This window comes from Muntiacus reevesi, chromosome 3 (genome assembly GCF_963930625.1).
Source record: "Muntiacus reevesi chromosome 3, mMunRee1.1, whole genome shotgun sequence".
Taxonomy (NCBI): Eukaryota; Metazoa; Chordata; class Mammalia; order Artiodactyla; family Cervidae; genus Muntiacus; species Muntiacus reevesi.
This window is the reverse complement of record NC_089251.1, coordinates 30,566,926-30,639,014: the sequence shown is the minus strand read 5'-3', so window position 1 is coordinate 30,639,014 and position 72,089 is coordinate 30,566,926. Positions and strand designations below refer to the sequence as shown.

The 72,089-nt window shown below is 39.6% G+C and overlaps 1 pseudogene; it reads right to left on the bottom strand.

Moving 5' to 3' along the window:
• Window positions 1-47,336: 47,336 nt before the first annotated feature.
• Window positions 47,337-47,840, bottom strand: LOC136162743 (large ribosomal subunit protein P1 pseudogene; annotated as a pseudogene).
• Window positions 47,841-72,089: the final 24,249 nt, after the last annotated feature.

Sequence of the window (72,089 nt, the reverse complement as noted above, 5' to 3'; positions counted from 1 at the left end):
TAAATTTTGCTTTTATCATATCCTTGCTTTTCTTTACATTTTATTACATACATGTGTGGGCCTAAACAATATGCTAGTTTATTTATGTTTGAACTTATCATATTATATGTTGTCTTCTGGGACTTAGTCCTTTGGATCAACATTATATTTCCTATATTTATCAATAATGTTGTGGTTATAGTTAATTCACTTTTATTATTGTGTAACATTTAACAGCAGAACTGTACCACAATTTTATTTAATCATTTTCACCAGTGGTTTCTAAATTTTTGTTACAATGGATTCTGCCACGATCATCCTTAGTACATGTGTACATGAGCATTCTGCCATCAGCACTAATATACACATGTATATTAGTACATGTTTGTCCTGATAAACATGTACTAATATTTCCAATGAACCAGAGCTTGATGAGACTGAACAATCTTAAAACTTCATAAGAAGCCCAACAGTTTACTTACAGCAAATATGTCCAGGGAAGAGCATATAATATAAATTCTTCACCTTTGAGGCAAAGGAAAATATGAATTACACACTAATTCCATGTCAGGATTTAACCATGCCATAAAACCCAAATTAATAATGGCTTAAACATATGTGTTGCTCTCATGTAAAATGTCCAGAGATGAGAAGCCTTGAGCTAGTATGGCACGATCCTCAAAACTGTCATGGATCCAGGCTTCTTCGAGCTTGCCAGTTTGCTATCCCTAGGGTGTGACCTTTATCTTCAAGGTCCAAAGAGCTGCTCAACTTCTAGCCATTATATCTGTCTCTGTCAATAAGAAGGAAAAAGAAAGGAAGAAAATGCATCTTCCATTCAAGAACCCTTTCCCTGAGTCACATATGACATTTCTAATTACATCTCATTTACCAGAAGGTAGACACATGGCTACATCTAGTTTCAAGAGAGGCTGTAAAATGTAGTCTTTATTCTGGGCATCCCTGTACTCAGCTAAAAATTCTATTACTAAAGAAGAATGAGAAAAAGGGCTTTGAAGACAGTTAGCAGTCTCTGAATTGTCAGAGCTAAGCTCTGTGAGAACAGAATATAAACCAACCCAATAAGGATTTATGTTGAAAAGTATAAAGAAAAAATAAACAGTGATAAATCACCACCCAATGATTAACACTGTTAATCTTTTGAGATCTATTCTTCCAGAAACATTTATCGATGTATACAACCACATATATTTCCAGTTTATCCATAACTATGCCTATATTTGCTTCCTATATATGCCTATATATGGCTCAGAGGTTAAGAATTCGCCTGCCAATGCTGGAGACAAGGGCTTGATCCCTGGTCTGGGAAAATCCCCTGGAGAAGGAGATGGCAACCGACTCTAGTCTTCTTGCCTGGGAAATCCCATGGACAGAGGAGACTAGTAGGCTACAGTCCATGGGGTCACAAAAGAGCCGGACATGACTTAGCAACTAAACAACAACAACAATACCTACATTTATACAAATGTATCAGTGCACTGTTCTTAAAGGGACTATTTAAATCATCACAGTAAGTCAACAGGAAAGAAGTCTCGGTTGTTTCTCCCCCCTTGATTCTCTTCATAAACTTCATTGGAAATGTAGTATTGCAGGAACTAGAGGAAAGAGGAGAATGTGCTCTATAATTGTGTTTTTTAATTTCTCAGAGTTTCCAAATGCAAAATAGCTTAAGCTGCATACAGGGTGCTCTAGAAGAAGAATTTAAAGGTGAATTTGAAAGAAAAATGGGACTTCCCTGGTGGCCCAGTGGTTAAGACTTCATGCTGCCGTTGCAGGGGCAGGCGTTCCATCGCTGGTTGGGAAACAAAGATTCCACTGCCACACAGCATGACCAAAAAATATAAATAAATAATATAGTTATTTGATGGACCTAGAAAATATTATGCTTAGTGGAATAAGTCAGATAGAGAAAGAAAAATACTATATATCACTTGTACGTGGAATCTAAAAGATAATAAAAATGAATGTACATACAAAACAGAAACAGACTCATAAATATAGAAAACAAATTTGTGGTTACTAAGGGGGAGAGGGAAGTGAGTAGGGACAAATAGGGGTATGGGGGTTAACTGATATGACACTGAAATTGTTATGTGGAGTGTTCTGGTTCTGACAACATGAGCTAGCTATGATGGACCAACTCTTATTGCAAGTATATTATAATGCTATATATTTCCCTTATGGCTCAGTGGTAAAGAATCTTCCTGTGATGCAGGAGATGTGGGTTCGAATTCTGGGTCAGGAAGATCCCCTGGAGGAGGACATGGCAACCCACTCCAGTATCCTTGCCTGGAGAATCCCATGGACGGAGGAAACTACAGTCCATGGGGTCGCAAAGAGTCAGACATGACTGAGCACACACATACACATTTAGGGTAACACAAAAATTTAATTATATAGTCAAGATTGAGAAAAAGGAAGAAAGAAAATAAGAAGGAGCAGGACCACAGATGTCAAGAACAAAAAGTGAATTCAAAAATCAGATCAGTAAACTCCAGGTATCCTGTAGTAACCTGGAAAAATGAGATACTAAACCCAGGTATAAGGTTTAGAACTGGAAACTGGGATTGATCATCCACATGGAGAAAACATGCATGTCTCTTAACTTGAAAAAGGCAAAGTGTTGGAACTGGGACACTCATGGCCTATTAAATCCATGACAAAGCAACTGAAAAAGAGTTATCCTGATGATACACAAAAGTCACAAAGAAGCTTTGTACCTAATACTAGATGGACTAAATCTCCAGTGGGGGAATAAAACTCCTAAACTACCTGAATGAAGATATGACACCCAAGTATTTACTACCCCTAAAATACAGAGATCCCCAAACTGGTCCAGGACTCATAAAGTTTCTCAAACCCTGGTAAGAAAAATAAAAAACATCAAAATAGAGTGACTCCTGTAGGTCAAGGCACTAAGATAATGAAAAAAGAACATTTTATATCCCTCCCCGCAAAATATAAGCTCATAGTATTAAAAACAGATGAAGAAATGAACCAGTATCAGATAAAGCTCATAGACACAACAATGCTAAGAATCAGTGTGCTAACAACCAGGTATAAAAGCAAATCAGAAAGAGACTACTAGATACTTAAGTTAAAATGACTAAGGAATTGACACCAAAAACAATTCTTAAAAGGAAAAATTGGCAAATCGGATCTCATCAAAATGTAAGACTCTGTTTTGCAATAGATCCCATCAAGAAGAAGAAAAGATAAGCTACAGATTAGGAGGAATTATTTGCAAACCACATATCCAATGAATAACTTGCATCTAGAATATATAAGAACTCTCAAAACGGAGCAGTTTAAAAAAATCCAGTTAGAAAATGGGCAAAAGGTATGAACAGACATTTCTCTAAACAAGATATGCAGATGACACATGCACAAAATGATGCTAAACATCATTAGCCACTGGGGAAATCCAAAGCCCAACAACTGTGAGATATCACTACACACCTGTTAGAATGTTGAGGAGGATGTGAAGAAACTCAATCAGGCATATAATTATAGGAATAGTAAATGATGTTGCCATTCTGGAATACAGTTTGGCTATTTCTTTTTAAACTAAACATGCAACTAACATATGACATATCAATTGACCTCTTGGGCACTTATTCCAGAGAAATAAAAACCTATTTTCATGCAAAACCTGCATATGAATATTCACAACAACTTTATTCATATTAGCCTAAAATGGAAATAACTCAGATTTCCTTCAACTGGTGAATGGTTAAACAACTGTGGCATATATCATAGAATATTACTGAGCAATAAAAAGGAGTCACCTATTAATACACACATGACTTGGATGGATCTTGAGGAAATAATGCTGAATAAAACAAACCATTTCCAAAGGTTATACATTGTATTACTCCATTCACATAACATTCTTGAAATAACCAAATTATAGAAATTGAGAACAGATTTGTGGGTGCCAGGGATTAAGAACAGGGTGGGTGAATGAAGGAAGTAGGTGTGGCTCTGAAGAGCAGCATTAGCCTTGGGGTGATGCACAGTTCTGAATCTTCATTGTGCTGGTTGTTACACAAAGCTCTATGTGTGATAAGAGTGCATAAAATTACACACACACACACACTCATGCACTGGTAAAAATCTGAATTAAATAAATAGTCAAAGATATACAAAAAAGGAAAGACACCACAATGAAGAAAATCTGGGAGATTAAAAAAAAAAACTCTTAGAAATAAACATTGTCACAAAATTAAAAGCTTAATAGGTAAGTAAAACAGCGGATTAGACACAGCTGAGAAAGAATCTATTACCTAGAAAATAGATTTGCATAAATCACACAGAATGCAGCACAGACAGATGAAAGAGATGGAATATGCTTGACAGAAGCTGAGAGAGAGAAGACACAATAAGATACTGCGATGCCTCTAATAGGAGTTCCTGGAGGAGGAAATAGGGAGAGAGACAGAGCTTGAACAAACGGATCGAATTTTTCTATACTCAAAGAAAAATGTAAGTTCTCACACTGAAGGACCCAGCAGGGAAAAAAATCCACACACAGACAAATGGTGAAAAGAATCTACAGAATAGCAGAGAAAGAGAAAATCTCAAAAGCAACCAGAGGGGAAAAGATATATGACCACAAAAAAATAGCTATTAGACTGACAACACACTTCTCATCAGCAACAAGAGGATATGAATGACTAGATTAGTATCTTCAAAGAGATAAGAGAAAATAACTGTTTTAAAAAGTTTCCCACTTAACTAAAGTTATCTTTTAAAATAAGGCTAGCATATGCTTCCCTGGTGGTCCCGTGGTTAAGAATACTGCTTGCAGTGTCAGGGACACTGGTTTGATCCCTGGTCCAGGAAGATCTATGCCAGTGAGTCACAACTACTGAAGCCCTTGTACCCCAGAGTCTGTGCTCCACAACACGTGAGGCCACCACAATGAGAAGCCTACGCACGGCAACTAGAAAGTAGCCCTCTACTCTTCACAACTAGAAAAAGCCTCTGCAGCAACAAAGACCTAGAACAGCCAATAATAAATAAATATTAAAATAAGGCTAACATAAAGACATTTTCAGACTAACAGAAAAAGTTTATTACTCATAGGCTATCACTGGCTGGAAGATCAATGATAGCTACTTCTTCCTGGAGCATCAGAAGAAAGATATTGAAACAAAAGTGAAGAAATGAGAAGAAAAGAAAAAAAAAAAAAACAATTGAGAGGCCAATTATTAAACATGTAGATTAAATCTAAACAAGTACTCATTTGTAAAAATAATATTAGTAACATTGAAGACTAATTGGTGCTTAAAACAAAGTACAAATAAAATACCACTCAAGAGTAACATGTCAGCGGGAGGTGGAATGACAAATTTAAAGAATCTAAGGCCTTTGCACTATCTGCAAAGAGGGTAGAACTCTTGGTTAACTTTAAACAATGTTAAGGCACCTGGTGGCTCAGTGGTAAAAAATCCACCTGTCCCCAGTGCAGGAGATGCAGGTTTGATTGCTGGGTCAGGAAGATCCTCTGGAGAAGGGAATGGCAGCCCACTCCAGTATTCTTGTCTAGGAAATCCCATGGACAGAGAGTCTGGTGGGCTACAGTCTGTGAGTTCGTAAGAGAGTCAGACACGATTTAGCAACAAAACAACAAACAACAAAAGCAACTGTACATACTAAATGTTAACTATAACCAAAAACACCTCTAAAAGTGTAGATATATAATGTATAACTTTTCAACCAACAGAGGAAAGAAGAGGGCTTTAAAAAAATCAAGACAGTAGATGACAGAAAAAGAGAAGGCTAAACAGAAACTATAAAATACTTTGCTAAAATTAATACCAAATATATCAGTGATCAAAGTAAAAGAAGAGGGATTCTATCTCCATTAAAAATCAGCAATTCTTAGACTGAATTTAAAAACTAAAGAAGTCTGGGCATAAACTGATGAAAACAAAGGGATGATAAAAATACCAAGAAAATAGGCATTTTTTAAAAGTTGGCACACCGGTATTACTATTATACACAGTAAATGTTAAAGCAAAAAGCGTTATTAGTGATAAAGAGTATTATTACTTAATAACAAAAGGAATCATTCTGTGTTTTGTTCAATGCTGTGTTTTCACTGTCTTTAACAATGCCTTGAACACAGTAGGTATTCAGTAAATGGTTGAATTTATTGTCATGAGGACAATATAGACCTAACATGGTAGCCTTAAAATATATAGAGAGCAGAGCTTGACAAAATTTTAGTGAAAATTGATAAATCTACAATAACACTGGGAGGTTTTTTTTAACATTTCTTACTCATGAAATAAGATCAAAAACACAAATTTTGTTAAAGATATAGATGGCTTGTTTAATCAAGTTAACAAATTCAGTGTAATGAGCATATAGAGTACTCTATATCCAATTATGGGCTTCCCTGGTTACTCAGATGGTAAAGTCTGCCTGCAATGCAGGAGACCAGGGTTCAATCCTGGATTCGGGAAGATTCCCTGGAGAAGGAAATGGCAATCCATTCCAGTATTCTTGCCTGGAAAATCCCATGGATGAAGGAGCCTGGCAGGATACAGTCCATGGTATCGCAAAGAGTTGGACACGACTAAGCAACTAACACACACACAACCAACAATTATAAAATATATGATTTTTCAAGATCAGTTATAAAATTATATAGAAAACATTTATAAATATTAACTATGTACAAGACCAGAGAGGAATTCTTAACAAACTAAAGAATTACATACAGTGTGATAATGTTAGAAATAAATAAAAATATTTTTAAAGTTTGGAAATTTTTAAACACTTGATCTTCAAAGGATAAATAATTATGAATGTGAAATGCATGGAATAAGATAACAATGAAAACATCATATATCAAACTCATAGTACAAATAACACAAAAAGAAAATTTATTGTGTTACATGTATACACTTTTTTAAAAAGTATGAAAATTAATAAAGTTTCTAAACCCAGATATTAGGAAATGAAAAATGGAGTAAAATATCTAAGGTTTAATAAAACATGGAAGAAAAACTTCTAGTAAGGTTAATCAACGAAAAACAAGAAAGCACAAATAATATTGGAAGAGGTATAAAGACATAATTATGATTATGATAAAAAATTCTTTGATATTTTATATTGGCATGATAAATTAATGCCAATAAATTTGAAAAAAATGGCATGGATTTTTAAGATGTGCAATTAAATTTAACTTGAGAAGAAATAGAAAATATTATTAGTTCTATAATTATAAAAGAAATGGAATAATAGCCAGATCTACCACAAATAATACATGAGGTTCATATTGCTTTGCAGGAGAGTGCTTTTCCAAAAAATGAACTAAAAAATGGAAAGTTCATTTTAGGAGGCTAGTGTATCCTTGATATCAAAACCAGACAATGACTGTACAAGAAAGGAAAATATAGGTCAATCTTGGTTTTGAGCAGAGATGTAAAAAAATTCTACACAAAATAATATTATAGCAATCCCAATCTAAGAATGTCATTTTTAAAGAATAGTGACCAATTAGGTTTATCACACAAATACAGTGATGAATTACCATAAGAGAAAAATCTTTTATTTCATTACAATGCATTAATAAATTAAAGAAGGAAAACCACATGATCATCTCAGAGGATACAGAAAAAGCACTCAATAAAATTCAAAATCCACTTATGATTTTTTAAAAACCGCAGAACTCTTAGCTAACTAGAAATAGATTTCCAACCCTGAAAAAGAATATCAAAAACCTGAAGCAAACACTAAAGTCAATAGTGAAAAGTTTAGATGAATTTTTTAATTCAGGGGAAAAAGACAAGGATAACTATTATCACCACTTCTATTTAACAATGTCCTGATGGTCCTGTGAAGAAATAAATAAAATGTGAAAGAACTGGAACCATAGAAACAAAACTATGAGAGCATATTAATCATAGTTGTTTCAAATTCTTCTGCTGCATCTGAGTCTGGTTCTGATGATTGCTCTGTCTCTTCAGACTGTGTTTTTTGTCTTTTAGCATGCCTTGTAATTTTTTGTTGAAAGCCAGACATGATACATAAATCAAAGGAAGTGAGGTAAATAGACCATTAGTGTGCAGTTTTATATTTGTCTGGATGGGAGTTACCACTATGCAATAATTGTAGGTTGTTGCTGTTGTTCAAGTTGCAACGTCCTGTCCAACTCATTGCAACCCCATGGATTGCAGCATTCCAGACTCTCCCATCCTTCACAATCTCCCAGAGTTTGTTCAAACTCATGTCCATTGAGTTGGTGATGCTATCTAACCATCTCATCCTCTGCCTCTTCCTTCTCCTTTTGGCTTCAATCATTCCCAGCACCAGGGTCTTTTCCAAAGAGTCAACTCTTTGTATCAAGTGGCCAAAGGATTGGAGCTTTGACTTCAGCATGAGTCCTTCCAATGAATATTCAGGGTTGATTTCCTTAGGATTGACTGGTTTGATCTCCTTGATATACAGGAGACTCTCAATAGTCTTCTCCAGCACAATGCAAAAGCATTAATTCTTCGTCACTCAGCCTTCTTTATGGTCCAGCTCTCACATCTGTTCATGACTCTAATGCTACCAGAGGCTAGAGTTGGTATTTCCTATCTTTCAGGTTAGTGGGTCTCCAATAAAACCCCAGTCAGTTAGGCTCTGGTAAAACAGTTTCTGTAGAGGGCAGGCCTTTAAGAACAGAATGTTCTGGGCATATTTCAAAAGAGTTTAAAATCTCTGTACCAAGATACCAAAATCACAGTTAAAAGACAAGTTCCATGTTGGCAAGGTTATGGAAAAATAGGAATTCTCATACACAGCTGGTAGATGTCTAAAAGAACACAGCTTCTCTGAAGAGTAATTTGATGTTAGCCAGTAGAACTGAACACATACATATCTTAGACCTCTGCAATTCTACACTTAGATCTGTACTCGATACTGTTTGCCTTTTTGAATGTGGTGTTGTCTGCACTGACAGTGCAAAAGGAATTGTGGGTAAAATGCTGGTGATTTAGCACAAATCAGGCTGTAGTATTGATTGTTGTTATAATCTTTACTGTGAGGGACTTGAAATAAAATCATCATCATCACCACCATCAACATCATCCAGGTTTACTTATAAAGTTTTTTGATGAAGCGATGAAAATTAGTAAGTTGTAGTGAATCTCAACTCTGGCTTCCATGTCTTTTGAATATTAATATCCTGTAAAATGAAATGGAGAAAACACATAAAACATTTCAGCACACCAGGGTAGATGGCTGTCTCTCAAGGAAAAACACTTGTGCATTAAAAAAAATTTTTTTTAAGCTGTGAACTAAGCTAGCTGCTTTTTTCATGAAACACCATTTCTACTTGAAAGAAAGACTGACAAACTATGGTTATTCAGACCTGGGATTTTGGCAGGCATTTTCTCATAAATGAACAAAGTGAGCCTGTCACTTCAAGGAAAGAAATTGACTGCATCTGTTGCCAGTGATAAATTTTGAGCTTTCAAGCAAAAGTGAGAATTTTGGAAAACTTAAATCCACCATTATGACCTTGACAATTTCCCAACTTTCAGAAACTTCTGTGATGAAGTCAGTGGTGATATAAATAAATGTTCTTTTTTGATACTGTATAATGAAATCTGCCAGTGTTTGTAAGGCATATAATTCAGTGGAGCAATGTTTTCCAAATGATCCAGAAAGATCAATGGATTTTAAGTGTAAAAGAATATGAGAAGTTCATTGACATGATTTCAGAGTCCACATTTCAACCTTTAAGAAACTATTATTTAATGACTTGAGATTTAGTATCTTTGAGGAAGAATATCCAAAGTTATCTTAAAAGGTTATTAAAATACTCCTCCCTTTTCCAATTACATATTTGTGTGAAGTCTATTTTTCTTCGTATAGTTAAACCAAGACAACATATTGTAACAGACTGAATACAGATATGACTTCCATCAAGCCTGGCATTAGAGATTTGACAAAATACAAAACAATGACTTTTCACTAATTATTTTTTGTTTGGTAAAACGTAGTTATTTTTCATTAAAAACACATTATGTTAAACATAATGAATTTGGTTTTATTTCTAAATAAATTAGTAAATAAATATTTTTAAATTTCTCAATCTTAATTTCAGTGTATATACCAATAGATATAACCTACACAAACAAAAGCTATTTGGGGTTCTTAATAACTATAACAATGTAAAAGGATTCTGACAGCAAAACTTTGAGAACTCCTGCCCTAAGGAAAAAAATCTACCATACAGTTCCTGAGAGACACGTACAAAACAATTCATTGCAACCATTTTGTGATTAAAATTTGTTTTTACCTAAAATCTATCAATAGGGAATGGATACATACATTTTGATATAGTCATATAATATAGTATCTCTCTGAAATTAAAATGAATGAACTAGATTTATATGTACTGAGGTAGATGATTCTGAAACATGTTCAGTTCAGTTTAGTCGCTCAGTCATGTCCGACTCTTTGCGACCCCATGAACTGCAGCACGCCAGGCCTCTCTGTCCATCACCAACTCCTGGAGTTTACTCAAGCTCATGTCCATTGAGTCGGTGATGCCATCCAACCATCTCATCCTCTGTTGTCCCCTTCTCCTGCCTTCAATCTTTCCCAGCATCAGGGTCTTTCCCAATGAGTCAATTCTTTGCATCAGGTGGCCAAAGTTAACAGAAACTTATTTTTAACACTTATTTATTTATTTGATTGCACCAAGTCTTAGTTGCAGCATGTGGGCTCTTAGTTGTGGAATGTGGGAACTAGTTCCCTGACCAGGGATTGAACCTGGGCCCCTTACATTGGGAGTGTAGAGTCTTAACCCCTGGGTGGCCAGGGAAGTCCCAAGAGAAAATTTTAAAGGTTGCAAAAGGGGAGGAATAGAATGATACCATTTACATACATTTCAAAAGCAGAGAGAGGATATTGCTTCCAGATACATCCATGTGTAGTAACTGTACATACCCTTGGATGTGGAAACACAGGAAGATACATACTAACCTCGGGACATCAGTGGTGAGTGAGGCCAGAGGAAGCACAGGAAGATTTGAACATATATATATATATATATATATATATAATTTTTTTATTTTTTTAGGAAAAGATGTGAAGCAGTAAATAAGGCACAAAGTTAACATTCACTAATTGGTATTGTTCTGTACGTTTCTATCCATTTGAACCATTCCAGTGTTAAAATATACTTATTTTTTAAATGCCTCTGTGCATTTGCTCTCAGTTATGAAAGAAAAATTCAACTGGCTAGTTCCCAGGGGAATACATTTTCTCCATCCGGGGCCAGACAGCCAGCTGTCTTGCTTTGCTGTCTGCTTATGGACCCTAATAAATGACTTGGGATATTTGGAGGGTAATGTCTTTTCTATCTGCAAAGCTCTTGATCCTGGGTTCTCAGTCATGGCTGCAAAGGAAATTCTCCCTCAGATTTCTTACAGAACTCCTGCAGCTGTCAGGCAGGGCACGAAGCCAGCATACCCAGAGAACAACTTGAGCAGGCATCAGCAGAGTTCCCGCTTGGGGCAGGACTCCCAATGCAAAGTATCCTGTTCCCTTTCCTTTTCCTTCTGAAGCCAGAGAGAAAGCCTTTGATTCATGTGGCGATGATATCATGTAGCCCGCTGGGTGTAGCTGGGCTCTGGGCGTGCATCTGGGAGGCATCTAATCCCCCGAGCACTCCCTGAGCCTCCTGAACCCCACTGGATACATTTCATGGTAGAGCTGAGATGATATTTTTCCCTTTAAGTTCATACATTCAACCCAGAAGCCATTCAGCTTCCTGGAATTTTTGCAAAGAATACCCTTGGCCATCATTTTCGGCCTTCATAGCCTCTGATAAGGAGGAAAGAGCTTGATATTCTGGTTTTGTTTCTGTTTGAAGAGCGCATCCCCAAAGGAATTGTGTGTGTCCCAGATTCAACACAGCTGTTAATTAGAGCTGAGAACACTTGGTTGACCCCTGTGCGGCTAATTGCTAGAATTGAGAAGTGTCTCTAAGGGCCTCATATGATAACAACTGAAAATTGTACTGAGCATCACCTAATGCTTCTGGAACCAGTTCAGGACGGGAAGCAATAGGCTCCCTGTGGTTCCTGGCGCGGGAGAAGCAGCTATGTGCTGAAGGAGCAGTATTAAGGATTCTCTTCAGTGATTAAAACACCCACATTTCACTGTGGATGTGTGACTGGAGGCAGTGTGCTTGGAAGGGCTTATCAGAGAACTCAGAACTGTGCAGCCGAGCGTCTGTGGCCTACTTCAGAGGACTTCCACTACTCCTGTGACATCTCACCAGGGCTGGTGACATTTCACCACTGCTCCCAGGCTGGTGTGGTGGGACACGGTGTAAGACAACTCCTTGGGATCTTTGACCAGGTTGTGAAGCGCAACTGAACCTGGCATCCCATTTCCCCATCTTAAAAGGACAAGTCTAGCTCTCACGATAAGAAAAATGTCCAGAAATCACCTCATTCCCAGGCTGGCACACAGGAGTGGAGACCACCTCTCCTCCCCATTAACCCTTCAGGCAGAGAAGACAGTGGAGAAAACCAGGATCAGAAAGGTAGGCTGACAGATAGGCAAGAGCTAGGCGCAGTAGGAAAGAGGAGAAAATGGAGACAAGAGAAGTAAAGCAGAAAGTCAGCGAGACAGCCAGGGGGCAGCGGTGAGGAAGAGGAGAGACGGGAGACGAGATGGAGGAAGGTAGAAGAGGACCGAGGGAGAGAGACAGCCCAACAGACAGAGGAGAGGCGGCCCTTCCTCCGTTCCACCCTCCGCCAGGTCCTGGGAGAGAGTAAAAATCAGCAGAGTTGACCGTGAGTGTTTTGGCCTTCTCAGCCAAGAGGCCCAGAGCATACCCCAGATAGTTTAGTGCTCTGGCCGGCTCCACTCCCTTGGCCTAGTCCAAGGAAAGCTGCCTGGAGCCAGCAGCGTAAGGAGAGACTCATGATCCCTTTTCCAGAAGGGGTCCAAATTGTGGGTCCAATTCCAGGAAGTGACAGCAACAGAAAGCCACCCCAAGGCAGCCTGGCCCAGAGCCGCAGAGGGGAAGACCCAAAGGGAGGTGGAGGGAAAGGGATCGATTTCATTTCCTTCTTGATCAAGACTGTCTGATGACAGCACCCTTCTCCAGAGACGGCCTGGGGGCCCACATCTCTTGAGTCTCTGACTGGACCTTTCAGACCTTTTCCTCCTAAGACATCTCTCTCACTGACAAACATGCACGAAGGATGCCCTGTGCACTCAGCCTGTGGTGGGCAGTAGTGGGGGAAACAGGGATGGCAAAGGTGGCTGTTGTCTGCAGGCAATGTGTGCTGGAGAAGAAAATCCAACCTGCAACGAATCAGAATGTGCAATAGAGCATCAGAGGATGCACTGAGCGAGGTGGTGCAGGCTCAGAGTCTGCAGGACCTGGAAGGGGGGCCAGGGCGGGGCTAGCATCATCAGGGAGACTTCATGGAGGAGGTGAGACTGGAGGGTAAATACACAGGCAGGATGCCTGGCTTGGATAAACTGACAAGGCTGACCTCATTTGCTTGGAAGGCTCATTTTAAAGAAGGATGAGAAACCATGGTCCTTTATCTCCATAAATGTACATGGCACTTTATATTTTGATACTTTTCATATAAATGTTCATCATTATTCCTCATAAGGTTTTTAAGAAATAATTTTTTATTTTCAGAATTGGAAAACATCTTAGATTTTATATAGGTCAGGCCCCCGCATTACATTTGAGGAAATGATTACCAAAGAGGTCAAGTGACTAACTCAAGATTATGTAGTTAAGTAGCTCCAGGACTCTAACTCAGGTCTTTGGGTTTTTGTTTTGTTTTGTTTTTGCCACACTGTGCAGCTTCCAGGATCTTAGCCCCCTAACCTGTGATTGAACTTGGCCCCACAGCAGTGAGAGCACCAAGTCTCAACCACTGGATTGCCAGAGAAGTGCCTAATTCAGATCTTAATTTTCTACTCAAATGGACTTACCAAAACTGTATACATGCAATTTTGCTTCCATTTACTAATATATAGAATTATTAATAGAGACCAATACTTAAAAAGAGTAATTTTATATGTTTTGCTTCCTTACAGTAGAAGACATATTTGATCATCATAGAAAATTTACCTCTCCTGCATTAGCAGGAGGGTTCTTTACCACTAGCTAGCACCACCTGGGAAGTCCAGAAAATACAGGTAAGCGAAAAAAAGAAAATCATCCATAATCACAGCATCCAGTTTGTAGACTTTGAAAATCATTAAAAGCATATATTATTTTCATTTGACCTTTACACATAGCTTTATTTCAGGAGCCAATGTCTCCTGAGAGACATTAAGGAGAAGCATGGTACCGTAAAGAAGGCTGAGCACCAAAGAACTGCTTTCAAACTGTGGTGCTGGAAAAGACTCTTGAGAGTCCCTTGGAATGCAAGGAGATCAAACCAGACAATCCTAAAGGAAATCAACCCTGAATACTCATTGGAAGGACTGATGCTGAAGCTGAAGCTCCAATAATTTGGCCACCTGATGTGAAGAGCCGACTCATTGGAAAAAACCTTGATGCTAGGGAAGATTGAGGGCAGGAGGAGAAGAGGGCGGCAGAGGAAGAGATGGTTGGATGGCATCATCGATTCAATGGACATGAGTTTGAGCAAACTTGGAGATAGTGAAAGATAGGGAAGCATGGCATGCTGCAGTCCATAGGGTTGCAAAGAGTCAGACATGGCTTAGGGACCAAACAACAACAACAACATGGTAGCTCAGTGGTAAAGAATCCTCCTGCCAATGCGGGAGTCGCAGGAGATTCGGGTTTGATCCTTGGGTCAGGAAGATTCCCTGGAACAGGAAATGACAACCCACTCCAGTATCATTCCCTGGAGAATCCCATGGACAGAGGAGCCTGGCAGTCCATGGGGTCACAAACAGTTGGACATGACTGAGTACACATGCATAATGCACACGTGTTAAACAGGATAACATAGTGGAAAAAGCACAGGGTTTGGAGGCCAGAGATCTGGGTTCAAGCCCTGATCAGTCGTGACTAGCTATGTGATCTTCAATCAATCAACTTTAGTTTCTCATTTGCAAAATAAAGGAGTTTCAGTGATCCGTTTCTTAGTTTGCTAAAATGTCTTTTCTGGAACTTTAAAATCAAGCATTGTAAGCTTAGAACAGTTAATTAAAACAAAACAAAACACTATCTGATGTTTTTAAAGGATTGTAACAGCATGTTAAAATAGGCCTCTTCCTTTCTCAGGGTTTTGGCGGAGACTTCAAAGCTGAGAACAATAGGTTTAGGTCTCTCCCCACTCACACACGTTCTAAGTGAGATACAAGACTGTCTAGGCAGAGCTTGCAGAAAGATGCCTAGAACTATCCTGCCATGGTTAGACACACACACCTCCAGGCTTTGCAAGTAAAGGCTAAGAGAGGGGACTGAGTGATTCCACTGGAAAAATGTCTTTAGCGAAAGGCTGGCTGGTGGCAACTTGGCAGCAGAACAAAGCCAGTGGGCCTCAGAAGGAACAAACTTCACTGCAGAAACAATACAGAAGTTTGGGCCATGAGGATAAAAGGAGGAGAATGGCACTTGGGTCATTTTACAGACTCTAGAAAGATCTTCTAGATGATTCCAACATCAGAGATACTGCTGGGAGCAGGGGTTGGGACAGAGGGTGGGGGAGGCTGCTGGAATCCAGGTGATAAGGGAGGAATTTTAAGAGCCTACATGAAGTAGGTATTATTTGAGCAATGCTACAGAAGGATATCCCAGGAAAGAAGGGTCTCTAAACGAATCTTCAAAAGCTCCCCACCAGAGAAACACCCATTAGATCAGCCACTCACAGAAGGTTCTGTGCTTACAACTGCAGAAACTACTGAAGACCTTGCCTCTTTTTCTCTAAACCCTCTTTTCTCCTGGGCTCAGCTAGTGCAAGAGGAGGTGAAAAAATAGAGAAGAAATGACTGTGAACTTCCCTCTTCACCATATGGTTGCAAGTCTGGTTGAGCCCCACACTAGTGGAAGGGAGAATTTTAATTGGGATAAGAAGTTGAAGTTTTCATATTAGATTGAACTGTACCTTTCAACACCCATAGGGAGGAAAGAAAGATGGGAGAGAGCAGTTTTAAAGGGCCAGTTATAAGACAGAACAAAGTTGCTTTCTGCTTAAATTCTCCCAAGTCCAACTTGTTTATTATATTAATGATAGGTGGATAACTTTGGTGGGTTGAAGGAGGATTGATAGCAAAGAGGAGGGGTAGAGTTCAGTTGCTCCGTCATGTCTGACTCTTTTTGCGACCCCATGGACTGCAGCACACCAGGCCTCTCTGTCCATCACCAACTTCTGGAGTTTACTCAAACTTATGTCCACTGAGTCTGTGATGCCATCCAACCATCTCATCCTCTGTCATCCCCTTCTCCTCCTGCCTTCAATCTTTCCCAGCATCAGGGTCTTTTCCAATGAGTCAATTCTTTGCATTAGGTGGCCAAAGTGTTGGAGTTTCCGTTTCAGTATCAGTCCTTTCAAAGAATATTCAGGACTGATTTCCTTTAGGATGGACTGGTTGGATCTCCTTGCTATCCAAAGGACACTTAAGAGTCTTCTCCAAAAGGGAACCCTCTTACACTGTTGGTGGGAATGCAAACTAGTACAGCCACTATGGAAAACAGTGTGGAGATTTCTTTAAAAACTGGAAATAGAACTGCCATATGACCCAGCAATACCACTTCTGGGCATACACACCGAGGAATCCAGATCTGAAAGAGACACATGCACCCCAATGTTCATCGCAGCACTGTTTATAATAGCCAGGACATGGAAGCAACCTAGATGCCCATCAGCAGATGAATGGATAAGGAAGCTGTGGTACATATACACCATGGAATATTACTCAGCCATTAAAAAGAATTTATTTGAATCAGTTCTAATGAGATGGATGAAACTAGAGCCCATTATACAGAGTGAAGTAAGCCAGAAAGATAAAGAACATTACAGCATACTAACACATATATATGGAATTTAGAAAGATGGTAACGATAACCCTATATGCAAAACAGAAAAAGAGACACAGAAGTACAGAACAGACTTTTGAACTCTGTGGGAGAAGGTGAGGGTGGAATGTTTCAAAAGAACAGCATGTATATTATCTATGGTGAAACAGATTACCAGCCCAGGTGGGATGCATGAGTCAAGTGCTCAGGCCTGGTGGGCTGGGAAGACCCAGAGGAATCGGGTGGAGAGGGAGGTGGGAGGGGGGATCGGGATGGGGAATACGTGTAACTCTATGGCTGATTCATATCAATGTATGACAAAACCCACTGAAAAAAAAAATAACTAAATAAAATTAAAAAAAAAAAAAAAAAGAGTCTTCTGCAACACCACAGTTCAAAAGCATCAGTTCTTTGGTATACTTGTGCCCAGAGGAGGGGTACATATGGCCAGATCCCAATTAAGAGGTGATTGTGGTGCAGTGGTAAAGAATCCGCCTGCCAGTGCAGGAGACACAGGTTCAATCTCTGGGTTGGGAAGATCCCCTGGGGGAGGAAATGGCAACCCACTCCAGTATTCTTGCCAAAAAATCCCATGGATAGATGAGCATAGCGGGCTACAGTCCATGGGGTCGCAAGAGTAGGACACAACTGAGTATGCATACACTGTCTACAGATTAAGCAAAAAGGCAATGGTAAATCCGGCAGGAATTAATGACTGCTTAGATATGGAGGGAAAGTAAGGTAGATGACTCATGTCAGGTTCTAAAGACTCTAGTCTGAGACACTGGAGGATGGCAATGACTGAGAGTAATGCCATTTCTACAGCTAAATATGTGCTCTAGAGAGATTTCACACTTAGGTCAATGATGCCACAGTTTTGGAACTATTCAGTTGAGTTCCTCCTGAGCCAATGGCCTCCAAGCCAATTTATGAGTCATGTGAAAAATCAATCTCATTACTGTTCAAGTATCCATTTTTCATTTAATCCGTCATTTAACATACATTCTGTGAAGTGTGCCCTATGGGTTATGTGCTGTTCTAGTCACTGCAGAGAAAAATTTGCAGGACACAGGGTCAGTCCTCAAGTCACTCACAGTCAACCTGCTCCACCCATTCCAGTTAAATACTGGCGTAACCCTGGGTTTTGTGGTCTTATCCCCCGTGTGTGACGTAACTCCCTAATGTCATTGCTCTTATGTAGAGAAGAGCAGAATATTGTGAAAATCGGGTGTGTACCATGTTAAATTTATGACCTTATATCTGTTTGCCCATTTGTCCATTTTGCTTTTTGTCCTACAGAATTTAAGCTGTTATGACAACATGGTCCAAAAATTTGATCTCTGTCCAAACATAAGCAGACACTCAAAACCAGTCTGAAAATCACTGGCACAAATGGTACCCAAACAGGCCCATTTGACTGTTTCTCACATTCTCTCTTTTACACACACACATATGTACTTGTTCATACCACTCAGATTCAGTTCAGTCTGATAACAATATATATCTAGTATTCAGAATATCAAAATTTGGTGCTAAATCCTCTAAGGGATATAAATTTTAGAAACACAGTTTATTCTTTTCAGAAGCCCAAAACGTAGAGAAATAGATACATTTATAAATAGACATATGTGGTACAAAGTGTGAAATGATATCATAGAAGAATAAACAATAAGTTGTAAGACATTAACAAGGAAGAAAGAATCTACACCCACTTGTATTTATGTTGCTTGTCTTCTGGCCCTCAGACACAGAGATCTGAGTTAATAATACTCGTCAATGTATTCAGCAAACATCCGTTGAGTACCTACTATGTGGTAGGCACCTTTCTAGGTATGGAAGATATGCAAATTTTATTCAAGTTGGAGCTATGGAAAGAAAGCAGAGTGATGGCATAGCATATTATTAGATGGCTCTTAACTGAGTGACCAGAGAGAACTTCTCTGAGGATGTGATATTTAAGGAAGATCTGAGTGATAAGAGGGAGAGCTCTGCAAAGGAAGATCAGAAGGATAAGAAACTCATACAAAGGGAACAGCTATTGGAACAGACCCAAGCAAGAATAAGTTTCATGTGCTGCAGAGACTAAAAGAAGGCATGTGTGCCTGGAACACTGTGGGCAAGGAGTAGAGACCAGAAGGAGATGGAGTTGGAGAGGTGATCTGATAACTAAGGCTAGACTTTTAAATAATATAAAACTTGGCTGATCCTTAAATGCACGTGAACACACACACACACCACACACAGTTCCAAAAATGTTTCAAGCATTGGCAGAACTGGTGGAATCTATGACTACTTGGAAGAAATAACATTCATTTGGATCATGTTTAAAAACTCATTACTTTATATTCATATCTAATACTTAATTTGACTAGGAAAAACCTTGGGAACAAAAGGATATTTGTAAACCATACCTAAACTCTAAGCACTATCCATGATATCACTGAACAGAGTTAAGGAAAAGTAAAATGGTTCCTAAAGAACAATTTGAAAAAAAAGAGACCCCAAGGATAGCAAGCAAGGTGAGTGGAACAGTTTTAACTATGGGGTAAAGAACAGCATTTTTTGCTATGTTTTTCATTAGGCTGGAGTTGATTAAGCCATATTCTCACCATTGGTTTTGGATAAGGCTCCTCTTGCATATTGTTCTTTTCCCCAATCCCTAGTTCATAGGTATCCTTTCTAACATGTTTGAAATATATTCTTGATGGATATGCATCTTTGATAAATAAATGGGTTGTCTTCCATGGACTTCTCTGGTGGCTCAGATGGTAAAGTGTCTGTCTACAATGCAAGAGACCTGGGTTCGATTCCTGGGTTGGGAAGATTCCCTGGAGAAGGAAATGGCAACCCACTCCAGTACTCTTGCCTAGAAAATCCCATGGACGGAGGAGCCTGCTGCAGGCTACTGTCCATGGGGTCGCAAAGAGTTGGACACGACTGAGCGACTTCACTTTCCATGAATGTGATTTTAATTAGTAAATTAGTAAAATGATTCCACAGAATGGAATCATTCTATGATAATTGTTATGTCATTCATTTCCTCAAGGCTCTATCTAAAGATCTATCCATGTTGCTCTCTATATCTCTAATTCTCTGCAGAGAATTAATAAGGGTGGTGTCATCTGCATATCTGAGGTTATTGATATTTCTCCTGGCAATCTTGAATGCAGCTTGTGCTTCCTCCAGCCCAGCGTTTCTCATGATGTACTCTGCATATAAGTTAAATAAGCAGGGTGACAATATACAGCCTTGACGTACTCCTTTTCCTATTTGGAACCAGTCTGTGGTTCCATGTCCAGTTCTAACTGTTGCTTCCTGACTTGCAAACAGGTTGGTTGTGCACAATCACAAATACAAAGTTTAGCCGAATTACTCCTTATAATTACTCTTCACTGTCTCTCATCAATGATTATTTGTTGAATGGTAGCTACAGAAAACACTGCTTTTCTCCTTCAAGAGGTCACAGTTTTATTTCACCACTAAAGCACCTACCAACAGGTATGTACCAGGAATCCACTCCTTCCTTTCCTAGAAGAACTTACAATCAAATTTCCCCTCATAACCAGTCAACATTAGTACAGACTTTCAAGAACTTTCTGTGGTTCTGTTTTCTTGCATATGCATTTCATGCTCTCAGAATCCCTCAAAATTGACCATTTTACCTGGTCCCTGTTCTCCATTTCCAGAGACCACAAACTCAAAGTTCAGGTCTCAAATATCAAGTCAGTAACGAAGAGAGTTAACAAGGCTAGTGGTCAGTACCCAGTGGATAGTACAGTGATTTTGTTGGGAGTACAATGTTTTATGAGCAAGTATGGCAGAACTATAAACTGGATCCATTTTAGCAGTGGTCGGTTATGCCCTTGGGTTTGAAATAATTACTTTCCTAGACATGTGGCTCCCAGATGAAATTCATGCTGTGATTTGATATTTTTCATGCAAAAATTTTTTTTCGCTAGTAGAAATTCATCACCAATATGTCAAGGAATTTGATGACTAAAAATAGTCTCCCTGTAGAGTGCATGAATGTGGTGTGCAGACTTGGAAAAGAAGAATACACCAGAGAGTTTATGTGAAAGGGAATGACATCATCAGTGAACTGGAGACCCACCTTTTGACCTGACTAGTATCAACAGGCCGTCCCACATGTCAAAAACATTTTGAACCTATTAAATAAGAAATGATTTCAAATGCTTACTATGGACAGTGCAGTTTAGCGCTCAGTCATGTCTGACTCTTTGTGACCCCATGGACTGGCTTCTCTGTCCATGGGATTATCCAGGCAAGAATATCAGAGTGGGTTATCATTTCCTCCTCCAGGGGATCCTCTCGACCCAGGAATTGAATGCATGTCTCCAGGGGTTCCTGCATTGGCAGGCAGATTCTTTACCACTGAGCTACCTGGGAGGCCCTGCTTACTGTGGACACTAGCCTTTACACTGTATTAATTCCCTAAAGGCAATTACAGAGAGCCCAGGACAAGCGAGTCTTAGCATCTCCCTTTTGATTCTGAGGTGGAATCTGTACTTGGTCCTTGTCTACTCTGTACACAACTAGATGGAGCCCACTCTTTTCCACTCAGACAATGGTTCCCCTAGTTTCTGGGGAAAGAAACTACCCCAGTTGCTTCAAAAAGAGAAGGGTATCAAAGCCAGGATTTATCCTGGGGCAAGTGGAGAGCAGTGGGTAATCAAAGATGAAAACTGAGGACACGAACAGGTTTATACTGTGTCTCTATGTCCAAGGCCACTATTAAGGCTCTTAGGGCCCAGGGCTGAATTGAATCTGCAAGCTTCAGGCCCAAGAATGGAAGCCAGCTGAGGGCTGCCTGAGGGAGGGAACCTTGCAGCTATCTGGGGGAAGAGCCTTCTGTGCTGAGAAGGACAGTTCTGTGTTTGGAGACAACAGCTCCTGGCTTTGAGGAAGTGCCTTCCTGGGAATGGCTGCTGATGACATGGCAGCGGCTATGTCTTCAGGCTAGTTCTGCAGTGTGCTTCTAGGAGTTACTACTAGTGTGTGTGTGTGTGTGTGTGTGTGTGTGTGTGTGTGTGTGTGTGTGTATGTGTGAGAAAGTCAGTCATGTCCGACTCTTTGTGACCCCATGGACTGTAGCCTGCCAGGTTCCTCTGTCCATGGGATTCTCGAGGTAAGAATACTGGAATGGGTTGCCATTCCCTTCTCCAGAGGATCTTCCCAACCCAGGGATCAAAACCAGATCTCCTATATTGCAGTCAGATTCCTTTATCGTCTGAGCCACCAGCTTAGAGGAGCTACCTAATAAATCCCCTTCTGCCAAAACTAGTGAGTATGGATTTTGCTGTTAAAACCAAGAACCTGGCCCACTTTTAGAATCAGTCTTAGAGTTTTCCTTTGTGCTATTTAGGGTGTCATACTGTTTTATCTGGCTTATCAGTTTTAAATGAAATCTTGTGATCCCCAGGCTATAAAAGATTAGGAAATATCAGCATATTTATTGTTCTCAATGTTTATTATGGGCTTCCCGGGTGGTGGCTCAGACAGTAAACAATCTGCCCACAATGCGGGAGACCTGGGTTCAGTCCCTGCGTCAGGATCCCTGGGATAAGAGATGCTCCCACTGCAATTCAAACCTACTCCAGCTGATACCCCAGGCCCTGGGAAGACAGACTCACCTCACCTCTTACTGACCTCTGGCTTGTAGTTTTCTCCAGTAAAATCTGATCTTTTAGCCAACACTGCATGATGTTGAGGCATTTATTCTAAGCCCTGTTTCACCATGGGTGGTGACTACAAAAGGATTCAACTTGCATTACAGTAAAGATCATTTCTCAGGATGTAAAAACCCCAGATGTAAATCCATATATTTTAAAGAAAACAATAATTACTATAAGCAAAATCTAAAGACAAGTGACAAATGGGGAAATATCTGCACCTCACATCACAAAGAGCATATTTCCTTATATTTATATAAGCTCTTTAGAGCTCCTGTGAATTCATAAGACCAACACCTAATAGGAAAATGGGCCAATAATATGGATAGACAGTTTGTAGAAAAGGAAGTACAAAGGGAGCAAACACTAAGACAAATGATTCTTGAATATGCAAAAAGAGAAAATGTTATTTCAAAATATACTAAGACTCCATTTTGCATCTCTTAGAATGACATAGACCAAAATGTATGATAGTCCATGATGTTGACAAGGATCTGGGGAAATAGGCATGCTTACTGATGTGAGTATAAATTGGTACAACCTCTAGGTAATGTTCAAATGATAAAAGCACATACCTTTTTAACCCACATTCCAATCTTAGGGCTTTATTCTACGGATACACTTGCATATATACCCACTGCATTATGTGCATTGCAGCATTGTCTGTGAGAGCAAACTATTTTAAGTTGTCTGAAAGCAACAAGGAGAATAAGAAAATTTACTTTTGATGAAATGGCTAAGCTGCTTTTACCATGAACCTTAATATACATGAAGGAAGGCTGTTTTCTACGGTGATAATCCAACCTGAGTAAGAAAGGAGATCCAGGCAGGAAGACTGCACATGGCAGTAGTGAATGAGTGCTCAGCGGTGCTTGACTCTTTGCAACCCCATGAACTGTAACCTGCCTGGCTTCTCTATCCATGGGATTCTCCAGGCAACAATACTGGAGAGGGCTGCCATTTCCTCCTCCTGGGGATCTTCCCAACCCAGGGATCGAACCCAAGTCTCCTGCATCTCCTGCATTGGCAGGCAGATTCTTTTACCACTGAACCACCTGGGAAGCCACACAGAGCCGGAGGTACTCAGTTCAAACACAGTGGATTCCTGACGTGCAGAACCAACAATAGTTTGCTTAGAAAAAGAATCGGTGCGTTGGCAGCTGACGTTTCCTCTGACCCTTTTGGAGACCAGGAGGGGCAGGGGCAGCAGGTGAGGAAAGCAGGCTGCAGATCCATTATGGTGACCCATCCAGGTGGAAGAATAGCTGTCAGTAAGCAATAGGCTGCCCTGCAGTTGCTAACCTTTTCCTCTGAGGAGAAGAAAGGGCTAGACCAGCTCATACAAGCACCCATACAAGCCCTGGGGGCTCCAGGAGAGGTTTGGCACTCTGCTCTGGTCCCTTCTCAACAAGAATTTCAACAAACAGGTTGTCTCAGCAGAGGTGTCTCAGAAGACACTGCTCCTGTGGTATTCTATGTGAACGGTGCCCCCTTGGAGAGAATACAATATGGATGTTGTTCCCTGGTGGCTCAGCTGGTAAAGAATCCGCCTGCAATGCGGGAGACCTGGGTTCAACCCTGGCTTGGGAAGATCCCCTGGAGAAGGGAAAGGCTACCCATTCCAGTATTCTGGCCTGGAGAATTCCATGGACTGTATAGTCCACGGGGTCACAAAGAGTCAGACACGACTGAGTGACTCTCACTTTCACTTTTTTTTCCTTTAGAAATGGATAGTGAGTCAGCCTTGCAGAAAGAAATGCCCTTATAAAGCCAGGGAAATGATCACAAGGGGACCAGCCCAGCTCCTTCCAAAAAGACAAGAAAAAAGGAGGAAATCAGGAGGGAAAATCACTGGTAGATAAAGAATGGCTGCAGAGGGACTTTGCTGGTAGTACAGTGGTTAAGACTCTGTGCTCCCAATGCAGGGTTCAATTCCTGGTTGGGGAACTAGATCCCACAGGCTGCAAGTAAGAGTTCACACCCCAAAACAAAAGATCCTGTGTGTCACAACTAAGACCGGGCACAGACACATATATCTAAAAAAATAAGTACTAAAAAAAAAATGAATAAGGGGAAAGACAAAATGAATGATATTGCCTTCTTTTATTAAAAAAAAAAGAATGACTGCAGAAAAATCTTGCTCCATATCCAGTGAAAATCATAACCAAACAAATCTCTGTAAACCTTAAGAACTAAAAAAAAATTAAACTCTAGAAAAAAATTATAAATATATATACATATATATCAAACACTCAAAGCAGAGATACAAGGGTTTGAGGAGAAAATGACCACACATCGGAAGTTAATAAATGAGTTAGCATTATCATCTGTTTCTTTGAGACCAAATTTGTGTATAGTAAAGTCTTAGCCTGATGAAGTTTTTAAAAAGGTAATCACAACCATGTAACCACCCTTGTGAAGAGAGATAAAACACTATCAACACCCAGGAAAGCTCCTCCCTGACCCTTCCCAGTCAAAGGTATTGTCGTTTTCACCACTATCATTAACCATCAACTAGTTTTGTTTTCTTGCCTGGAGAATCCCAGGGACAGAGGAGTCTGGTGGGCTGCCGTCTATGGGGTCGCACAGTGTTGGACATGACTGAAGCGACTTTAGCAGCAGCAGCAGCGGTTTTGTTTAGTGTTGAATATTCTATGAATGAAAGCAAACAGTACTAGGTAATCTTATATGCGTTCTTTCATTTTACATTGTGTCCATGAGATTCATCCACATAGTTGTAAATGTTATGCAGTAGTTCATTCTGTAGTGTTATATAGTATCCCATTATAGGAATGTGAGAAAATATATCCATTAATATTTGACCTGTTTCCAGTTTTTAACTATTATAAAAAGAGCTGCTATGAATACTCTTATACATGTCTTTTGGGGGGATATAAACATTTATTTCTGTTCAGAATATTTTCACAAAGGGGTGGAATTTCTAGGTCATAAAGTACATACATATTTAGTTTTGGAATCATTAAAAAGTTTTCCAAAGTGGCTGTACTAATTTAAACCAGGAATGCATCCTCCACATCTTAGCTTCTACTTGGTATTGTTCTTCTAATTTTTGCCATTCTGGTAGAAGGATCTCATTGTAATTTTAATTTACATTTCCCTGATGATTCAAATTTAGGAAATTTTCATGTGCTTATTTCTTGTGAAGTATCTATTCAAGCCTCTGCCCATTGTTTACCAGGTTGTCAGTATTTATCTTATTAATATGAAGAAGTTATTTGTATACCCTTGGTAGGAGTCATTTGTTAGGTATAGGTATACAAGTATTCTCCCAATCGCCTTTTCACTCCAATGATGTGTTTGATGAAAAATTCTTAATTTTAATTAAGTCCAACTTGTCAATATTTTATTTTTTATTCAGTGCTTTTTGCAACCTGTTTAAGAAATCATTGCCTATAGCAAAGTCATAAAAATATTCCCCCACATTCTTTTAAAAATTTATTATTTTAACTTCCACAGTTAGCTCTATGATCCATCTCAAATTAATGTTGGCTTATGAAGGGAGATGGAAGTCAAGGTCCATTTTGGTTTCCTATATGGGAAGCCAACTTGCCTAGCACCATTATTGAAAATAGCATCTTTTCCTCTGAATTAAATTTACAACAAATCACGGAACTGTACATGTGTGGGTCTGTCTCTGGGCTTCTTTTCCTTGATCTATTTGTCTCCCCTAGTATCTACACCATACTTTATTTTAACTTTTTGAGAAATCTATTGCTTAGAAGTCTAAGCACTCATCTTTATTCTTTTTTTTTATATTCTTTTTTTTATTCTTTTTTTAAATTTTTTTTTTTATTCTTTTTTTTAAGATGGCCACCTTCAAGATTTCTCTAGGTTCTTAAAAATTCCAGATAAATTTTAGAATTGACTTGTCAGGTTAAGTTGGTATACTTCTAACCCAAATGTTAGTGGTCAAATCTTTGTTTGATTAGTCCTTACACATTACATGTACTTTATAACTTCATAGATAAAATATTGCATAAAAGTTAATTTTCAGAATTAATTGGAAGAATTCAGGAAAGAAGAAGCAAGGAAAAAGCATTTGCCATCATAGAACTGAGGATCACAATAAGAGCAATGAAGAGAACAATGAACACTTGAAAATATGCAAAGAACACAGAAGAAAGTCTTGAGAAAAAAAACAAAACTAATGAAAATGAATATTTTGAATCATTGACAAGAATATGTCCCAATAAGTTTACTGGACTCGAATGATAAAGAAGAAAATACTTTGAGCATTCATGCAAAATTATCAACTCATATATAAAGGGTAAAATTTTCAGATGAGCTTAAGACTTCTCCACAGTCACACTCATTGACAGTGAGGAGCTTGAAAGTAGGAGTTATAAAGAAAGGAGTGTGATCCAAGATTTTCATACTCAGCATATTAACTATAAATGCAACAGATAAATATTGTCAAACATGCCAAAAGTCAGGGAATATACAACTGACCCTTGACCAACACAGAGGTGTGGTCAAAAATCTGCATATAACTTTTGACTCTCCCCAAATTTAACTACTAGTAGCCTACTGTTCTTGCCTGGAGAATCCCAGGGATGGTGGAGCCTGGTGGGCGGCCGTCTATGGGGTTGCACAGAGTCGGACACGACTGAAGCGACTTAGCAGCAGCAGCAGCAGCAGCCTACTGTTGACCAGAAGTTTTACTGATAAAGTTAACATATATTTTATATGTATTTTTGCTTCTTCATTTCTCTTGAAATGTTTCTATATGGTGCCAATCCTTGGGGGAATTTCTCTGGTGGTCCAGTGGTTAAGAATCTGCCTTCCAATGCAGGACACGCAGATTGCATCCCCGGCCAGGGAACTAAGATCCCACATGCGGTGAGGCAACTAAACCCAAGAACCACAACTAGAGGGACTATGTACCACAATGAAGATCCCACGTGCCACGACCAAGGCCCAACACAGCCATAAATAAACAAATACATTTTTCAAAATGTTGCGTTACGAGACCAACCCTTCCTCTATCATTTGTTTTAGTTTCAGTGCCCGTATCAGAGAAGGGTCCATGTCATAAAAGAAGTCAAAAGCTGGGGACTTGCCTGGTAGTCTAGTGGTTAAGAATGGTTAGGAGTCTGCAGAGGATGTGGGTTCAATACCTGGCCTGGAAGGATCCCACATGCTGTGGGACAGCTAAGGCCATGTAGCTAAGGCCACAACTACTGAAACCCATGCTCTAGAGCCTGCAAGCTGCAACAAGGGAAGACCAGCTACTGCAGCTGAGGGTAGCCACCACTTGCTCCAACTAGAGAAAGCCCTCACGCAGCAATGAAGCCCTGGTGTGGCCAAAAAAAATAAATAAATAAAGGTCACAACCAGTGTTGAATAATCTAAATCCTTCTGCCAGATTGGCTAATGTCAACTTGTTTTCTGGCACTGCTTCCTCTAATCTTCTTCCTTGTTGTCTGGCACTGGTTCCAAAGCACTCATCTCTATCAAGTCATCTTCTGTTAATCCGTCTGGTATGATGTCTACTAGATCTTAAATTTCTCCAAGATCTATATCCTGAAACCCTTCACCCCCTCCCCCAACCTTTTTTTGCTGTAGCCACAATCTCTTTCTTTATTCCTTTGATTGGCTCTGTCATAAATCCCCTAAAGTCACGCATAGCATCTGGACATAGTTTTCTCCAGCAGGAATTTATTATTTGGGGTTTGATGACTTTCACAGCTTTTTCTCTTACAATGATGGCATCTTCAATGGTATAATCCTTCTAGACATTCGTGACATCCTCTCTCTTGTGGTCCTCTTTCATAAGGTTGACAATTCTTTCCAAAGAGTATCATGTGTAATGAGTCCTAAAGGTCCTTATGATCCCCAACCTACAGGCTAAAGTATCCATGTTGTGTTTGGGGGCAAGTAGACCACTCAGTCACCTTTGGTGTTGAACTCATGGGGCTCTGGGTGTCCAGGGGCATTGCTCAATATCAAAAAAATCAGTCTCTTACTGTAAAGGTGCTCCCTGACATTGATGGAACCAATCCAGAAAAAGGGTTCTCATTGTACAAGCCTTCTTGCACAACCAAAAGACTGGCAACTGATGTTTATCTTTTCCTTCAAGGCTCAGAGTTTAGCAGTTTTATAGATAAAGGCAGTCCCAATCATAAGCCCGACTGCATTTGCCCAAAACAGTATAGAGTTAGTCCTTCAAGACTTAAATCCTGGTGCCCACTTTCTCTTCCTTACTAATAAAAATGCCCTTCATGGCATTATTTTCCCCCATAATAGGGCACTGTCATCTGCATTAAAAACTGTTTCAGGGACTTCCCTGGTGGCTCAGTGGTAAAGAGTCCACCTGCCAATGCATGATACACGAGTTCGATCCCTGGTCTGGGAAGATCCCACATGAGGCTGAGCAACAAAGCCCATGCACCACACTGCTGAGCCTGTGCTCTAGAGCCCGGAAACCACAACTAATGCAACCTGCACACCCTAGAGCCTGTGATCTGCCATGAGAGAAACGCCCGCAATGAGAATCCTGAGCACCCCAACTAGAGAACAACCCGTGCAGCAACAAGACCCAACACAGTCAATAAGTAAATAAAAAAATTATATATATAAACTCTGTTCAGGCAGATGTCCTTTCTCACTAATGGCTTTCTTAATGATGACTGGGAACTTGTCTGCTGCCTCTTGGTTGGCAGAAGCAGCTTCTCCTGTTATCTTAACCTTTTAAAAGTCAAATCTCTTTCTAAAATTATCAAACCATGCTTTGCTGGCATTAAATTCTTCAGCTTTAGATTCTTCACCTTCCTTTTGCTTTAAGTTTTCATAGCATGACTTTGCTTTTCCTCGAATTATGTGAGTCTATAGGTGTGCTTATCATAGCAAATCCTGCACCCGCAGAAAAACTGCGTTTTCAATACCAGATAAAAAGGTATTTCTCCAAAAAGTACAAGGTTTTCATCCTTGCTGGTGAAGCTGCAGCAACGGCTTCATGAGTTTCCTTTTCTTCTTGTAAAACAGCCCTTACGCTGGATTCATTTATCCTGAAATGGCTGCAACCACAGATGCAGACCTCAATCTTTGGTACATATCAAGCAATTCAATTTTTTCTTGTAATGTCATGCCTTTTCTCTGTTTTGTGGGAGCACTTCCAGCATCAGTAGTGGCACTTCGTATGGATCCCGGATGTTACTCAAGGTTTACGGTACTACAGTAAACACGAAGAAAAATATGCGAGCCCCACAAGAGATCACTTTTTACTACAACACGCAATTTACTGGAGCTTCCAACTGCTCATGCAGAGAAAATGTGTCACTCAGTGCTTTAAGTGAGCTCAGCGTGATAGCAACAGGAGATGGCTACAAAATTATTAGAGCCATGCGGTAGGTTCCACAGTTGATTTTAGGCAGTTATGACTTAATAGTGTATCTTTGTTACTTTTTGTTTACATTTCTCTTGACTGCAAATGTCACCATGTACAGTGTTTGTTTGTGTAAGTTTTGATAAATATTAACTTTTATATTAGATTTTTTTTATATTTTATGGTAGTGAATGATGAAATAAACTAGTATCTACATACTCATTCATGGCAATCCTAACTTTAAATTTTGTTTTACTATTCCTAGGCCACTTAGTTCATCTGTGATTTTTTTAAATTTTGTCATAAATCTCCAAGTTTTTCCAACATATTTATTGAAAAAAATCCATGTATAAGTGGACTCTCACAGTTTGAACCCATGCTGTTCAAGGGTGACCCATTGTTACTTTTGGAAAGTCCTACAGGACAACCTTCAGCCAACCAAGAGAGGATGGAGAACTTGGAGCAGTGCATTCAATAGATCAGAGCATAACGAAAAGGACAAAAAAGAAGACTCTTGTCCAGAAACTTACTGAAGACAACTGACAAAAGTTGAGAGTGAAGCTTGTCAGAGGGGACTGCCAAAGTGAGAAAGCCATGGCTCTGCATTGAGAGAATACAGAGAAAACTGCCTGGACTGGGCTAATCTGGAGAAGCAGCCAGAACTCAGGAGGGCTACAGGGCCAGGAGGGGAGGTGAACGGTCCAGGAAGTGCCATCAGGCCTCACCTAGCTGAGAGGCAAGGCCACAAGTCCTGGAGCCCAGAATTCAGCTGTGAAAGCAAAGCAGCAAGGAGCACCGAGGCATTGAGATCAGCAGGTACCCGACAGCATCTCTATAGCACAGTCCCTTCCACCAATACCGCGAGGGAGAAACAATAGCTCCCTCCTTCTACAAATTGAGACCAGGCTTAGGGACAGCCAGGAGGGCACAGAGCACTTTCATCCAGTAAGAATAAGCACTAACGTACATCGAGTGCTTAATGTGTACTAAGCACAGTTATAAGCTCTTTACATACTTTGACTCATTTAATCGTTACAACTCGAAGAGGAAAATATTCTTACTTCTGTTTTAGAGAAACTAAAACAGCAACAGAGGCACAGAGAGGTTAAGTAGCATGCCTTGGGCCACATAGCAAGTAAATGGTTGTGCTGAGGCATACACACGGATGCTCAGATCCTTATGTAAATAGGTTATTTAAATCAGTCAACAAAGATGAACCCGAATCTTTATATATATGGAACTGGTAAGTAAATTATGTTACACTAATTTCAGATGTAATGTAGATGTGACAAAGAAAAGATATGTGGAAAGATCTATTCAACTATATATATCAAGTAGAAAGAGCACAGTACAGAAAAGTGTGTTACATGCTGCCTTAAAAAAACAAAGGTTTCATAGACACGTATACTTGTATCTCTATAGCTACCTCTGGAAATATACTCCAGATCTCAAAATAGTTGTCACTTTTTGGAGAGAGGGACCAGGAATCCAAGAGATCAGGGTTGAGGAGAAACCTGCTTTTCTTGCTATTCCCTTTTGTGCCTTTTGAATTTTGGACCATGTGCATATGTCACTTAATCAAAAACAGGTGACCGAGGTAAAGAAAGAAAGCTGAGAGGCCTCCCGGGGACAAGAGAGAATAAAGGCCACCTCACCATTTTGAGTGATGCCCTCTGGCAGGGAGAAAGTTTCACTAGCAATCACCCTGTAAGTGAAAGGAATTCCCCTTGGAGGAAAAAGAGAAAACAAACATGACAAGATGTGTGACTGGGAGGTTGGACTGAGGCACCCAGTTTCGATAGATTTCAGATTCCAAAGTGAGGTGTGAGGCCCTGTGGGCATTTCAAAGCAGGTGCCAAGAACAGGTTAGACAAGGAGCCCACACTGAGACCCTAGCATGTTGGGAGGGGAGAGATGGAGAACTTTGTGAGGAGGGCTTCTCTGGAGGGAGCTTTGAAACTTTCTCCTCAAAGGGAAGGGAGACAGCTGGGGGCCCTGGAGACCCACTGTGCTCTCCGAGCAGGGTTGCTTACAGGGGCCTGTGATGGAGAGAGCCAAAGGGGAGAAGGTGCTGCCCGCCTCCCACCGCCCAGAGCGCGAGCCGGACCTCTCCTGCTGCCCTGAGGTAAGTTTAAGTGGCTCCGGCCCTCAAGGGCAGCGTGGTGGGGTGAGAGGACACAGGCAGGAGGCGGACTGGCAGGAGTGGGACCAAGAAGGACACAGGTGCAGCCAACCAGAAGCAAGGGCGTTTCTCAGGCTCCAGGATGGTGAAGGCCCGGGAGCAGAGATGCACGAAGGGCCTAGAAAACTCCCCAGGAGAGTGGACGTCACTGGGCCAGAGAGCGGAAGCCAGCCAGCACCGCCAGTAGGTACTTTCCTGCAGGTCACTTCTCTCTGTGCTCCCACATCCACTCCTGGCCCCTCACAGGCAGCAGCCAGCTGGCAGGGGTCGGGGAGGGGCACGGAGAGCAAAGAGAAGCTATTTCCCCCTCTGACACTTCCTGGGTCACAGACTTTCACCGGCAACCGGCCACAGCTGAAGGAAGGGACAAGCTTTAATTACTAGGTTGAGGTTGTGTTTGGGACTTAAAGCCACCATAAGGATTTTTATTACCTGAGAATGAGCAGAAATGTGATGGAAGTGCTGGAATCTCCACCTGGTGGGAAAGGCAAGCGCTTCCCTCCCACAAAGAGCTTTAAAAGGAGAGCAGGAGATAAGAATAAGCTGCTTCTGTGGTCACAAAACTCAAGTCCCGCTTGTTCAATGAGCTGGTTACACAAAAGGATTGGTTAACACGGGTATATTCAAAGACCCAGATTTAGTATGTGAATTTTTCCTTCTAATTATGAATGAATAGAATGTATCATAAATGATTAGAGAGAACTATTAAATAACATTAAATGTAGACGGCAGTGAAGTTATGTGTAGATATCGAGAAAGAATTAAAAGACTGCTAATGTGTATGACTTCTACCAATTATCCATTTTGAAAAAAGTCACTTATAATGACAGAGTTTGCAAAATGTTTAATATCAATATACAAATTAAAATCAAAGGCAGTGACCACAGCTCACTTGGTTCAAGCTCATAATGGATGACTTAATTATACCTTCACGTCTATCACTCCACATATAAGAAAGGATATTGAGTCATTTGGGGCTTCCTTGGTGGCTCAGACAGTAAAGAATCTGCCTGCAATGCAGGAGACCCAGGTTCTATCCCTGGGTAGAGAAGATCCACTGGAGAAGGGAATGGCTACCCACTCCTATATTCTTGCCTAGAGAATTCTCTGGACAGACGTGCACATGGGCTACAGTCCATGGGGTTGCAAAGAGTTGGACATGACTGAGTGGTTAACACACACACACACACACACACACACACACACACACATTGAGTTACTCTTCTCTATTTGCACCTTCCTCTTCCTAGAATTTCTCTCTTAAACGTTCTACAAATTTATTTATCCAAATAAATCAAGTAAAGTTTTCTGTACCCCCATTTTTAGCTCGCAAGCTGTCTTCTGCTGTATTGGGAGCCAAATAACACATTTTATTTCTCCATGTCATGAGAAAATAAAATAATTTTTAATTTTCTTATAGCTCATCTCCATTACATCCAGAGATATAAAGATCTCTATTGAATATTACATGTGTACTCTGGAGATCAGATCACTGAAACTGTGAACTTATTCTTCATTTTAATATGATGTAATCGTCTTGGACAGATATGCAGTAAGCACCCAGAGATGACTTTATATCTTGCCATGTGCTTGAAATGAACTGATGGATATTCTCATGTATTAATGAGAGAGACCCAGGTCAGTTATATTACAGATAATAAAACATTTACTCTTAATCCTTGGAGATTATTCAAAGACTACACAGTTAATTGCATAGACACGTGCATTTTATTTTTGTTTCCAGACAATATACCTCTGATTCTTTTGCAAAGCATGACAGTCTTCTAAACCAAAACCTAATTTTGGAAGTTTAATTCTCCTGGAGTGGAATTTTGTATATGCAATATTCTCCCAATGGTTGACAAAGGTTTAAGTATTTGTGGGGGGTGCAGTTCGTACTAACGTTTCTGGGAACAGCAAGCTTCCCAAACTTTTGTGATTTATATACCAGCCAAAGACTGATTTCAAACCTATCATGAGTCCCTACTTGATATGAATAAGAAGACCAACCCAGAGTAGAAAAATGGGCCAAAAAGAAAAGATATAGATTGTTCCCAGAAAAGAACATCTATATGGATCTTATACGAATGATAAGGTGCTCAGCTTCGTTATAACAAGGGAAATAAAATTTTTAATGGTAATGCAATTATCGCTTTTATCTACAGATTGATAAAGACCAAAAAGTTTGATGACACCTGAACTGACAAGGTTGTAGAAAAGCAGACACATACACCTACACAACTTTTTCAAGAGGGCTATTTGGCAACATCTACCAAAATGACAAGGGAAGGCATGTGTTAGTTAAAACCTGCAGAACTGTATATTAAAAAGGGTAAAATCTGCTGTATATAAATTATACCTAAATTTTTTTCACAAGAAAGTTAATGTCAAGTTTCCTCATAAGAAAGTCTATATTAAAAAAAAAAGTATATATTGCCTTTAAAGAGAATGAGATTGTTCTATATCAACCATTAGACAATACATTTTAATATATATTAAATGAAAAAAGATAGTGAAGGACAGGGAAGCCTAGCGTGCTACAGTCCAGGGGGTCTCAATGATCCCCCCCCCCACACACACACAACTTAGCGACTGAACAAGTGAAAAAAAGCAGAATGCAGGATAGTGTGAGTCAGATGTTCCTTTCAAGCAGACAAATGACATATACTTGTTCAGATAAGCAGGTTTACATATGCATATAATCTCCAAAAGTGTACACACCAACAATGGCTACCTCTGGGGAGGGACCTAGAAGCCAAGGGACACCGAAGGGAAATATTTTCTCCTGTATGCACTTTCATACCGCTTAATTTTGTTCTTTTTAAACATATGCATGTATTACTTTTTCAAGTATAATAAAACTGTAATACATAGGGGAAAATACAAACAAACATACCCTCAACCCACAACTCCACTTCCAGAAATTTCTTTCAAAGATACACTAGTTCACATGCAGACTGATGCTCATTCAAGGTGGTTCCCTATAGCATGGTTCGTAAGAGCCGAAGATTGGAAACAACCTAAATGGCCACCAATAGGACCTTGTGAAATCGCAGTATTATGAAATTGTGGAACATTTAGAGGTTATAAAAAAAGATTGAGGAAGCTCCTTTTGTACAAAAATAGAAGTAAATCCAAGATATTGTTCAATTGCTAAGTCATGTCCAACTCTTTCGCCATCCCATGGACTGTAGCCTGACAGACTCTGCTGTGCGTGGGACTTCCCAGGCAAGAGTACTGGAGTGGGTTGTCATTTCCTTCTCCACGGGATCTTCCTGACCCAGGGATTGGACCCAGATCTCCTACATTTGCAGGTGGATTGTTTATCTCTGAGCCCCCAGGGGAAGCCCGGATCCAAGATACATTAAGTGAAAAAAGCAAGATGCAGAGTAGTACATACACCATGGTTGAGATAAAATGGGGAAGACAACATTCATGCGCATTCATTTAAATATGTATAACTCACTCTGAGAAGATGGGTCAAAAAACCATAAAATGGTTGCCTCTGGGGAAGAGAACTGGGCGTCCGGGAACACGGGTAGAAAGGAGAAGTTTTCACAAATGTTTGTTTGTGCTCTTTGAATGCTGAGCCAAGTGAAAGAATTACCTATTAACATAAACTCTCGGTTTCCCTGGAGTAGTATTACCATTATAGCTGCGGGATAATATGACAGAGCAGCTCGTGATGAAGATAAGCTTCTTCCAGCACAATCACTGTGTCCTTCCCCACCGTAATGAAACAGAATCTGCCTTACTGTTTCATTCATGCACGAAAATGAACTGGGTCTGTTTCTCGGGAACACTCCAGGTTGACAAACTGACCGGCCACTGTCTTAGCAATCGTCGTGTGTGTTAGTTGCTCAGTTGCAACTCCATGGACTACTGAAGCCTGCCAGGCTCCTCTGTCCATGGAATTCTCCAGGCAAGAATACTGGAGTGGGTTGCCATTTCCTTCTCCAGAGTATAATCATCGTGGCCGATCACAAAAGGTTTCTCACCCTTTGACAGGGATGCCTGGCCTCTGGGGTGGAGAACGCAAAGGTCACCACGGGGAAGGCTAGAGGCACTGATTTAGGAATGAAGCTTCTCCGAAGTGAACGGCTTCTTCACACTGATCTCCATCTCCAGGCACAAATAGCTCTCAGCCAAGTACAGTGGTCATACAGCTGGGTCAGCCTGCTGTGCTGTTTCCCAGGACAGTGCTGTCTGAGCCAAAGAAATAGCCAGGGAAATTCAAGTACCTCAGTATACCACCAGTTCTTTTACCAGCAACTTACCAATATTTCTAAATATCTTCCAAGATAATGAGAAATAATTTAAAGAAGAAACAAATGTATATGCTCAGAACCTGTCCCCAGAGCACATCACCATAATAATGATTAGAATATAGCAAGTATGTGAAAAGGAGAATCCTAATTGAAACTCTTCCCTATATTGTATTATATGATGAGTGGACATTATTACTTGGAGAAAAGACAGTAAAAATACTAGACATGATAAACTATGAGTGCATTTATTCCCTAAAAGTATTTTCCATATTAATTTTTATGACACATTCGGTAGCTGAGTATATTTCTTGGTCATAAGAGATTCTGAACATTTGTACAGCTTTTGATAGCAAGTTAGATCTCTTTTGACAGCAGTGAGAAGAGATCTGATCCAAACACTGGCTGAAACAAAACAGGAACTTACTCGATTATGTAACTGAACAGTCCAGGAATAGGGCTTGCTGCTCTGCTGCTATCTTGGATTGAAAGCTGAAAAGCATCACCAGGGTGCCTCTCTCTCTCTTTCACAGCTCTGTTCTCAGACTGGTTCCCACTTAAGATGTCAAGATGGCTACAGCAACTCTGAGCCTTACATGAAACATGAAAATATAGCAGGACAGAAAATGAATCTCTCTTCCAGAAGCCCCAGCAGAAATATCACTACTTCTCATTGATTCTGCCTCAGGCTGACCAGGGGACTGCAATATCTGGATTGATTTAGGTCACAGACTCTGTGCCTGAGCCAGGGGTGAAGCCCCAGCCCGAGCAGCCACCCCGGAGGCAGGGATTTCCACGGATGGGAGCGAGAGTCCACTTTCCAGCAGCAGGCTAGCTGTGTGGTGGGCAGGGAAGAGAACAACTGACAGAAAACAGCTGTGGCCTGAGATAATTGGTGTGCGATGGAAATCCTGTAGCAATGAGGATCTACCGGGAAAGAGGGGCACACTGAGAGAATGAGAGTGAAAAATGGGAGATGTTTACATCCATCACTTGACATTAACATTTAAAATGTTGAGTCTGTATTTCTGGACTTGGTATGCAATTTCAAAAAGAAAGAATAATTTATGTTCCTAGACGTGATGTGCAATTTCAAAAAGCAAGAATAATTGCTTTATTCTTCAAAATTTAAAAAAAAAAAAACCTTCATGAAATGAGCTTTAAGAAGAAAATGTTATCCTGAGAATTACTCCAAGTATAAGATTACTCTCATCTAAAAGCATGTCAGAAATAAAAGACAGTGCTGGGAATCAGCTACTGACAGCTCTAGACAGAATGTCTAATTTGAAAATGATTTATTCTTTTCCATGTAAGGCTCTTCTATAATATGTAAATTGGAGGTGATTCGTACAACTCATGTAATGCTAAGATAAGAGCTAGAGTAAGAAGTTTGGGTTAGAAGCAGAGTGACTTTTAAAAATAGTTTTACAGTCAGTTTCTATATTCATCAAATACTTAATGGCAAGAAATGTAGTCCAAGAATTTTTCTAAGTCACTGCAGAGAATTAATAATTATCAGAAGAAGAAAAACATTTTACTAGTTTCTGAAGAGGCATTGTCCTGCCCTTGGCACAGGACCGGGTGGATTTAGCGTGTATAATTTCTCCTGAGTGCCTCTGGCAAGGCTATTAGTAGCCTACCCAACAGCTATTACCCACTTCTTTCTGCTTAACAACAACAACAAAAAAAACAGACTACATACATAAAACAAAAGCCCTATTTCAATTGGGTAATGATGTGCCCAGTTTCAGGGCCTAAGCAAATCATATCACTCTCACTTCCCTTTTGTGAGTCTAGCGATGGGCATGAGGTCAAGTTCAGGCCCAAGATGTTTGCTGGGAGCCTCAGTGTTTCTTCCTGCTTAGGAAGACCTAAGAGAAAGAGAAAACCCTTTTCTTGTCTCCTTCCTTCCTGCTTGGGACTCGGCACGTTGACGAAACCATGTCTAGAGAAGCTGCGCCATCTGGTGGCCAGAACGGGCAGGACACGGGAGTAGCCCTTGTGGGCCCAGTCATCCAGCTGTTCAGCACCCGAGTCATCGCCTGCTTTCACACGTTCGTTAAGTGGCATATTATGGGTCATGTGGTTTGAGCATTTTTAGTCGGATATTCTATTTCTCTAGCCAAAGCCATTCCTAAATAATATGGCTCCTCCTCAAATTTCTGACTTGGGATTGCCATACTAAATACCATGCAGCTAAATTTTCCTTGCAAAGTCAAAACTTCATTCTTAAAGAACCACTATTTCTTAAATTGTCCTATTTATTTAAGTTTGATCCAGTGTTTGCCTTCAAAAAAGAAAATTCAAGCCAGATCCTTTTTAATCATTTCTTTTGGAAAACTATTAAATAAATTTATTACTGAAATGACATTCCCTCACAGCTGACACCTGTCCTCCTGTTTCAAATATGACAATCAGTAAACATTGAGGAGGAAAGTGGACAAAGAGGAACTTTCACTCAAAGCCCTGCAGAAACACAGCAGACCACACCCACAGAGGAACTTGAGTGTAAACAGAATGACAGGACTTCATCAAGAACATTTAAGTATCAGATGGAATGCAATTAGATGATCTTTAAGGTTTCTCCTTGAAAGAAAAGTTATGATCAACCCAGACAGCATATTAAAGAGCAGACACATTACTTTGCAAACAAAGGTCCGTCTAGTCAAAGCTATGGTTTTTCCAATAGTCATGTATGGTTGTGAGAGTTGGACTATAAAGAAAGCTGAGTGCCAAAGAATTGATGCTTTTGAACTGTGGTACTGGAGAAGACACTTGAAAGTCCCTTGGACTGCAAGGAGATCCAACCAGTCCATCCTAAAGGAAACCAGTCCTGAGTGTTCATTGGAAGGACTGATGCTGAAGCTGAAACTCCAATACTTTGGCCACCTGATGTGAAGAACTGACTCACTTGAAAAGACCCTGATGTGGAGAAAGATTGAAGGCAGGAGGAGAAGAGGACAACAGAGGATGAGATAGTTGGATGGCATCACCGACTCAATGGACATGAGTTTGAGTAAACTCCAGGAGTTGGTGATAGATAGGGAGGCCTAGCGTGCTGCAGTCCATGGGGTCACAAAGAGTTGGACAAGACTGAGCGACTGAACTGAACTGAACTGAAGGTTTCTCTTAGTTCTAAGATTCAAGGGTTTTAATGTTCTCGGATCTCACATCTTAAAACTAAAAACATCTTTTCGTTTTTGATTCTGCAAAACATTTTATTACCATCTTCTCTCCTTAAATATTTAATTGAAAGTGAAAATGAAAGTTGCTCAGTCATGTCCAACTCTTTGCGACCCCAGGGACTATACAGTCCATGGAATCTCCAGGCCAGAGTACTGGAGTGGATAGCCGTTCCCTTCTCCAGGGGATCTTCCCAACCCAGGAATTGAACCCAGGTCTCCTGCATTGCAGGCAGATTCTTTACCAGCTGAGTCACCATGGAAGCACATATATACCCACTTTTTGCTTTCTGACTCCCTATCCATAACATTGTGTAACTGAAATTCTATACCACATTTGAGTACTAAAAGTGTTCTTAGTTTACTAATGACTGAAGATTAAAATTAATCCAACACATTTTTCTTAATCTTTTTTTAAATTAGATAATTTTTTATTAGATAGCTTTTTCTGCAAATGCGCAAGGAATCTCCATGTAGTATTAGAATCCTCCTTCTAGTATTTTTTGTTGTTGTTTAGTCACTAAGTCAAGTCAAACTCTTTTGCAATCCCATGGACTGCAGCCCGCCAGGCTCCTGTGTTCATGGGTTTTCCCAGACAAGAATACTGGAGGGGGTTGCCATTTCCTCCTCCAGGGAATTTTCCCAACCCAGGGATTAAAACTGTGTCTTCTGCATTAGTAGGCAGGGTGTTTTTTTGTTGTTGTTTTTTGTTTGTTTTTTTACCATTGAGCCACCAGGGAAGTTCTCATTCTTGTATGAACACTTACAAAATAAAAATCTGAATTTCTTGGTATATTTGTAGCCCATATCTTTCTTGTTAGTTTTTGCATAAGGCTTGCACTATTTTTTCCAGCTATATTGAGATACTATTGACATATAACATGCAAGTTTGAGGTGTATGATGTGATGATTTAATACATGTGTATATTGTAAAATGATTATCACAATAAGGTTAATTAACACCACCATCCCCTCATATAATTGCCTTTTTGTGTGCATGGTGAGGACATTTAAGATTCACTCTCTTAACAACTTTCAAGTGTATAATTCAGTACTGTTAATTATAGTCACCATGATGTACGTTAAATCCTTGGAACTTACTCATCTTAGAGCTGGAAGTTTGTGTCCTTTTAAATCTTTATCCTCCCTGGACTCTCTCTTTTCCAACCCCTGCTTGAAATTCTGTCCTTCCTTTAATCCCATTCCTGAAACTTAAGGGGTTTTTTCCTTCTTCTTTGTAGTCTTCATTAAGATATAACTAAATAATCTGGGGAAACCTTTTTAAAATTACACGCATCCAAGTTCGAGTCCAAGAATTATGATTCAGTGGGTCAAATGTGGGGTGCATTTTGCCAAGCAACCTATGTTTTAGGGTATACTTTTCCTCTAATCTGTTCTTCCATCAATTCTGTTTTATAAGACCCCCCCCCCCAAAATGGGAAATGGCTGTTGGTTAGGCTACCAAGTTCTGTTCAGCATCACATGATTAAATTTGGATTTTAGACTACTGAGGGAAAAGGGTTGGCACTGCTATCAAACAGAGACAAAGGGGGAACTTCTTCTCAGAAGGGAAACATTCACTCACCAGGAGGAAAGGAATGATAAATTATGCTTCATTAAAAGTAATAACTTCTATTTATCAAAAGATACCATTAAGAGAATGGAAAGGTAAGCCACAGGATGGGAAATTGTATTTGCACCAAGTGTTATTGAAAAGAGGCTTGTATCTAAAATGTATAAAAGACTCTTGCAAAGCTATAAGAAAATTATGGACAACCCAATAGATATTCATATCAGTGTGTGTGTGTGCGCTCAGTTGTGTTCAATTTTTTGCAACCCACCAGGTTCCTCTGTCCATGGAATTTTCCATACAAGAATACTGGAGTGGGTGACCATTTCCTCCTCCAGGAGATCTTCATGACCCAGGGATTGAACCCACATCTCCTGTGTCTCCTGCCTTGGCAGGCTGATTGCTTACCACTGAGCCACCTGGGAAGCCCTAGCTATTCATGAATAATACTAGAAACTGCCCATGGGAGAGCCAGTTCTCAAACATTTACTAGCCCAAGAGGATGTGAAGCCATATTATGAAAGTGTTAGCCAAGTAATAACTTTCTTACACCTCATCTCACTCCTAGTGTTACCTCTCTCCTGGCTCTTTGCAGAATTAAAAACAAAGAGCACAGAACTTATAGTCTGGAGAGAAGGTAAGAGCAAAAAAAGCAGTACGCACAGGGGTGTACCTGCAGCAGGTACCAGCAGGGAAAAGTTTTAATTACTGACTTGAGGCTATTTTCACACAGCGTTTTAGGAATATTTTCACAGGGTATATAATTCTGGGTTGGCAGCTATTTAGTTCAGCACATTAAAGGTACCATTGCTTAATCTTTTGGCTTCAGTGATTTCTGCTAAGAATTTAGCCATCAGTCTAACCCTTCTTTCACGGTAAACTGTCTTTTTGCCTCTGGCTGCTCTTAAGAATTTCTCTTTCTCTTTGGTTTTCCTGGTTTCCTTATGATGTGTCTATGTGTGACTTCCTTTTTACAGGTCTTCTTGTGATTCACCAGGTTCTTGAATTTGTAGTTTGTTGACTAGAGCAGAATGATTTCCAGCTAGTATATCATTAGATGTTGCTTCTGTACCATTGCCTTTTACCTCTTTAAAAACTCCAATTAAACAAGTTAAACCTTTTGATTCTGCCCCATTTCTCTTTGTGCTTTGTTTTCTCTCTTTGGGCTTCATTTTGAGTGGTTTCTTTCAACTGGTATTCATACACTAATTCTTTCTTAAATGTGTCTAATTCGTCCTAAATTCATTCATTGGTTTCATTTAGGTTACTCTACCTTTTACTATTAGAAATTCTATTTGGTTATTTTTCAAGTCTTCTGTGTCATTTTTAAAAATGTAAAAATACTTTACAATTCTCTCCTAAAATTTTCAAGCTTATCTTTAAAAAAAAAAATTATTTATTTGGCTGTGCCAGATCTTAGCTGTGGCCCACCAGAGCTTCAGTCTTTGTTGTGGCAGGATCTAGTTTTCTGATCAGGGATCGAACCTGGGCCCCCTGCATTAGGCGCACAGAATCTTAGCCATTGGACTAAGTGGCTAAGTTCAAGCTTCCCTTTTATCTACTTGAATTTGATAAACATAGATGCTTTACTATCTGTATCTGGAATCCTTGAGGATCTGTTTTTGTAGTCTATTGTATCCTTCTTGTTTATGGTGTTTTTAATCTTGTATACCTGATTCTTTTTTTTACAATGTCCTGACAATTTTAATTATTTTAAAAAATAATTTGAGGCCTCTGATGATATTCTTAGTTTCCAAAAAGAATTTTCATTGCTTCTGCCAGGCAGTTGGAGGTACCAACAATCCAAGATTACCCTAATCCAGTTTCACAGCTTGACATTTTCTGGGCTATATAGATGAGTCAAAAGCAGATGACAGTACAGTTCACCCTCATTTCTAGCGTCTGCCCTTTTCGTCTCGACTTAAGGTAGAAGGCACTTATCTCTAGTGGGCCATAGACCACAACTTTTGTCACTGTAGCCCCAAACGCAGTTAAGCCACTCAACCCCTGCTCTGTATTACTAAACATCCTCAGAACAAAGTGGCACCACTTCCAGGCACTTCTTTCTAGATTTTCATCTTCTCCAGGAACTCAGCCTAGGAATTCCTCACTATTTGTTAGTTTGCTACTTTTAGAAAGATCATGCTATAGCTTGTTCCGCATTCCAGCTGTCTTCAATGAGAGGATTTATCTAAATTACTTAACTCATCATTCCTGGAAGAAGACGTCTACTGTCGACTTTTTTTTTTTTCTTTTTTGGCTGTGCTACGTGGCTTGTGGGACCTTAGTTCTCCAGCCAGAGATTGAACCCAGATCCTGGCAGTGAAAGCACTGAGTCTTAACCACTGGACTGCCAGGGAATTCCCTACAATCCACTTTTTCATCTACTCCTACTTATCACCCTGTGACTTTTTAAGGAAGCATAGACATAGAGGAAACAAGGAGAGCTGGGTTCTGGTATGGCCTTCTCCATTAATTTGCTGTACAGCTTAGAGCAAATTACCTAACTTTTGGCTCTTAATTTTGTGGAAACAAATTAAAATTAACCCTTCCATTTCTTTAAGGAAATTAAAGAAAAATGTTAAAGGGAAAATATATTATGTGGTACTGAAAGAACTGTGCTGTTCTCCAAAATGGCTTAGTCTGTGCTGACATAGATAACAAATTGCAAACTTACAAACTAAACTTAAAATTTTTTGTTACTTAATTATTCAGATTTAATCAAGATGTTAAATGACATTAAATTTGACCACGTTTCGTACCAATCATAGATGATACATTTTTCTACTGGGCTTTCTTCTTACTCAACAAGAAAAAATAAGAATTCCCTTGCCATCATTTTTAAAAACAAGAGATATATACAAATACTATGCTTTCAAATGTGTATGAATGTCACAGATTACAAGTTATGTTTTAGATAATAATGGCAAGTTTAAAAATGTAGCTAATGCAAGACAGTATTGTTAATGTATTAACCAGGATAGACTAGTTATGCTGCAGAATTAAACAATCCCAAACTTTCATATCAGGGCTTCATTGATAGCTCAGTTGGTAAGGAATCTGCCTGCAATGCAGGAGACCCCAGTTCAATTCCTGGGCAAGGAAGATCCGCTGGAGAAGGGATAGGCTACCCACTCCAGTATTCTTGGGCTTCCCTTGTGGCTCAGCTGGTAAAGAATCTGCCTGCCACGCGGGAGACGTGGGTTCGAACCCTTGATTGGGAAGATCCCCTGGGGAAGGGAAAGGCTACCTACCCTCTCCAGTATTCTGGCCTGGAGAATTTCATGAACCATATAATCCATGGGATCGCAAAGAACCAGGCATGACCAAGTGAATTTCACTTTCAAACTTCTGCTGGTTTAGCCCATTACAGTTTATCTTTCCCTCGTGTGAAGTTAGCCATAGGTACCGTGTCTCCTCTGGACACCTCTCTTCCAAGCACGCCTGACATCCAGGCTATCTCCCCTATTTTTGGTTATACCATCTCGACATCTGGCTTCTACTGCTGGGATGGTAGGAAAAGAGAGAGGCATCAAGATCTAACAAGTGCTCTCTTCTCTATGCTTTGTCCCAGAAGTGACACATGTCACTTCTCTTCAGATCTCATTTGTCACAACTAGTCACATAGACCCACTTAACTATTAATACCAGGGAGCTGGGAAATGCACAGGAGCACATGGATACTCAGTGACTAATACATTATAATAAATTACTTCGCTTTAGATGTGATTGAACTTAAAATGAACTCCTTGAAATATTTCCAAGTAAGAGTTGTTCCCAAAGCAATAGGAAAATCATGGTGCAATTTCCAATGTTTGAAGAAGCAGATCTTCTGCTGTCTGCCCCCTGCAGTGGTTAATTTCTTAAAGAGGTTCTGACAGCTTCAAAACATAAAACACAGCATGGAATTTTGTTTATTCTTGGATAGTTGCCTTCTATTTAAAAGGGAGGGATTGGATTGAATGATCTCTAATGTCACTTAAGAACCCTTTAAATGATTGTTTAAACAATCAAAACCAACTATTTTCTATTTCAACTTGGATTCATTTTTGTTTCAGAATTCTGATTATTTTTTTAACCAAAACGAATTATGTACTAGAAGTTCTAGTCCCTCAGAAAAAAAAACATTTGATATGTGAATTAGAGATAAGGTAAATCTTATGCATCTGGTTCGTGTCACACATGATTTCTATATTAGGACCTTCACTTTTTTAATGAAGGCCTTTTGTTGGCAACAGAAGTTTAAAAATGGAAACCCCATTTCTCAGGTGCAATGGCATGGGGTAAGATCAGTTTGGGCTTCAAGGTGGCTCAGCGGTAAAGAATCTGCTCTGTGACGCAGACACTTGAGTTCAATTCCTGGGTAGGAAAGATCCCTTGGAGGAGGAAATAGCAACCCACTCCAGTATTCTTGCCTGGAAAATTCCATGAACAGAGGAGCCTGGAGGGCTACGGTCCAGAGTCAAAAGAGTTGGACATGACTGAGCACGCACGCTAGAGATCAGTTTATTAAAAAAGGTAACATGAGCTTACATCATTAAAACTTTGTTCTTCATATATAATTTTTCATGCCTGAGTTTTAGCAAGAGAACTCTTTAGCAAGATAATTTTGCTAAACTTGTTAATAATGTTTCCTGTGTTCTGTTTATTGGTAAGATGTTGAGAGAATATTGGTAAATAATTTCAAACTTGTGACTGCAAAATCAGACCTGAGAGGGCTCAAACCGGTAGATGAAGCAGATAACATGGGAGTTATGGAGACAGGATGGAGCTTGTTTAAAGTGGAGACCCACTACCAGCATATTGTTATGCTAGAATTTGGGTTCACAGGGTCAAGATCTTCCAATTTAGGAGCAAAGGAGAGAGCTGTTAAGAAGGAAGGAGAATGGAAGAGGCAGGGTTGTTGGCAAGAGGCAGAAAGATATTAGCTTATTTCTATTCTTTCTTTCCCTCTCTCCGGCAAGCAATCTCTTCCTATGTGAGGTGGGAGAGGAAGAGAAACTAAGAAAGCAAAGGCTGTTACATAGACAAAATTAAAACAGTAACAAGGCTCTTAGGCGCAAACAAGGCTCGAAAACAAAAGGGGGCAAGGATTAATAACAATAGTAATAGTAGTAACTAATAGTAATTGAGAACTTACTATGTTCCAGCTTATATTTTAAGAGCTTTACATGTAATTATTATTTAATCCTTATACTCAGTTCAGTTCAGTCGCTCAGTTGTGTCCAACTGTTTGTGACACCATAGATTGCAGTACGCCAGGCCTCCCTGTCCATCACCAACTCCCGGAGCTTACTCAAACTCATGTCCATCGCATCAGTGATGCCATCCAACCATCTCATCCTCTGTCGTCCCCTTTTCCTCCCACCTTTAATCATTCCCAGCATAAAGGTCTTTTCAAATGAGTCAGTTCTTCACATCAGGTGGCTAAAGTATTGGAGTTTCAGCTCATACTCAGCTCAGTTCAGTCGCTCAGTCGTGTCCAACTCTTTGCGACCCCATGAATCGCAGCATGCCAGGCCTTCCTGTCCATCACCAACTCCCAGAGTTTACCCAAACTCATGTCCATCGAGTCGGTGATGCCATCCAACCATCTCATCCTCTGTCATCCCCTTCTCCTCCTGCCCCCAATCCCTCCCAGCATCAGAGTCTTTCCCAATGAGTCAACTCTTCGCATGAGGTGGCCAAAGTATTGGAGTTTCAGCTTCAGCATCAGTCCTTCCAATAAACACCCAGGACTGATCTCCTTTAGGATGGCCTGGTTGGATCTCCTTGCAGCCCAAGGGACTCTCAAGAGTCTTCTCCAACACCACAGTTCAAAAGCATCAATTCTTCGGTGCTCAGCTTTCTTCACAGTCCAACTCTCACATCCATACATGACTACTGAAAAAACCAGTAGTTTTCCTATTTGGAACCAGTCTGTTGTTCCATGTTCAGTTCTAACTGTTGCTTCCTGACCTGCATATAGGTTTCTCAAGAGGCAGGTCAGGTGTTGGTCTGGTATTCCCATCTCTTTCAGAATTTTCCACAGTTTATTGTGATCCACACACAGGTCCAGACTAGATGGACCTTTGTTGGCAAAGTAATGTCTCTGCTTTTTTTTTTTTTTTTAGCAGCAAACAGCTCAGCTTTTTATTGAATGTGTTACTAAAGAGGTTTAGTCAAAAAGACCAAAGCCCATGTCATCATCAGACTCTTCAGATTCTTCTTTCTTTGCTTCTACTTTCTTCTCCTCAGCTGGGGCAGCAGTGGTGGCTGGGGCAGGACCTCCTGCTGGTGCAGCACCAGCTGCTGGGGCAGGTCCACCAGCCTCCACATTGCAGATGAGGCTCCCGATGTTGACATTGGCCAAAGCCTTTGCAAACAAACCTGGCCGGAAAGGCTCAACATTTACACCGGCTGCTTTAACGAGGGCATTGATCTTATCCTCCGTGACCGTCACCTCATCGTCGTGCAGAATGAGGGCAGAGTAGATGCAGGCGAGCTCTGAGATGGAGACCATGGTGCAGGCGAGTGCTAGGTGGGGGCTGCCGGGCGCGGTGCTAGTCGCCGGATGAAGTGAGGGCCTCACCCCAAAACGGCCTTAGCTTCCTCGGAAGAACCGAGCACCTTAGCGGCAGCGGAGGAAAGAGATGTCTCTGCTTTTTTTTTTTTGTCTCTGCTTTTTAATATGCTACCTAGGTTGGTCATCACTTTCCTTCCAAGGAGTAAGCATCTTTTAATTTCATGGCTGCAATCACCATCTGCAGTGATTTTGGAGCCCCAAGAAGTAAAGTCTGACACTGTTTCCACTGTTTCCCCATCTATTTCCCACGAAGTGATGGGACCAGATGCCATGATCTTAGTTTTCTGAATGTTGAGCTTTAAGCCAACTTTTTCACTCTCCTCTTTCACTTTCATCAAGAGGCTTTTTAGTTCCTCTTCACTTTCTGCCATAAGGGTGATGTCATCTGCATATCTGAGGTTATTGATATTTCTCCCAGCAATCTTGATTCCAGCTTGTGCTTCTTCCAGCCCAGTGTTTCTCATGATGTACTCTGAATATAAGTTACATAAGCAGGGTGACAATATACAGCCTTGACGTACTCCTTTTCCTCTTTGGAACCAGTCTGTTGTTCCATGTTCAGTTCTAACTGTTGCTTCCTGACTTGCATATAGGTTTCTCAAGAGGCAGGTCAGGTGTTGGTCTGGTATTCCCATCTCTTTCAGAATTTTCCACAGTTTATTGTGATCCACACAGTCAAAGACTTTGGCATAGTCAATAAAGCAGAAATAGATGTTTTTCTGGAACTCTCTTGCTTTTTTGATGATCCAGCCAATGTTGGCAATTTGATCTCTGGTTCCTCTGCCTTTTCTAAATCCAGCTTGAACATCTGGAAGTTCACGGTTCACGTATTGCTGAAGCCTGGCTTGGAGAATTTTGAGCAGCTCATACTACTGGGTAGTAAAATATTTGACCTCCAAAGAAAGGTTTGTCTTTGTTCCTAACTCCAGAAGATAACTTTTACATACCTGGAATTTTCCAAGTGGCAAAGTATTCATGGTGGGCCCCTTGGAGCACACTGAACATTTATGCTAACAAGGAGACCCCTGGTGGGTCCCTGGGTAGTTTATGCTAACAAGATGATTCAAGGTGGGGGCTGACCAGGGCAATAGACCAATTATGTGGTTAGAAGGCTGGGACTTTGGGACACGTGGTATCAACCTGACTTCTAAGAAGGGAAGGGAAACTGGAGATTGAATTCAATCACATGTACAATAATTCAATCAATCAAACCTCTGCAATGAAGCTCCAACAAAAACTCTGGGTACCAAATCTCAGGTGAGCTTCTGTGGTTGGCAATGCTTTTTGAGAACTGTCACACTTCAATGTCTGGAGGGTAACACATCCTGAGGATTGTGGAAGCTTTGCATTTGGAACTCTCCCATACTGAGCTCTATGTGTCTCTTCCTTTGGCTGGTTCTAATTTGTATCCCTTGCTTATAGAAAAATATGACTCAAGTATGACAGCTTTCAGAGCACTCTGTCTTTCTGCTGTTGTTCAGTCACTGAGTCGTGTCCCACTCTTTGTGAACCTGTGGACTGCAGCCCACCAATCTTCCCTCTCCTTCACTAACTCCTAGAGCTTGCTTAAATTCGTATCCATTGAGTCAGTGATGTGATCCAACCAACTCTACAGCATGTTAGCATCCCCCATTGATAGTTAAGTGTGTTTCTGGCCTTCAGCTTGGGAATAGGCAACATTCAGGACCAAGGAATGGCCTGTGGGAATTGTTTCCACTTCTCTTTTGGTGTTTAGTGAAGAGTAGTGTCGTTGGAGGCTGGGCATCTCTGTGGGCCTGTGTGCTTTGCTGCTGCTGAGTCAGTTTGCTTGCTCATCTGTGACTCTTTGCAACCCCATGGGCTTCCAGGCTTCTCTGTCCATAACCAACTCCTGGAGCTTGCTCAAACTCATGTCCAACGAGTCAGTGATACCATCCAACCATCTCATCCTCTGTTGTCCCCTTCTCCTCCTGCCCTCAATCTTTCCCTGCATCAGGGTCTTTTCCAACAAGTCAGTTCTTCACATCAGGTAGCCAAAGTATTGGAGCTTCATCTTCAGCATCATTCCTTCCAATGAATATTCACGGTTGATTTCCTTTAGGACTGACTGGTTTGATCTCCTTGCAGTCCAAGGGACTCTCAAGAGTCTTCTCCAGATCACAATTCAAAAGCATCCATTCTTCAGTATTCAGTCTTCTTTATAGTCCAACTCTCACATCCATACATGACTACTGGAAAAACCATGGCTTTGACCATGGAGACCTTTGTTGGCAAAACGATGTCTCTGCTTTTTAATTTGCTGTCTAGGTTTGTTGTAGCTTTTCTTCCAAGGAGCAAGCACCTTTAAATTTCATGGCTGCAGTCCCTGTCTGCAGTGAATCTTTCTAGTGAATTATCAAACCTGAGGATGTTCATGAGAATCCTGACTTTGTAGCCAGCTGGTCTGATATGAGGGTGGCCCTGAGAACCCTGAAATTTTTGACTGGTTTCTAGAATGAAGGCAGTCTCCCGGGGCTGTGGTTCATGACTGTGCAGTTTTCTAAACTCTTTTGCAAGCATCCAAGAGATTGTTATGATGCAAGAACTAATACCAAGAGGGTCATTTACCTGAGGGCATAAGGGAAAAAGCCAGGTTTCAAACTCTACAAACAGTGTGATATTGCTACTCCATCATCTCAAACTCTATAGAAAGGATCCCTATTATATCTTAAAGTAGTTTTGCTTAGAACTGTTTTTCAAATGTACTGTGTAATAAATCCTGTATTTTATATTGCCATTCATTCTACACACACACACACACACACATAAACACACACCCTTGAAATAAAATGTGATACAATCTGATACTTTCTAATCCAAATTCTTTTTATTTCCTAAATGTTAGAAACCTACCAAATTGATTTATGATACACTTAAGAATTTTGCAACAGCAGTATAAAGAATGCTGGTTGAGAAATTAACTTTAAAATAGTACTTTACAATTGTGGCTTTGAATTAGAATAACTTGGGGGATTTTTGAAGAAAATTCTGAAGCCCAGGCTCCATCCCTATAGATCTTGACTCACTTAGTCTAGATGGGGCTCGGGCATTAACATTTTATTTGTTTAGTCTCTGGGTGCATCTAATGTACAGCTAGGAGATGAGAATTGTTGTTCAAAATATTATCTACTTTAATATTTCAAGCAGATGTTTTAGGGAATAAATATGCTCTTTTATCTTGAAATAAAACTGTGTGAAGAAAATGCATGGTTAAATCTGGTGACTTGAAACTCTTGCAGATCACTTTCATGGCTATAGCACTGTTGACAGCATTTTACCTAAACTGGAAGGGTGATTTTTTTGACCAGTTTAAAAATAAACATGGAAACTGACTTTGTAACTCTAAAGACATGAAGTCATGTCTTGGTGACTTTTGTTTTCACTTAAAAGTGATTTTATTATCAAGAGGAGAAAAAAAATTACAAAATGTTTCAAAGTAATACTTTATATTATATATTATTTATGCTACATATGCAATCAAGAAAGTCATATTTAAAAGCATACCTGTATAAATATTAATTTAAAAATAAAGAATGTTACTATTACCTGTGTGCCTCTCTCTGCCCCATTTTCCTTTCTTTTTTAGAGATAAAACACTATCCTAAATGTTGTTATTCTGTAATTTTTTGAGCCTTAATAAGTTTGTATACATCTATACAACAGTGTTTAGTTTTGCATGCTTCTGAATTTTATTTGAACAGAATCATATTCTAAGCATTGTTTCTTGCACATTTTCATTCAAAATTATATTCTTGAGACTCATCCATGTTGTTATAGCTTTTGAATTAATACTGTTATATAGTATTGCACCGTATATTGTTACAGGGTATCCATTCCACTGCTGGTGGACACTTGTGCTGCTTCTAATATGCTGTTATAAACAGAGCCACTCTGATTAGATTGGCCCATGTCCCCATGTACACGTGTTTGAGGGTTTCTTTAGAACATATACCTTGAAGTGAGAACACTGGGCTGTATAATAGGTACATCTTCAACTTTACTATATAATACCAAATTGTTTTCCAGTTACTATCTCAATGCACACTCCCACCAACAGAGCATTATGGCTTGCGCTGTTCCACGTCATTGGCAACACTCAGTAGTATCAGATATCAATTTTTGCCAGCCTGACAGGTATAGAACTGTACCTGAATGCTATCATTTCCCCAACACAAGGAGCAGCTCTTCAGCGCGTTTTCCACATGCTGCTCCTTGGTCATCTAATTGCGTTTTCTCCGCTGTGAAGTCCCTGTTTCATCTTTGGCCCATTTATCCACTGGGTTTTTATTCTGGTAACTCCCTACATGTCAACCTACCAAATTCTCTTAAAACATACCCCAGTGAGCTGCCTCCAAAGATAAATCCCTCCAAAGCATGTTTGCATGGAATTTCTTACAAAAAGTTTTCAGGTGATCATTTTAAATATGCTGAATTTGTAAGTTTAAATCAGGATGTTGAAAATTATCCAAACTACCCATATATAGTCAGAGATTCCTGCTCTTTTCCATCCCAGATCTCTCTTAGCTACAGTCTCTAGGTAGATAAATCACAGTGGGATCACAGGCAAAATTCCGTGTTAACTGCAGGACAGAAACCTGCATAGAGAAAAAAAAGCTTCTGACAAATACAAATATTATGGAGGAAAATAGGTGAAAATGTGATTGAAAAGCAGCTTGCCAAATGGACTGTTATTTATGCATATGCTTTCCTGCCAGAGGATAACAATCATTCCCAAATCTAGACCAATGCATTAACTCAAAAAAAGTTAACAATGACTTCAGTAGTACAGTTAGAAAAATAAGAACAGAAAATTTGCCCTGCTGAGTCATATCCACACTAAGAATCAATCCCAGTAATCATGCCCCTGGGTTTCCCTGGTGGCTCAGTGGTAAAGAATCTGCCTGCCAGTGCAGGAGATGCAAGAGACGTGAGTTCTATCCCCATGTTGGGATGATTCCCTGGAGAAGGAAATGGCAACCCATTCCAGCATTCTTGCCTGGAGAATCCCATGGACAGAGGAGCCTGGGGGGCTACAGTCCGTGCGTGCATGCTAAGTCACTTCCAGTCATGTCTGACTCTTTGTAACCCTATGGACTCTGTCCCACCAGGCTCCTCTGTCCATGGGCTTCTCCAGATAAGAATACTGGGCTGGGTTGCCATGCCCGCCTCCAGGGGATCTTCCCAACCCAGGGATCGAGTCTGTGCCTTCTATGGCTCTTGCATTGCAAGTGGATTCTTTACCGCTGAGCCACCAGGGAAGCCCAGGCTATAGTCCATTGGGATCTACTTAGCAACTAAACAACAACAAATCATGACTCTAACAGAACTACTGGGTTGCTTATCCAGCTTAGATTTCATATCATCTTTATAACTATTCTCACATGTAAAGGTTCAACTCCTTTGTCCTCAAAGCTCTCCAGTTCACTCACCTAACAAACCCCAACTTTATTGGTATTTTGAAAATAAAATAGTATGACTTTTCTCTAAAATGTTATAATTCTGGATGTTCCAAAGAACTCCAAGGAACTCAATAATTTCCCTCCTTTGCTTCAAATTCCTTACTTGAAAGTTTTTAGTCTGTTGATGTAGTAGAGAGGTATGTGGATGCACGTGTGTGTGTGTGTGTATGTGTGTGTGTGTATGAGTGATATTTGACTATTTCAGTGAAGACGTGCTGCAGAAGAAATCTTTGAAATATGCTATCAGTGTTGGCTTCCCTGGTGGCTCAGATGGTAAAAATTCTGCCCGCAATGCAGGATACCTGGTTTCGATTCCTGGGTAGGGAAGATCCCCTGGAGGAGGAAATGGCAACTCGCTCCAGTATTCTTGCCTGGAGAATCCATGGACAGAGGGGCCTGGCGGGCTACAGTCCATGGGATCACAAAGAATGGACACACCTGAGCCACTAACACTTTCCCTTTCATTCATCAGTGTTTCCTCACTGCTGCTTTCTCTATTTAAAGTCCTGTGACATTAGTTCTTAAAGGCTCGTCAATAAATGCAAAATGTAAGATGACTTACTTGACTATTTGAGCTTGCCTTATCTTATTTTTAACTACTTGTCAATTCTATTATATTTCACTGTACTGTACGAAGACAGATATTTCTTTCTTCATTGTTTTAGGGAAAGCAACTCTAGACCTGAGCCTGCTATTGTGTTCTGGTGAGAGGGTACCTAGAGAAGGCTACTGTGAACTGTGAAGATAAGGTGAGGCTGCAGTCAGTTGAGCTGGCTCAGGTGGAGAAAGCTCCATTCTAACCTCCCACAGTGAGAGGAATTCTAATTCTGCTGACTCTAGGAAACCCTCTAAGAGAAGAATATGATGTTCCCAGCAACAGAATCAACTCTGCCTGGTGTTCCAGGGTCCTCAGAAGCAGAGTCATCCTTTTTCCTCCTATTTTATCTAGGGAAACGTCTAAACATTATGGATGCTTCGGGTTCATTCCAGGCCAGACTAATACTAACTAGACTGCTTTTGGTGATAAAGATAAAAAATGACTAGTTCTGTTAGGTTCAAAAGGCACCAGTCTTTAAGCCCCAAAGAAGGCAGTGGGAAAAATCCTAAGAACGCTGTTCAGAGGAACATCTAGGAATTGCTACTGCATGAAAGAAACCTGCCTCAGATTCCATGACAAACAATGAGAACCCTGCTCCTTCCTGGTACTATGTCAGACATCAAGATCAGGAATCTTTTCTAGTGGTCATGAGTTTGTTTTCCCAACCTGCTAATTTGACATTTTTCAGTCATGTATGCTGCATTAAAACAAACAACCCCTCTCCACACACAAAAAAACAAAATAACAACAGTCAAAAACAGGCTTGAAACAACAATTTATTCTTTTTCGCTATGCTATGGGAAGGCTGGGCTGGCCTGGCCTTGCCTATGTCACTTGCATGGCTGTGGTCAGCCAAAACCTCAGGTGGATGACCTGAGATGACTCACCTTCATACTATCCAGGCCCTCATTTGGGATGTCTGGAATGGCTGGGATCCTCAGCCTCTCTCTCCATGAAATCTATCACTGAAGGCTTTTTCCATGTTGAGAGAAGCATTCTCAGAGAGAGAGAGCAAAAAACAAAGTGTCTGGAGGCCAATATCAGAAATTTCTAAGCTGCTTTGGCTATATTCTAATAAAACAGAACACAAGGCCAGAGCAGATTCAAGGGGAAGGGGATTTCACATTTTCAGGGTATCAAGAGCAAAAAGGATGGGAGGAATGGTTGTAGCCATCTTTGCAAACAATCTACCACATGTGTTTAATATTAGAAAATCCATCATGGTAAGAGCTGAAAAGAAAAAAAAAATATGTATCTTTTCAATACATGAAGAAAAGACATGTAATAAAATCCAATAATACATATTCAAAATTTAAACAAAAACAACACAGTAAAAAAGCTAGAAAGGAATTTTCTTAACCTGATAATATATATTTACCAAAACCTACTCCAAATGTTATTACATTTAAAGGTGAAACAGAAAATACTCCATTTAGGACCAGGAAGAACATAGGAATGTCATATCACCATTTCTAATTTACCTTTTTGTCCAGAGTTCTTAGCAGTACACTCATGTAAAATAAATAAACAAGGATTGGAAAGATAGAAACAAGCCTTCATTATATGCAGATGATAAAACGCTAGAATTAAAAAGAATTTAGCAAGCTCACAGGAAATCAACATTAAAAAAATCCAACTGCATTCATATTCATCGGCAATAACAATTAGAAAATGTAAAGAAACTCTTGTTGTAAGTATTGAAAACTAGCAACTTTCTGTTTTCAGGTAAAATGAAGAATGCATATTTCAAATCTCTCCTACTAAATTCAGCTATAAAATGGACAGAATGCATAAGGCAGCCCATTGATGACTCTAGACATAAGTAGGAAAAATTTTCAACATCATTAGCTACCAAGGAAATAAAATCAAAATCACAAGATATCACTTTTCCCACTATGATGACAATAATAAAAAAGATAAGCACTAATAAGTATTTGTGAGGATGTAGAGGAATTAGATGGAGAAAGAAATGGCACCCCACTCCAGTACTCTTGCCTGGAAAATCCCATGGACGAAGGAGCCTGGTAGGCTGCAGTCCACAGGGTTGCTAAGAGTTGGACACGTCTTAGTGACTTGACTTTCACCTTTCACTTTCATGCATTGGAGAAAGAAATGGCAACCCATTCCAGTATTTTTGCCTGGAGAATCCCAGGGACGGGGGAGCCTGGTGGGCTTCCGTCTACGGGGTCGCACAGAGTCGGACACGACTGAAGGGACTTAGCAGCAGCAGCAGAGGAATTAGAACTGTCGTGCAATGCTGAGAGGAATGTAAGATAATCCAAGAGAACTGAAACTTGCCCCCACAAAAACTTGTACATAAATGTTTATAGCATCATTATTCATAATAGACAGAAGTGGGAACCCAAAAGTTCATCAATGAATGAATGGATAAAAAAAATGTGATATATCTATACAGTAGACTATTATTCAGCCATAAAAAGGGGTGAAAAATGGATTAATCTATTTTTCATAGATGAAAAAATGCTAGAACATGAAGGAACCTTAAAAATAATATGCTAAATGAAAAACATAGACAGAAAAGGCAGATATTAAATGATTTCCAACTCTGTATTACTCAGGGCTCTCCAGAGTAGAAATTGGTTCGCACGAGTGTGGGGCCTGGTGAGTATAAAACTAGCCGGCAGGCGAGAGATTCAGAGAAGAGTTGAGTTGTAGGCTTGAGTCCAAACCAGAATTCCCTCTTCCTCCAGGGACTCAAGCTTTTTTTTCCCTAAGGTCTTCAAATGATTGAACGAGTGACTGGTAATGAGTATGGGCTTTCTTTCTGAGATGATATAAATATTCTGGAATTAGGCAGTGATGATGGTTACACAACTCTGAAAATATTAAAAAGCCACTGAAATGTATACTTTAAAAATGTGAATTTTATAGTATGTGAATTATATCTCAGGTTATGACCAACCTAGACAGCATATTCGGAGACGGCAATGGCACCCCACTCCAGTACTCTTGCCTGGAAAATCCCATGGATGGAGGAGCCTGGTAGGCTGTGGTCCATGGGGTCGCTAAGAGTTGGACATGGCTGAGCAACTTCACTTTCACTTTTCACTTTCATGCATTGGAGAAGGAAATGGCAACCCACTCCAGTGTTCTTGGCTGGAGAATCACAGGGATGGGGGAGCCTGGTGGGCTGCTGTCTATGGGATCACACAGAGTCGGACACGACTGAAGTGACTTAGCAGCAGCAACAGACAGCATATTAAAAAGCAGAGACGTTATTTTGCCAAGAAAGGTCCGTCTAGTCAAGGCAATGGTTTTTCCAGTGGTCATGTATGGATGGAGAGTTGGACTATAAAGAAAGCTGAGCACAGAAAAATTGATGCTTTTGAACTGTGGTGTTGGAGAAGATTCTTAAGAATCCCTTGGACTAAAAGGAGATCCAACCAGTCCGTCCTAAAGGAGATCAGTCCTGAGTGTTCATTGGAAGGACTGATGCTGAAGCTGAAACTCCAAAACTTTGGCCACCCGATGCAAAGAGTTGACTCATTGGAAAAGACCCTGATGCTGGGAAAGATTGAGGGCAGAAGGAGAAGGGGACAACAGAGGATGAGATGGTTGGATGGCATCACTGACTCAATGGACATGGGTTTGGGTGGACTCCAGGAGTTGGTGATGGACAGGGAGGCCTGGAGTGCTGCAGTTCATGGGGTCGCAAAGAGTTGACATGACTGAGCAACTGAACTGAACTGAACTGAAAGGTGTTTTAAAAATTCTTTTAAAATTCTTTTAAAGTTTTTAAATTTTTAAAAAGCAGAAATTTTTATAAATATAAACAAGCCTATTCTAAAATTTATTGGAAAGACAAAGGAACTAAAATGTCTAAGACAATTTTGAAACAGAAGAATTTGAAGGAAACAGTATCCAGTCTTAAGATTTGTATAAAGCTATAGTGATCAAGACAGCAACCATGAATTCAGTCCTGATTCCTAAGATAAAGGGATTTTAATAAGGGGAAAATTTTTTAATCTAAAAAATTTTTGTCATTTTTATTCAATTATTTATATTTTCCCATTTCCAAAAAAGAATTTTAGTCACCTTACCAAAATAAATACAGTATTGAATGAAGAAAAGACAAGTGAAAACACAAAATTAAAAGTCTAAAAGTCACTTAAAAATAATACACAAACATAAAAACCATAAGATACTCTCCACCTCTAGAATTACAAGTCGATTTAGCTAAGAGCTTTTCTAGAAGCCAGTCCACCAAAAGAAAACTCAGTGGCATGTTCATCGTATTCATAAAAAATAAAAGCAGATACTCAGGAGAGAAAATTGTTTCCTGATTTTGCGAATTGAGAGAACATTCTCCCATTTAGAAAAACACAGTTGTGTGGGGGCAGTAGAGTGTAAAATATTGACAACCTCGGAGACAGCAGCTTCAGCAGTGACAAGAAGTAGCATCGTTGGCACAAACATCAACTTGACACCAGGTATTGGCAGCCTGGGAGCAGAGATCAGTGAGAGTCAGCAGCCAGCAGGGGTGTGGCCTTCAGTTTGCCTCTGAAAAGAGAAGAGCAAGAACAGAAATGTCAAGGCAGCCAAGAGAACAAATTCACAGAACACTTGTGATATACCACATAAATTCCAAGAACTCTTTACATGGAAACAGAGGTCTTAGAATATGGTGAGAAGAGAGAGAGAAATATTGCTATGTGACTATTATTCAGGTCCTCAGAGCACCAACGTGATAGGTTTTTCTTTTCATTTTTTATAAGATCAACCCATACATCTCTTTTAAAAAATTAAATAGAAGAGTAGAATTCTGACCCTTTGGCCTTATTCTCAAATTCCCACTTCTTTTTAAAATTTATTTTTAAATTTTATTTTTATTTATTTGACTGTGCTGGGTCTTAGTTGCAGCATGTGAGATTTACTTCTGATCAAACCCCAGCCCCCTGAATTGGGAGCGTGGAGTCTTAGCCACTGGACTACCAGAGAATTTCCTTTCATTCCTCTTAAGCAATTCTTTTAGCTATTATGGTAAGTGAAGATTTATCTGTCTTAAATAATCTCCCTCAAATATATTTGCTCACATATACTTCTGCATATCCATTTACCAAATTAGTTACATTGGCATTTTTATTTAAATGAATGTTTATTATTTACATTATTATAATTAGTTTATATTATTCACAGTTATGATAGTGTGTACTATGGTAACATTTCATTCTTGAACAACTTTTGTTTTTCCCAGTATTGATAACTGCCTTGGGGTCTTTTGGTTACTTGTTTGCTTTTTCCCATGTCAAAATCAGTAATTCAACTCCAAAACTATCCAATAGAACTAAAAAATCATTTCAGAACACATTAAAATACCTCAGATACTCTACATGTAGTTTTCTCCCTGGAAATATCCATCTTGGAACCCTCTTATCTATACTGGTTGCTCACTAGGTTTACTGCCCAGCTATCATCCTGAAATTTCCCAGCACTAAAATCCTGGGAGTTCTTTCCCCCTTGCTTATATGTCAGATCTTCTGTTTCCTGGATACTATGCCTTTCTTTTTCCTGGCTTCTTCTTTTTTCACATCACTTAGTGTTTCTGAACAAAAGTGTCATTATTTAACCTTCCTTACCAGGGTGATAATTTGCCTAGGTATAAAATTGTAGATTGGAAATAATTGTTCTTCAGAATTTTAAGGCACTGCTCCATTTTTCCTCCAGACTAACCCAATGTTCTTGTTTCATTTGCTTTTGAGTCCCGAATTGATTCTCCTGTTTTTGAATTTTTGTTATGGTTTGTTTGTTCTTTTGCTGTTGGTTGTCTTTGTCTCTCTTGCTTAAATCTGTTTCAACTATCTAGTGATCTTTTGTTGTTCATTCATATTTTAAAATAAGGCTCTAAAACACTGAAAGATTGTGTGCCAGACTTTTACCTGGTGAGCTTCACTGTGGAATGATGAAGCATATATGTTAAAACTTTCTAATTTTCTATATAGCTACTTTTTCCAGGGAAAAAAATCTTGAATCTTCTGGTTGGTGGGTGTTAGGGAATAAAACTGTCATCCTTCTGGTTTTCAGCTTTTAGGGCATGGAGAAACTCAAGAGAATGAGTGGAAGGTCATCCTGCACTGTATGGACTTTGTCATTCTTTATAGTATGATGCTTCTGCTTTGCCTACCACTGTGCTTGTCCCTGAATTGGAACCTGTCTTTTCAATTTATAGATCAAGCCTCCAGTCTTTGCTTTGGGCACTCGAGATAATCAGTATGTTATATCAAAGAAAATAAGAGTCAGATACTTCTGCATAGGAAAAGATATTGGGAAAAAAAGAATATTTAACAGCTAAATACAGCAGATTGAACATATGGCACTTATTTCTGTTGCCTCTAGAAACTCTGCTAAAATGAGAATAAAATTCTTGAAATGAATAAATACAGTAAAGGGAGAACATGGACAGTGATGAAGCAGTCAGAGTTCTGGCAGAAAACTAGTTGGCACACCCAAAGGAAAACTGAATAGAATTTAATAAGGAAACTATTTACAAAGGTGTGGGCAGGATTAAAAGAACCAGTAAGGGACGGTGAAGTACGTTGGGGGGGCTATCACCGTCTTTATGCCTGGAGGGGCATGTGGAAAGTGGACTTTTTATGTTACCTCACAGATTAAGTCTCAATAGATTTTAAAAGATTGATATCATACAAAATATCTTCTCTATTATAGCTTTATCACAAATAAAACTGGAAAATTCACACATTTGAGGAAATCAAATAATATACTCTTAACAACCAAGAGATCAAAGAAGAAATAACGAGGGAAATTAGAAAGTACTCAGAAAAGAATGAAAATAAAAACACAACATACCAAAACTTACAGGTGTAGTGAAATCATTGCTAAAGAGGTGGGGGGGAACAAGAAAGATCTCAAAACAATAACATAACTTTACAATTTAAGGAACTAGAAAAAGAAGAACTAAACTCAAAGTTAGCAGAAAAAAGGAAAACAACAAAGATAAGGGCTTCCCTGATGGTTCAGATGGTAAAGAATCTGTCTGCTAGTACAGGAGATGTAAGTTAGATCCCTGATACTAGAAGATCCCACATACCATGGAGGGGCTAAGCCCATGCACCACAACTATTGAGCCTGTGCCCTAGAGGCCAGGAGTCACAACTACTGAGCCCATGTACCACGACTCCTGAAGCCCACATGCCCTAGAGCCTGTACTCAGCAACAAGAGAAGCCACGGCAATGAGAAGCCCTCACACTGCCACTAGAGAATAGCCCTTGCTCACTGCAGCTAGAAGAAAGCCTGTGCGGTAACAAAGATCCAGCACAGCCAAAAATAAATAAATAAACTTTAAAAAAGAAATAAAAATGGAAATATTACCAATTCTACAGAAATAAAAATGATTGTAACAGAACACTATGAACCACTGTAGGCCAATAATTTGGATCAATTAGTCAATCAGTTCAGTTGTTCAGTCATGTCTGACTCTGTGACTCCATGGTCTGCAGCATGCCAGGCTTCCCTGTCTATCACCAACTCCCAGAGCTTGCTCAAACTCATATTCATCGAGTCAGACATAATGTAATTTGGATAATCTAAATTAAATGGACAAATTCCTACAAACACAAAATGAACCAAGAGTAAATCACAAAGAAATAGAAAAATCTGAATAAGCCCATAACTAATAAGGATGTTGAATTAGTAATCAAATATATGACAAAATCCCTAGACCTGATGACTTCATTGGTTAATTCTATAAAACACTCAAAGAAGAATTAATGCCAACATTTCTCAAACTTTTCCCAAAAACTTAATGAAGGGAAACTTCCTAACTCATTCTATGAGTTCAGTATTACCCAGATACTAAAGTCAGACAAAGACACTGCAAGAAAAAACAGCAGACCAACATTCCTTATGAATGGATGCAAATATTCTCAACAAAACACTAGTAAACCAAATTCAGCAGAATATCAAAAGGATTATATACCATAACTAAGTGGAATTCATTCCTGGAATCCAAAGATGATTCAACATGTGAAAATCAATGTAACATACTACATTAACAAAATGAAGAAAAGCCACATAAATACTTCAACTGATGCAGAAAAAGCATTTGACAAAATTGAACACCATTTCATGATAAAAACACTCAACAAACCAAGAACAGAAGACAACAAGTTTCATATAATAACCACATATGAGAACACATAGTGAAAATCATACTTAATGGTGAAAGTCTGAATGCTTTCCCTCAAAGATCAGGAAAAAGACAAAAACACCTGCTTTTGACACCTCTGTTCAACACAGCACTGGAAGATCTAGCAGATAAATTAGGCAAGAAGAAGAAACAAAAGGCACTCATATTGGAAAGGAAGAAGTAAAATTATCTCTTTGCAGATGATATGATCTCACATGTAGAAACCCTAAAGACTCCACAAAGAAACTGTTGTAACAAACAAATTCAACACAGTGGCAGGATTTAGTGTCAACACACAAAAATCACTTGCATTTCTATATACTACAATGAACAATCTGAAAAAAAATACACAAGCAGTCCCATTTACAACAGCATCAGAAAGAATAAAATACTTAGAAACTAACTTAACCAAGGAGGTGAAAGGTTTGTAACAATACAGTGAAAACCACAAAACATTACCGAAGGAAATTAAAGATATAAATAAATGGAAATAACCTATGTCCATGGATTGATAGACTTAATATTGCTAAAATGTCAATAATACCTAAAGTAATCTACAGATTCAGTGCCATCCCTATCAAAATCCCAATGACACTTTTCAAAAAATAGAAAAATTCATCCTAAAATTCATATGATGCCTCAAAGGACAATGCAAAGCCAAAGAAAATCTTGAAAAAGAAGAATAAAGCTGAAAGAGCCACAACTTCTGATTTCAAAACATATTGTAAAGCTACAGTAATAAACTCATGTGATATTGCATAGAGACAAATGGAATTGAATAAAACCTAGAAAAAAAATCCTCACTTATATGATCAAGTAATTTTTGACAAGGGTGTCAAGACAATTCAATGAGGAAAATACAGTCTTTTCAATAAATTGTGCTGAGAAAACTGGATACCCACATGCAGAAGGAATAAAGTTGAAACTTTACCTAATCCCATATATAAAATTTAACTCAAAATGAATGAAAGACATAAGGTGTAAGACTCCAAACTATAAACCCTTAAAAGGAAACAGCTAGAAGCTTTACAATAGTGAATTTGGCAATGATTTATTGGCTATGACACCACCAAAGGCAACAAAATAAAAAAATAGGCAAACTAGACTGTATGAAAATTTTAAAATGTTGTGTATCAAAAGACATATCACCACAGTTAAAAGGTAACCCACAGTTGGACTTCCCTGCCAGTCCAGTGGTTAAGACTGCACTTCCACTGCAAGGGGCATGGGTTCAATCCCTGGTTAGGGAACTGAGATCCCAAATGCCATTCAGTGCAACTATCAAAAAAAAAAAAAAAAGGCAACTCACAGAATGAGGGAAATTTTACAAAACTACATCTGATAAAGGATTACTATCGAGACTATACAGAGAACTCCTATAACTCAACAACAAAACCCCAATTAAAAAATGGGAAAAGGCCTTGAATAGACATTTCTCCAAGAAGATATACAAATGGTCAATGACATGAAAAGATGCTCAGTATCACTAATCAGTAGGAAAATGCAAATGAAATCCACTGAGATACCACCTCATATCCACTAGGATGGTAACTAACAAAAAAGAGAAAATGACCAGCACTAGCCAGGATAAGGGAGTATAAAATGGTGCAGTAAAAACAGTCTAACAAAAAGTTAAACGAGAACTACCCCCAAGACTGTATAGTTCTATTTTTAGTCATATACTCAAAAGTATTGAAAACAAGGACTCAAGCAGATACTAGCATGCCAATGTTCATTGCAGTACTATTCACAATAACTGCAAGATGGAAATAATCTAAATATCCCTCAATAAATGAAAGGATAAATGAGCCGTGATATAAATACAGAGGGTATTCCTTAGCCATGAAAAGGAATGGGGTTCTGATACATGCTACAGCATGAAAGAACCTTGAAAACACTATGCTAAGTAAAATAAGTCAGACACAAAAGGAAAAATGCTGAATGATTCCACTTGTATGAAATATCTAGAATAAGCAAATTCATAGAGACAGAAAGTAGACTAGAAATTACCAGGGTATAGGAGGAATGGGACTGGATGCCACGATCTTAGCTTCCTGAATGTTGAGTTTTAAGCCAACATTTTCACCCTTCTCTTTCACTTTCATCAAGAGGCTCTTTAGTTCTTCGTTTTCTGCCATAAGGGTGGCATCACCTGCATATCTGAGGTTACTGATATTTCTTCCAGCAATCTTGATTCTAGCTTGTGCTTCATCCAGCCCAGCACTTCTCATGATGTACTCTGCGTGTAAGTTAAATAAGCAGGGTAACAATATACAGCCTTGATGTACTCCTTTCCCGATTTGGAACCAGTCTGTTATTCCATGTCCAGTTCTAACTGTTGTTTCTTGACCTGCATACAGATTTCTCAAAAGGCAGATCAAATGGTCTGGTATTCCCATCTCTTTAAGAATTTTCCACAGTTTATTGTGATCCACACAGCATGGCAAATAGATGGAAAAACAATGGAAACAAGGACAGACTTTATTTTGGGGGGCTCCAAAATCATTGCAGATGATGACTGCAGCCATGAAATTAAAAGATGCTTGCTCCTTGGGAGAAAAGTTATGACCAACCTAGACAGCATATTAAAAAGCAGAGACATTACTTTACCAACAAAGTTCCATCTAGTCAAGGCTATGGTTTTTCCAGAGGTCATGTATGGATGTGAGAGTTGGACTATAAAGAAAGCTGAGCACAGAAGAATTGATGCTTTTGAACTGTGGTGTTGGAAAAGACTTGAGAGTCCTTTGGACTGCAAAGAGATCCAACCAGTCCATCCTAAAGGAAATCAGTCCTGAATATTCATTGGAATGTCTGATCCTAAAGCTGAAAGTCCAATACTTTGGCCACCTGATATGAAGAACTGACTCATTGGAAAAGACGCTGGTGCTGGGAAAGACTGAAGGCAGGAGGAGAAGGGGATGACAGAGGATGAGATGGTTGGATCGCATCACCGACTCTATGGCCATGAGTTTGAGTAAGCTCTGGGAGTTGGTGATGGACAGGAAAGTCTGGCGTGCTGCAGTCCATGGGGTTGCAAAAAGTTGGTCATGACTGAGCAACTGAACTGAATTTAGGGAGAATGGGGAGGATAAGGAGTTACTGCTTAATGGGTACAGAGTTTCTGACTGAGGTAATGAGAAAGTTTTGAAAATAGATTGTGGGGGTGACTGCACAACACTGAGAATGTAATTAATGCCACTGAACTGTACTTAGAAAATGGTTAAAATGGTAAGCATTTTGTTATATATATTTTACCATGATGAAAGTAAAAACCTATGAAAGAAAGTAAGAAAGTGAAATCACTCAGTTGTGTCTGACTCTTTACAATCCCCTGTACTGTAGCCTACCAGGTTCCTCCATCCATAGGATTATCCAGGCAAGAGTATGGGAATGGGATGCAATTTCCTTCTCTAGGAGATTTTCCTGACCAAGGATTGAACCCAGGTCTCCTGCATTGTTAGCAGACGCTTTACCATCTGAGCCACCAGGCAAGTCCCCTGGCATGTTGGTATAAACCCCTGACAGGGTTTCTGCCATAAACCATATGCTGCTGCTGCAAAGTAGCTTCAGTCATGTCCGACTGTACAACCACATAGACGGCAGCCCACCAGGCTCCCCCATCCCTGGGATTCTCCAGGCAAGAACACTGGAGTGGGTTGCCATTTCATTCTCTAGGGCATGAAAGTGAAAAGTGAAAGTGAAGTCCATATGAGGTTACCGCAAAACACAGAGCAGGGCTCCTCACTTGCTTCACACAGGGCATGTCATTTATTCACACAAGCATGCTCTAGAGTAAAGTATGGCAGAAAACATGTTTGTTAGGAGAACAAAGAACTAGAGCTCCAAGCCTCCTTACCTTAACCTATGGGAAATAGAAAAAAGGGTGAAATTAAGGTCTCCATGCATTATTTATTATCCCAAATCTACTGCCTTTCTCCAGATTAATAATTAAATATTTGCTTAGAACTGCTCTGGTGGTTCAGACTGCAAAGAATCTGCCTGCAATGCGGGAGACCTGGGTTCAATCGCTGGGTTGGGAAGATCCTCTGGAGGAGGGCATGACAACCCACTCCAGTATTCTTGCCTGGAGAATCCCCATGGACAGAGGAGCCTTGCAGGCTGCAGTGCATGGGGTCTCAAAGAGTTGGACACGACTGAGTGACTAAGTAGAGGGCATGCCATTATTTATTATCCCAAGTTTACTGCCTTTCTCCAGATTAATAATTAAATATTTGCTTAGAACTGTAGTTTACAAGACTTACATGGGAGTTGGTTGTAAAATGTTCTGGCAGTACCATACTTGTTTGGGAAACTCTGGCATACAAGGTAGTTTCTTAAAGTACAGTCTGAGGATCACCAGCATCAGAATTACCTTAGGATGCTGATAAAAATGCAGATTCTTGGCTCCAACCAAGATCTACCAAAATAGAATTTTTAGAGTAAAGCTTATGAACCTGCATTTTAACTACCCTTCCAAAGAGAAACTATGGTTAGATTTTAGGCGATCGTATTTATGCACAGTGAGGCTTCCTAAATTTGGAGAGAAGGCCTGTGCCTGATAGCTCCCTGGAATTTTGGATAGAAGAAATTTTGAAGACTTCAAGAAGTTCAAGATAGAACACTTGAAAGATTTGGGCTAAATTAACCCAACTTCGGAGTTGCTGAAGGAGTGAATAAGACTTCTTTATCTAGACTGAAGAGAATAAAATTTTAAAAGGGAAAAGGTAACCATTTTCTACATATTTGAGATTTATATTCAAGAGCTTGAATAACAGAAAGGTGTCGGCTGTGTTGTTTTCAGGGTGAAAAAACTGGCATGCAATAGTATTATACTGTGCTCATTGTGCATACAACTCTGAGTCTGATTATGGCATCATACAGCATGATTTTAAATGAGACACAGAATAGGGGAATGCCTTCTTATGTAGTGTATAGCACTGATTTTCAAACCACAGTGTGCATTAGAATTGCCTCACCTTCCTCATGCACCCCCCCCGCCCCGGAAATTCTGATTCAGAAGGCTTAAAGCAGGACCCAGAAGTCTTCATTAAAAAATAAATACATAAATAACTCTAGGATATTCTTATGCAGATGGCCCATACTTGGAAAAACACTTGAGTTGCACTTGATATGTCCTGAAATAGCTCTCTGGCTTCCTGGGTAGAATATTAACGGAACACTTGTAAAAGAACTGAACTACTCATTTCATGAGTCCTAAGCAGTGAGCTAGCAAGGACTGAAGAATCAGCAACACGTAGGTAGAGGCTGGACAGTTCTGATACTTGGTTAAGCTCCTTGGAGAGGGAAAGCAACACTCTAGTCTTCCTGACTTTAACAGCAAAACAATAGCAGTAACAATAAACCCATCTCCAATCCTCCCCTCCCCCCCCACCGACACACACAAATTTGCCAGTCAGTGGTGGATGCACACTTTACCCACTAGGGGGAGCCCAAGGATTTCCACACACAAGCTTCATCCCCTGGGGGAGGAAATCTGATACAGGCCAAGGACTTTTGGGGACTTTATTGCTAAGGAAGGAGCAAAGAATGAAAGGATCTAAAAAGCTAAAAGCCCTTGCTTACATGCAGAATGTCCTTTCTTTCTGGCTGCCATTCAAATCTTTGCATCTTAAAAAGTAGTGCTCTGACGCAGCCTAGGCCAGATTTGCCAGGATTGTTAAAGAAGAAATTATTCTAACAATACCACATAGTATACTTCAAAGTTGCAAAGTTCAAAGTTCTCAGTACTCGTTCCCCCCCCCCCAAAGGTACTGTGTGAAATTAACCTTATTGTGGTAATCATTTCACAATGTATTCGTGAATCAAATCACTATGTTGTACTCCTTAAACCTGCACAATGGAAAATGTCATTTATATTTCAATAAAGTTGGAAAAAGAACAAGTTATTCTGACACTTTTTTTAAATGGTAAGGAAAACTTTATTCAAGACTATTGCAGCAGATGTCAAGATTATTCCAATGGGGAAAGAGATCAGGCTCAACTCTGATTATAGTACAAATGGGGATTCACAGCCAAGGAGCAGAAAGGGGAGATCAGTGGATAGAAAACTCAGTGGATGGAAAATTATTAAAAGGAGAAATCAAACGTAGGGATCTTGGTAAACTGACTTAGCAGGATTCTGTCTGAAAGCTGGCCAAGGACTTAGGAACATCAAAGGTAAGGGGTGAATAATTTGATCAGATATTGAGAGTTATCAGGTATTAAAGAGACTTGAGAGTCTGAACTAATGCGTCAGGATTCTTGTGAAAACTAGGCTATGCAGGCCTGGGCCTATTTGCTGCTGTTGTTCAGTCATTCAGTTGTGTACAACTTCTTGCGACCCCATGAACTGCAGCATGCCAGGCGTCCCTGTCCTTCACTATCTCCCAGAGTTTGCTCAAACTCATGTCCACTGAATCAATGATGCCATCCAACCATCTCATCCTCACTCGTCCCCTTCTTCTCCTGCCTTCAATCTTTCCCAGCATTAGGGTCTTTTCCAATGAGTAGGCTCTTCATATCAGGTGGCCAAAGTTTTGGAGCTTCAGCATCAGTCCTTCCAAAGAATATTCAGGGTTGATTTCCTTTAGAGTTGACTGGTTTGATTTCCTTGCAGCCCAAAAGACTCTCAAGAGTCTTCTCCAGCACCATAGTTCAAAAGCATCAATTCTTTAGTGTTCAGCCTCCTTTCTGATTCAACTCTCACATCCATACATGACCAACAGAAAAACCATAGCTTTGACTATGTGGACCTTTGTTGGTATGTGATGTCTCTGCTTTTTAATATGCTGTCTAGGTTTGTCATAGATTTTCTTCCAAGGAGCAAACATCTTCTAATTTCATGGCTGCAGTCACCATCCGCAGTTATTCTGGAGCCTAAGAAAATAAAGTCTGTCACTGTTTCCATTTTTTCTCCATCTATTTGTCATGAAGTGGTGGGACCAGATGCCATGATCTTAGTTTTTTGAATGTGTATGTGTGTGTATGCATGTGCATGTGTGCTCAATTGCTCAGTCATGTTCAACTTTTTACAACCCCATGGACTGTAGCCCGCCAGGCTCCCCTGTCCTTGAAATTTTTCAGGCAAGAATACTGGAGCAGGTTCCCATTTGCTACTCCAGAGAATCTTCCTGACCCAGGGATTGAATCTGTATCTCTTGAGTCTCTTGCATTGGTAGGTGGATTCTTTACCACTGTGCCACCTGGGAAGCCTATACATACACACACACACACACACACACACACATACACATATATACACCTATACATATATATATATATATGTGATATATGTGTGTATATATACACACAAACATACACATACATACATACAGTGGAATATTAGCCATTTAAAAAATGAAATAATACCATTTATAGCCACATGGATGGACCTAGAGATGATCATACTAAGCCAAGTGCTAATGTCAGAAGAGAAAGACAAATACTACATTACATCTTGTGGGAAAACCTGAACAAACTTGTTGACTAACTCAATACCATGTATCACTTATAAGTGGTATCTAAAATACAACACAAATGAACATATCTATGAAACAGAAATAGACTCACAGACTGAAAACAGACTTGTGACTGCCAAGAGGGAAGGAAGAGGGGTGGGGAGGGGAGGATTAGGAATTTACGATTAGCAGATGCAAACTATTATAAGTAGGAAGAATAAACAACAAAGTCCTACTATAGAGCACATGGAACGGTATTCATTATCCTGTGATAAACCATAGTGGAAAAGAATACGTATATATGCATAACTGAGTCATTTTGCAGCATACTAGAGATAACACAACACTGCAGATCAACTATACTTCAATCAAATTTAAAATAAAAGTAGTATATTTTGAACTGAAATAAGATCATAACATGTGCTTTGCAACCTATTTTATCCAAATGATAAATCATGAATGCTCTGCTTTATAGCCTTCAAATACACAGGTTTGCTTTTCATAAAACTTTTATACTTCTGGGAAAAAGATGGCAGTTTGAGAAAACATGGCTGATTCCTCTCCTTCCCGTTTCTTCTACCCTACCAAAATGACTAAAGAAGTGTAAAATAAAGAACAATCCGTGTCAGTACTGAGATAGAGAAAAGCATCCAAATATCAGATATTTTGAGGAATTTTACTAGATTTAGGGCAGCTGATATTAAAGAACACATAGGTAGGTTTGCCAGATTTAGCAAATAAAAATATAGGGTGCCCAGTTCAATATGAACTTCAGATTCCAATATACAATAAATAATTTTTAGTATAAAAACTATACTACTGGCTCAGGCAATATTTGTTGTTTAATCTAACATCTGAATTTAACTGGGCATCCTGTATTCTGTCTGGTGATCATACTCAGAGCCCATTCACAGCTTCCCTGAAGAAACTTCAAGACCAGGAAGGAAGGAAGGAGAGAAGAAAGAAAGAAGGAGGGGGAGGGTGAGACAGAGAGGGGTGTCAACAGTTTAGATTTGGAGGGACAAGCACTGGGATTGACAGGCATGGTGAGGTTGACTGGAAAAGCTGTATCTAGGGTTCCAATTAGTTGTTAAGGATCCTGTGGGCTGTAGTGGCCTTACGCCCCAAAGCTGTCAATGATACTAAGTTGTAGAAAGCCTAAGGTAGGAAAATGGGCCCTCCCACACACTGCTAGTGGATGAATAATTTTAAAGCAGTTTTTCTAGAAAACAATTTGGCTATCTGTCAAACTCTATCAAAAGCTTTAAAACATGTATACACTTTAACTTATCAATATCACTTCCAGGAATTTATTCTAAAGAAACTGTGTGATCTTTAGAGTATTGTTCATCGCTTCTCGGCCTTTTGGCTAAGATCAAGTGTAGAGTATTGTTCATAATAACAAAGAAATGGGCACAACTTAAATGAGAAACAGTAGGGGAATGTTCAAGTTATGGTATGTCCACACAGTAGGAAATATACTATGCAGTCATTAAAAATGATTCCATAGATAATTTATTGACAGGAAGACTTTTTTTCACAGTATAATTTTTTTTAAAGCCAAGCTACAAAACTGCATTATGATAAGATACTATTTTTGTAAGAATATAGATATTTAAATATATACACACTTTATGCATAAAAAATGACTGAAAGTGTATATACTAAATGTTAACAGTAGTTTTCTCTAATTAATTGAATATGGGTGGTTAGTGTTTTCTTTTCACTTATTATCTATATATTTTCTTCAAAATGTTTATTACCAGGGTTAATGTTTTTAAGTTTTAAAAACTTTCTGATTGGTGATTTTATACTTTTGAGTAATTATAAAACGAGATTGCAATTATAAAATAGGCTTTAACATTAAGGAGAATCTAGTCCAGATAAATCAACACTGAGTTTCAACTGGATGCCAGGCCCTGTGATACAAGCTGGGGATCGACATGAGTTGGATACACTCTCCTCCCCCGCCCACCCTTCCCCCTCCTGCCAAGAGTCTAAAGTCCACATTCTTTGGGGGAGGTTCCTCCATTCTTGGCCTTGCTGACTCCAAAAACCGAGAATAGCATTGAAACAAGTATACTGATTTCAGGAGAAATGCTTTCAATTTTTCACCATTGAGGGTGATGCTTGCTGTGGGTTTGTCATATATAGCTTTTATTATGTTGAGGTATGTTCCTTCTATTCCTGCTTTCTGGAGAGTTTTAATCATAAATGAGTGTTGAATTTTGTCAAAGGCTTTCTTTGCATCTATTAAGATAATCATATGGTTTTTATCTTTCAATTTGTTAATGTGGTGTATTACATTGATTGATTTGCGGATATTAAAGAATCCTTGCATTCCTGGGATAAAGCCCACTTGGTCATGGTGTATGATTTTTTTAATATGTTGTTGGATTCTGTTCGCTAGAATTTTGTTAAGGATTTTTGCATCTATGTTCATCAGTGATATTGGCCTGTAGTTTTCTTTTTCTGTGGCATCTTTGTCTGGTTTTGGAATTAGGGTGATGGTGGCCTCATAGAATGAGTTTGGAAGTTTACCTTCATCTGCAATTTTCTGGAAGAGTTTGAGTAATATAGGTGTTAGCTCTTCTCTAAATTTTTGG